Source organism: Castanea sativa, chromosome 6 (genome assembly GCF_040712315.1).
Source record: "Castanea sativa cultivar Marrone di Chiusa Pesio chromosome 6, ASM4071231v1".
Classification (NCBI taxonomy): Eukaryota; Viridiplantae; Streptophyta; class Magnoliopsida; order Fagales; family Fagaceae; genus Castanea; species Castanea sativa.
The window spans coordinates 36,261,712-36,333,800 of NC_134018.1; the positions used below are offsets into that span (position 1 = coordinate 36,261,712).

At 33.7% G+C, this 72,089-nt stretch overlaps 3 protein-coding genes across 3 annotated transcripts; all 3 read left to right on the forward strand.

Moving 5' to 3' along the window:
• The first annotated feature begins 5,270 nt into the window (after positions 1-5,270).
• Positions 5,271-9,178, forward strand: LOC142638670 (uncharacterized). The gene is made up of 6 exons (XM_075812726.1): positions 5,271-5,575; positions 5,661-5,793; positions 6,763-6,866; positions 7,004-7,175; positions 7,287-7,421; positions 7,519-9,178. The coding sequence occupies exons 1-6, from the start codon at positions 5,535-5,537 to the stop codon at positions 8,995-8,997; spliced, it is 2,064 nt and encodes a 687-aa protein (XP_075668841.1). The 5' UTR covers positions 5,271-5,534; the 3' UTR covers positions 8,998-9,178.
• A 27,804-nt stretch (positions 9,179-36,982) lies between these two features.
• On the forward strand, positions 36,983-38,535 carry LOC142638437 (uncharacterized). Its single transcript, XM_075812472.1, has 3 exons — positions 36,983-37,087; positions 37,719-37,921; positions 38,241-38,535. Exons 1-3 carry the CDS (start codon positions 36,986-36,988, stop codon positions 38,452-38,454), a joined length of 519 nt encoding a protein of 172 aa, XP_075668587.1. The 5' UTR covers positions 36,983-36,985; the 3' UTR covers positions 38,455-38,535.
• A 15,426-nt stretch (positions 38,536-53,961) lies between these two features.
• On the forward strand, positions 53,962-56,745 carry LOC142638245 (ethylene-responsive transcription factor ERF054-like). Its single transcript, XM_075812267.1, has one exon. The coding sequence runs from the start codon at positions 54,564-54,566 to the stop codon at positions 55,956-55,958; it is 1,395 nt and encodes a 464-aa protein (XP_075668382.1). The 5' UTR covers positions 53,962-54,563; the 3' UTR covers positions 55,959-56,745.
• Positions 56,746-72,089: the final 15,344 nt, after the last annotated feature.

Below are 72,089 nucleotides of genomic sequence, written 5' to 3' on the forward strand. Positions count from 1 at the left end.
CATATACGTAATTTGTCATGATTTTTTTTGAGAGGTTTTTTTAACTTATGACATTCATTTTTCATAATAAACTAGTGGATGTCTCGAGCGATGCGCGTGTTCGTTATTAGTTATTCTATAATACTCATATGTGTTATAATGTTTGAAAAATTAATTTCGATTATGTATTATACATCACGAAAATATAATGAATGAAAAAAATTGTAACACAATATAACCATAATTAACCATAATTAATTAGACTTTAAAAATGTCACTATATGCCCTTTTATGTTTGATCAGATGCACATGTATATTTAGTTCTTACATTTGACTATTTCCAATATAATTTTTTTTATTATTTCCTTTTCTTTTCATTAGAAGTATTTTTTTTTTAAAGAAAACATGTAAACTTTTGAAGGCTAAACATCTAAAATTTAAGGTTTATAATTTCTAATTCTTAAAACTAAATATACATGCCAAGAGATTAATAATAAAACAATAATTGAATAGGGAAGTATAAACTTATACTATTTCGTATCTTACGTTTAATTTTACTTACATCTGAGTACCTTAATCACTTACAAAGATTAAATACTTTCCAAAATTATAAATAAAAACAAAAAACACATACCTTTTAGAAACCTCATATTTTGAGAAAAGATTGTATCAAGCTTTGATAGTGTTGTTAATGAGTTTACTTATGTCTGAGTACCTTAATCACTTACAAAGATTAAACACTTTCTAAAAATATAAATAAAAACAAAAAGCACATACCTTTTAGAAACCCCTTATGTTATGAAAGCATTGTATCAAGTTTTGATAGTATTGTTAAGGAGTTTAGAGTATATGCACCTAAAACCAAAGACAATTTCATACTCTTTTTTACACTAATTTCTAACTCTTTGTCTCTCTATCTCTCCAATCCTATTTTTCTTTTGGAATTTTGATATTTTGTGAACCTGGAATATATAAAAGAACATGAAAACTGACATTGAATGGAGAAAACCTTTCATTTCTTAAATTAATGAAATTAAAAATAGAAGAGTTCAAGAAGTTAGAAAAGAGAGTAGAACCAAATCTTTAGTAATTTTCTACATTTATGGCTTAAACTAATCATTGATAAGAAGATGGAAGGTGAAAGGCTAAACGAAAAAGTACTCATACAAAGGGACACATGGCAGAACCTCATGCACTTCTGCATGAGGTCTCTGCTTTTATATATATATTGATATGTTTTATATTATGACGTCCACTCCTGATAATAACTTTTTTATATCATTAGATTAAGAAACCAATTTGTTTTTTGTGTAGGCTGCGATTGAACTCTATATCTCTTATTCAACTATAAGAAATTTACCAGTTGAACTTACTGAAACCCACAATTTATCATAATTTAGATTCAAATTGTGTGTGTATAGTAGATACAGATGTGTGTAATAAGTTTTGGCCTAATATTAATATGCTTGATGTTAAAAGGTACATTTGGTTTATCACCATGTAACTTTTCCATATTTAGGATACTATTCTGATTCTTATATTATTGGTTGGTCTTTTCATAGATATAGTGATGTACACACTTCTCTAATGCTTAGGGAAAATTTTCATCCTACTGGTGGATTACCCTACTCCTAACCTACCTAAAAATCCAAAATACAAGTAGTTGACCAAAACTAAGAAAAACTTAAACAGTATTTACAGTATAAAGGTAACCCCTTGTTATAGTGAGAGTTTGGATACACGTTTTGAGTTTACGTTTTGAGTTTTGCGTTTTCAGCCTTTTTTTTTTTTTTTTTTTTTTGCAAACAACTTTTTCACTATACTGGGTACAGTTCATGAATAGTAACCGATACTTTTAGCACTGTGTGGGAGACAAATTTACTATTCATTACTGTTTATGCACTGTTCATGGGATCCACAAGCATTTTATTCAAAAAAAAAATTAAAAATGAGTCCCAAAACATTATTTACACATTTAAAAATTATTTTGCTACAGTGTTTTTAATTTTCAGTTTTCAACAATAAGTTCTATCCAAACGGACCTATAGCTTTTTTTTTATATTAATTTGTTATAGCCAATTATTCCATAATTATTTGTAGCATCATTTAATTATAAAACAAATATAACTGGTGGCTTGCCAACATCATGTATTAATGTATTAGTATAGATTCCGGTGAGACAAGGATATTGTACTTGTACCTACGTAAACATTTCTTGACTTCCTATCATATTTTATTGGGGTTTCCAAAATTTTTTTTTTTTTCCTTCGCTAATATCAAAACTTTGTTAGCAATATAGGTATCATAGTTTGCATACACATAACATATAGGTGTCATAGTTTCCGCTATTTCAATATCCAAGGTTGTTACTAGGGTGTTTAGCAAAAAAAAGGTTGTTATTACTAGGGTGGTTATCCAAAAAAGGTTGCTACTAGGGTACTACGAGTCTACGATTCTCATAAGCTTAGCAACCACCAAAAGTGCTACTTCAGAACTTTTCACACACATACACAAGCACGCATCTTTTCAGTTAACTGTGCAGGCTCCTTTTAAACAAATGGGCGATAATTGGGTTATTGTGCAATCATGATTACACATTCTCTTATGTTTCTCCATAATGAAACGTTATAAAATTCAGTGAATCCCCTTTGTTTTTTTGAAAACGATAATATTTATAACGTTTTTACAACAAATTTTATACAATACCAACTTAAAGTCTAAGCAACTTAGTCCTTGGCTTAAGGCTTTTACCATAAAAAGTTTTTACCCCAAAAAAATGTCCGTCTCTGTTGTAAAAGGCTTAAAATTTTATTAAAAAATATGATTTTTTTCAAATAGTTGTGCTTTTTTTTTTTTTTTTTGATGCTAACTATACTGCATTTTTTACTATAGGCTTACAAATTAATTGGTTGCCAATTACAAAAATGTAATTTTTTATGGTAAAAAATAAAAAGGTAATTCAAACATTCATTAATTACGTTATTGAGTTCATCAAACACAGTTATTGTCATATTATGTTGTGAACATTTTGTATTACCTTTAGCACTTTTTTTTCCTAACAAGGCTTTCAAAGTATGAGACGAATAAAAACCTAAACCAATTGAAACCCTAAACTACTTCAAAAAAAAAAAAAAATTTGCATATGCGTTAAATCATCAATGATGATTAATATGCCCTAATAGTTTGAGACTTTTATTTTTGTAAGCTAATCTCCTACAAAGCCACACGCCAAATAATATCTAGCTCTTTCTCTTAAAAATTAGATTACAAATTTACTTAAATATGTATCATCGTATATCCGAGATAAAGTAATTTAGATATAATTTATTTTTGTTAGCATTTATGCTTCAACTATGATATTCAATTCTTTATATGAAATTAACCTTAGTTTTAGTTAGTATTTTTCATTAAATTATGTATTTAATGCATCAAGTTAACCTCGATTTGATTAATATTAAATTATTTTTCTAATTAATATTTATATATAAAAGGCTCCAAAGAAATCTTTCATCTTAGATTCCAAATTATATTGGACCGGCTCCGATTTTACGCGATAAATTGTTACTGGTTGGAACTAGTGGGTGATCAAAACCAATCTCAAGTTTACAGCTAGTCACTTAAAATTTTTTTGTAAAATTAATGTTGTAAATATAGCAGTAGACTTGTTCCTTTGGTCATTCTCAATAGAACTTGTTTTAAAACTTTAATCCGCTAAGTTTTCCAATTCCCTGAATGCTGTGTGCCTAAGCATTAAGCATTAAGCATTAAGTTTTCCAATTCCCTTATCCTCTCTTTCACACTTGCATGCTATTCCATCAGTTGGTCACCAGCCCATTGAGAGAGAGGTGGGTTTGATTACCTGTTCCTTTGACTGAAATGCTAACAATAACCACGCCGCTATTGTTTTGTTGGAGTACTTCTTGTAGGTCAGGTTAGGGTATATTTTTTGTCACTTTCACTTGACATAGAGAGATTGAGCAGGTTGGCTCGTTGTGTCAGTTTGTCAAAGTTAAGGATCGGTAATATCATATATTTCTGCTTCTTTAGTGTGCTCAAGGCTATGTTTTTCTTTTATTTAACCATTTTTCAACATTTTCTTCCAACTTCAAGTGGCCCACAAAAATAAAAATAAATTCTAAATACATAATATAGAAGACTAAGTTGGGCTTTCATAATTATTGTTGGTCCATCCACTAGGAACCTATAAAGTATAAACTCACTATCATTCATTTTAACTTTTTGTTACATTGTATGATTGCACTTCGTGATCCTAATTTTTCATCAAATATTCAAATGATTTTATTCGCCCATCTTATTCTTATCCACAAATATTGTGAACACATGGTTTATACTAGCAGCTAATTTCATAAATCGGATTAACATGTATGATAAGCGCAAAAAAAACAAAAACAAAAACAAATATAAAAACAAAAACAAAAACAAAAAACGATTTTTTTTTTCTTCCCTCTAATTCGCAAGTGGGGAATCAAACCCTTAGTCTCTTGACACCGCTAAGCATGGAATGTCACTCATTGTTTTTTTTTTAAGCAGTCAAATTTTATCTCTATCAGGATCACATTATCTGAAAATGTGTAATTATTCAGTGTTTTGGAATCGTATTAAACGCATGTCCTCTCCTCTCATAAATAGAATAGATCAGTCTTATTATAAAGTTAATTAACAAAAATGTAGAACTCGCCTTTAGGCAAGATGGGGAGCATGTATTTATTGTGCTCTCGAAGCACTGAAATAATTACTCTCCTATACATTACCAAATTGGGATTCAGATCCTCTAGAGTTCCTAGGGTACTCTACCAAGTAGAGTTCATTAAATCCTAACCACTCTTTAATGATTTAATGGTCTAGCTTCTGCCATGTCAGCATTTCATTAACAATCATCTTAATTGTTTTGTTTACAATATTATTTTATTATTTTAAGAATATTATTAAAGAAATGCTGACATGACAGAATCTAAACCATTAAATCATTAAAGAGTGGTTAGGATTTAATGAACTCTACTTAGTAGAGTACCCTAAGAACTCTAGAGGATCTGAATCCTACCAAATTGATAATATTTGCACATCAATCTAGTTTTGCTCAAGTGGATCTTTGTGGGTTTGCACACGTAGGTGTTTTAGAAAAAAAAATCTCTTCCCCATGTCCTCCTATGCCGTTTTGAGAGAGTTACAACAAGAATGTTGACAAGTGTCCCAAAAACCGGTGTAGTGGGTCAGTTTTTGAAGGGGACCAGAAGTGTCTGCGCCCCTCACTCTCTCCCACTCCCTCTATTATCTCTCTACCTTTTCAAACTCCACTTCTACATTTCATACATTCTTAGTCTAACTGTCATGCTATTTCCGTCACCTTTTTTCTTCTCAAATCTTTCACTTTCACTACTTATAACTACACCAATAATACTATCATGTAAGCCAACCAAATTTTCAGTCTCATCTTTGTTTCTTCTCATCCGAAGGGCTTCTTGTATAGCCAACTCTACCAGCTTTACTAGCTCCGAAGCAAAGAGAACCCCAAGAATTTCTCTGAGATTTTAGCCATGTTTGACATCTTGTTCGGGTGGCGAAAAGCTTCAAAATGGTAAAAACCCATTAAGTTCAAAGAGTTTTTAATGTTGGTTTGTTTGCCAATCGTGTAAATTTTATGTGTTTCTTTCTTCTTGCAGCAAGAAACTGATTAAACGAGTTCAGTGCCGGCTAAAGGGTCTGAAGAATAAGAGGAATTCAATTGTGAGGCAAATACGTGGAGACGTGGCTCAACTGATCAAAACTGGGCATGAGCAAATTGCCTTCAACCGGGTATTCTAATGAATTCTCCACTATGAGTTTATTCAAGCACTCCTCTGTTGTTTCCTCTGTTTTCTTTGTTGATTATAGAATTTCTCTGTTTTTAAGTTTTATTGCTTGCCTAAAAGTTTCTATAGGATTTGTATAAAGTACTATAAAACAAGTTTCCATGATAACTTGATTTGCAATCTTTGGTCCTGTTTTGTCGTTATTAAGTTAACCAATCATTCATGATAAGTTTAATCATTGATGATAAAGCCTTGAGTTAGGTAATGATCATTTCTTGACAAATTAAGTGCTGAATCACACAAAGATTAAGATAGAGACTAAGAAACAGGAAAGAAAAAGTTATAGAGTACACAAAATTAATTGTGTTCTTAGCCAGATTGGCAATTATGATTGAGGATGTGGTCCCATTCATGCATATAACAATAATAGGACTTAAAATAATATCAACTTCAACTTCAATCTGATTGATAATTGAAATTTATGCCTGGTTTGGTTTTGAAGAGTCAGAAATGTAGAAGTTATACCTAGAAAATGGTGGTTAATTGCATAGTTACTTAGCAAAAGTCCCTGCAATCTCTTGTGAAAGATAATCAAAATATGTTATAAAGGTAATAACACAGAGCTTCAAATGATTTCTTTGTTTTTCTTAAGTGATTAGTAAAACTTGAGAGCTAACAATTGTGAAATTTTGGGTTTGAGGTAACGTGGGTATGAAATCATGACTTTTTCAGCTGATATGCAATCTTTTGCTCTGTTTTTTTTTTTTTTTTTTTTCTGTATTTAATTGAAGGAATTCAATTGTGGAATATCTGAATAGCATCCTGTACTTACCAATGCTAGGATTGTATTTGCTTTCTTGTTTGTGGAATTGGTTTCTATTATAGTTACCAAATTTTTATTGCAAATTTTACTTATAGCTTCAGGAATTTGTTCAGCAGGCCTGCTTATGTAATCATTTTTCTGCTTTTTCAGGTTGAGCAGCTCATTAAAGATGAAAGCATAGTGGCATTGTATGAATTGTTGGACCATTTCTGTGAATCAATCCTCGTAAATCTTTCTTATATCCGAAAGCACAAGTATGGGACTAGAACAACCTCTTTCTAAAGTCATCCCTCTTCCCCCCCACCCCCACTCTCTTCTTCTTTTTTTCCAAATTTTCTAAGTTCCTGTGATCTAAAACAATGATCTTTTTATTGTAATTTTCCAACCTCAGGGACCGTCCGAATGATATTAATGAAGCAGTTTCAAGTCTTATATATGCCTCTGCAAGATGTGGGGATCTACCTGAGCTTCTGGTGATCCGGAAGCTCTTTGGAGAGCGGTATGGTCAGAAATTTGCATCGACTGCTGTTGAACTACTTCCTGGAAATCTTGTGAATCGTGAGGTTATTATTTTCAACAATAGCAATATAATTTGATGGGACTTATTTCTGTTTATTCAAGGAAGGATTTGTCACTAATATATGCATGCAAATCAATAAAATATAATTCTACAGATAATAGAGAAACTCTCCCAAAAGTCCGTACCAGAAGATGTAAAGCATAGATTGATCGATGAAATAGCTAGGGATTACAACCTAAAACCAGAGGTTTTAGCACTTGAATACTATCCTGAATGGAAACAAGAGCAGGTGATTCTTTTTACTTGAATCAAAATGTTAAAGCACATTCCTGATGTTTTCATTTCCCAAAATTTATATAATGTACTTCCATACCATGCAACTACAGGTGAAAGAAAATAGTGGACATCATGTAATGGATACAGATGTTAAAGCTTATTATGATGCAACCGACGGATCTGAAATGCAAGCTTCAAGTGTCGAAGAGATAGAAAGAAAAGTCATATATGTTGATTCATTATCAACGAGCGATATAATTTTGACAGAACCGTGCAACTCTCTCAGTCACCAAGATTCTGATCTGAGTACTGCTTTAACTAGTTCCATTGTTCACTCTGCAAACTCCGCTATTGTTCATCAATCATCCTCAGGTGTAGTGGAATCTTCTGTGAATAACAAAGCACATGAAGTAGAAAATTCCGAACTGAATTCTCCATACAAATACAAAATTTCTGGTTTGGAGCATGAGGAAGTGAGGAAGACTCGAGCATCTTCTTCAGAAAGTTTGCCTCAGTTTCCTGAGGAAACAGTAGTTTATCTTGATGACATAGATGAGTTTCAGTCTTTGACTATAAACAATAGAGCTTTCCCAGACCAAAGAATATTTAAGTTCAAATCATCTGTCCTGCCTAAGGATGAAAAAATTGAGGGCAGCGGTGATCAAAGTAATATGAATCATTATGAATCATGGAGTGAGAAGTCTGGCTCAAGGAGCTCTAGAAAGAGAGGGAAGGCATCGGGGAAAAGATTGAGGAGGAGATCAATGTCTTGGGAAAGTCAAAGTGTTAAAGATATTGAATGTCTCTTATATTATGACAATCTGCGCAAGAGTTCTCCAACTCATCACCACATGAAGCATCATAAGCAGAATCCTGGAGTAGGAAGGCAACAATCATATTATTCTCAGAAGAGATTCAAGAAACCTTGTTGTTTGGATTTAGGAAGTAACTTCGAATCGTGTAACTGCAGCCTGAGACACCCAATTTTTTATTTTTGTACCTATGATGACGAAGAGAACGGGGAGGTTTTACCGTGGAAGCAAAAGAGAGGGTGTACAACTTTGGTAAGCTTCCCAACTCATGGTCCTGAACAAGAGCTTGTGTGTAATGAATGTTACCATCACCACTGGTCCTGGAATAGAGACTTAGATAAGGAAATGGAACGGAATATCATCACCAAGAAACCTAGGAGAAGAAGAAGTTATGACAGTGGTGCTGCTGTGTATAATGTTTTCACCTACCCAGATTTCCAGCTTAATAAGCAGAACGAGGAAATGAAAGGCAAAGCAGACAGATCTTATTCACCTAGCAGCTGTGTTTCTTCCAACATTTCCAGTCAAAGGGTGACTAGTTCTTTTACAAGAAAAGAAACTCTGCTCCCTTACTCCAGAGCTGATACAATGCCCCCAGAACGGCTTAAAGAAGCTCGCAATGAAACTATACTAAGGTCCAATTCTTGCCCTTTCCAACATCCCAATCATGTTCATCCCAAATTGCCCAACTGTGACGATATAGAAGCTAAATTCAGGGCTCTTAAGCAAGAGCTTGCACAAAATAAGGGCTGTGGTAGAAACAAACAACTCGTGTAAGATACAAAGCTATCTGCATTTTATAGCACTAGGCACAAGCTCCTGTGACATTTCTGGTTTTCTATCTGAAGAGCTCCTCATTGAATTTTCCCATGAAACATGTTTTCATTGCTACCTTTTGTAGTTATTTGTTAATTGTGGTTAGTATGTATATACAATTTAGAAATAGTACAAAGTTGTCCTTGATTTGTATTGTTTATTTTTTGGGGTGTGAGGGGGAGGGGGAGGGGGAGGGGGGGAGGATTTGAATCCCTGGATGCCTCAATTGGAAATACCAAAATGTGCTAATTGAGTTACGGCTACAAGACTCTTGGTCTTGGAGATTAGTATTGCTTATTATTTCAAAAGTAGATTATGAATGAAAGAGGAATTCCGAAAACACAAGGGGGCTTCCACTAGGAAATTGTTTATTCTTTTTATTTTATTTTATTTTTTGAAGAAAAAGAAGGCAAGTATATAAATTGACTTATGGTACTCCTCAGTCCTCACACGAAACCAAAGAAACTGACATCTTGGCAGGATTCAGAGCATATTCCTCAATCTGAAGTTCCACCAAATGTAATACCTTCTTTTGGATATTTCAAAGAAAAGCATTAATTTTTAGGCAAATCTTCAAATGTCATTCTCATGGATTTTAAGGCTTAAAATCCTTTGTTTACAAGAAACCTGTCATTCCCTCTCTCTTTTTACCTTATTGTAACAGTTAATTTTAGGTTCTTGTTGCTTGATTTAACTGTTCTTTAAGTTGTGAAAATTTATCAACGACATATGTGGTTTTCCATAAACTGAAGCGCAGGGAAGAAATGGTAAAACCAAGATAGTGATGAATAACTCAGCATGAGACCACAGATTTAATCAAATGGTTCAATTTACTCATGCAGCCAGACGTTGCAGTTGTATGCGTAACTCAAAAATTAGCTTAGTGATAGCTCCTACTGTAAAGCACGGTTGTGCATTCGGATTCGGGCGCGAGTGCAAATGCGAGACTTGGCAACTTTTTAAAAAGTATGGAGCGGGTGTGACGGAGTGCGGCAATTAAAAAATTATTAAAAATATTTTTATTTATATTTTCTATATATTGCTAAGCATATTTTTTATATATATAATGGTAAACATATTCCAATAAATTTAAAAGCACATTTATATATATATATATATATATATATATATATATTATTATAATGTTTACACAACTCCAATTTTAGTCCAATAACATATTTATAATATTAAATTATTTTCATTCCAAAAAAAAAAAAGTAATGAGGTGATAAAATCAAAGTATAAAAGAATAATAAAAAATTATGGGTAAAGGTGATAAAATCAAAGAATCAAAACCTTTATTTTTACTGTTTTTACAAGTTCTGACATTTTCTATCTTTTTGTCTTTTCAAATCCTTATCTCTTATACCAAAACACATATTCAAAACTCTATCCATAGTCCACAACTTTCTCCCTAGTCCAAATTTTATATCACATCCTTGCTACTCCACTATATACTCCACAAACAAAAACATGTCACATGTTTATCTATTTTATTAAATGCTAAATTTATGCTTTCTATTATTTTAATTACCTAAATATGATGAGTTATTTATTTATTTTAGGAAATTGAAATAATAGAAAACATAAATTTAACATTTAATAAAATAGATGGACATATGGCATGTTTTTATTTGTGAAGTAAGAAGAGTGGGACAAAAGATTTGGACTTCTTTCTCCCTTGCTCTCTTTGTCACAGTTTCAGGAGCTCAGTTTATCTCTTCTTCCTTATCTCAGTGGTGTCCCTATCACTTCTTCTCTCTCTCTCTCTCTCTCTCTCTCTCTCTCTCTCTCTCTCTCTCTCTCTCTCTCTCTCTCTCAAGGCCACATGAAGCAAAATAATGGAGGCCGGCGACATGGTGGCAACCCATTTTGGCGTCCATTTCGGCTAAAATTGGGCTGTATCGGTGTCCATTTTGGTCAAGATCGGGCTATTTTGGTGCCTATTTTCGCCAGAATCAGCGCAAATCGGACTTAACTGGGCGAATCGGAAAATGAAAAAAAAAAAAAAAACGAAGTGGCACGAACTCATAGTCAGTGGCATTGCGCACTGCACGCTGCGTCGGTGCTCATTGGGTGGGGGTGCGGCAGCCCTGGAGCCACACCTGTACTTTCTAGTAACTAACTAATTAACTTTTGTTATCTCCCCTTAAATTTTTTATCAACTAAAGAAAGGGTTATTGAAGTCATAACTAATTAATTGAGTAAGCTACAAATAATTTACGACTAGTGGTTCGACGGAAATCTTTGTGTAAAAAACTTTATGCTTGTGACTTAATGAGCTCTAATGGTGGAATCAACCAAATATTTTTTTGATCCAGGAATTATCCCTTAATGTCATTTTAAACCTTTCTTCCGTCTAGGGTTTTCAAATTGATAATGTACGGGCCCTACCCCCTGTCAAGCCCAGTCGCCCCAAGGTCCGTAAGGACTAACTCTCATAGAAGCCCTGCACTAATCACACATAGTAACGCACGTGCCGTCCAAGAGTTTCGAGCTCGGAGTGCTCAAAGCAGCCTGTGACGTGCCCCTGCCGAGCACAGAACTTACATACGGGGTTGGTCCCAACACCACTATCATTTTCTCCTTTCCGCCACCAAACACCCACTTAGATGGAACGGTATTGGACCTCCCTTCCATTGCTTAGGGAACGCCCCTGTCGAGCATCAAACCCAGCGGTGGAGCCAATTCCAATGCCACTCTCATTTTCTCCCACTCCCAACTAAACCCCCACTTACGGGTAATAGTATTGGACTCCTCCCTTTACCCATCAGAAGAATAATTATGACCGTTCCACTAAGTTTGGCTATAAATAGACAAAGAAGATTCAGTCAAGGGGTTAGCAATTTGAGAGAGAAAAGACTAGAGAGAGTGATGTCACTTCTCCCCAAGGAAGAGAGGGAAAAGATAGTGAGAAATGAGGGGAGGCCCAGCATACTGGGCTGCCGAGCATAACATCACCCATAGTAAGAAATCCAAAAACCCACTATATAAATAGATTGTGAGCCCAAATCCCTTCGAGGCCCAGCAGCCCTATTTTGGGACGCACAGATAATATCCTTAGCCACATCAAATATTTGAGTTTGTATCATTATTCCTAATATTAGCGAGAAGACAACGCAATTTAATGAAAGATCTAAGAATAGCTTAGCAAGTGATGGTACTCTGGGTAGCTTATGGAGATATTTGATATTACATGAAATTATGGAATTAGAATAGTTACTCTTTTGCCTTTCTCAAGGCTCTACTATTTTTTACTACCTTAAGAGGCATTTTCTCAAACATGTAGTGGGTAAAATTGTGGTAACATAGATAACTCATATCCGTAATTTTGAGATGCAAATAAGGTAGGTTTACCTTATGTTCCAGAGATGCAAGTAAAGTTGTTTTACTGTGCGTACATGCGTGTTTGTGCTTAGAAATATATTTGTTCATAGCCAATCCTAAGCCTGAGAAAAGGAGAACGGTTGCGGTAAGTTGAAGACCAACGTAAAGTTTAGTGACTATGGTAGTATGATGTCTTTCCTTTGGCATGACAGGAAAAGCACCCGTCTTGATGAATTAGCATATCTTGTATTTGATGACAAAGGCCCCTCCTTCACAGATGAATCGTTTTGCATGACTATCACCAACAATAATTAGGATCTACCATGGGTTACAAATTTAAAATGGCTAAATAAAAATGTTCATTGTGGCCTTTATTTTTTATTTTTTATTTTAATTTTTTTAAGCTTTCTGCCTCCTGGGCATCAAGGATTTTGTCCTTTCGCATTGTTCCCATATATCCATAAGGTGTCCTTGATATGAGAAATGGTACATTCACAACATTTTTATAACAGATGATATTTCATAAGCCGATAATGTTCCATCTTGGCATTCCTCAAGGAACCTAGTGATCATTTTGAGTGCAAACAAAGTTGAATATAGTTCGGTCAAAAATGGGTGGCCCAACCCCATTGTTGAGGCCCATAAGTAGCCCACTAGCCCAGTGGGTTAAGTCATGAGATAATTTTTATACCCATGGGGATCTAATAGGCTAGCCATTAGCCCAGCTTGCTAGCTTAGCCCAATAACTTAGAATTCATAACAAAAATATATAGGAGTATAGGGATTGATTTTAAACATTATAGAAGAGTTTTTTTAAGAGAACTTTCCTAACCACTAAGATACTTAAAGTTATTTTGTTAAACTTAATTTACTATATATAGTAGTTTAGCAACTTTGAATTAACCATTTGAAATTTTGTATATTAAAAGATAAATAATTTTAAAAAAGAAACCACTTAAGGCCTTAATAAAAAAATTAAATAGATTTGACCGTTAAATAAGTTTTTTTTTTATTCTTTCCTTAAATATTGATTATTCCTTTATAAAAAATTGATTCTTTTTTTATAAAATAATAATGAAATAAGACACTAACACAAGCCCAACCCATTAAGTCTAACCAAATACCCATCCTGCTAAAGAAAAATTTGGCATTGTTCATGGGCTGGATTTTCTCTTTCGGTTAGGCCCGTTAAATAGTCAACAACCCACTATACCTAACCCATTATGCCTATGGGTCAAGTAAAAATGGGCTAACCCAGCCCATTGAAGACCCTCTAAGCTATTGTTTCACAACTAATGGAGGGAATGTAAGAATTGATATCAACAATTAAGTTTTTGTGTTGCTCTAAAAAATTGATAAAATCGTCGAGGAAAAGTTGATATAAGAACAATTAAGGTGTTGTTTTTATCTCAAAAAAACGGTTGCAATTTAATGCAGTCACTTAATGCAACTACAACTCAACTTTTATTACTCCTTCCGTCCCATTTAGTTTGTCATGTTTGAAAAGTCAAATTTTTTAAGGGAACATCATTTATTGCTTTGTCTAACTTTTAAAAATGTATTAGTTTCCAAAACTACCCTTAAATAAATTTATCAAAAAATTGAATTTCTTTTCAAATTGAGTAGTTTTGAAAATTAAATAGGGGTATAATAGGAACATTAATAAATTAATGACTTTTATTATTAGAAACAGGACAATATTTTGGAACATCCCAAAATGGAATAGAGGACAAACTAAATGAGACAGAGGGAGTATATAGTATATGATAATATGATGTAAGCATATAGTGTATTCTAAGGAGAGAGAAAACCATGCACAATACAAAAACAGTATAGCATCATTTGTGGATGAACTTTTTGTATTCCTACTCTCTCTCTTTTTTTCCTTTTCTTTTTTTTTTGAAGTTTGTATTCTTACTTGGTTTGTAATTTGGTACTGTATTTATTTGCTATAAAGTTTGGATGATCTTCCTTGGAATCTTTTTAAATGCGAATATTCTAGACTAATAACTTCTTCATCATAAGGATGTTTTTGCTGAAATTGTTGTACATTTTTCTCTTTTGAATACATGAGAAACTTACTATGCTGATCGGGCTAGAGAATAATTTGGTAGAGATAAGGTTAACCACGTGAACTAGTATAGCATTTAGAATTTTATTTTAGGATTAGAGGGGTTGTCCTTATAGCTAACACTTTGTTTTCTCGCTATAACCAAGCACATCCCACCCAAAAAAAAAAAAAAAAAATACAGAATTTGATTCCTAATAAATTTTTCTAAAACTAAAATTTTTGATATATTACCTCTTTTTTATTTTATTTATAGAAATATTATAGCTGTAATTTGATATGTTGCCCCCTTTTTTTTTTTTGCATTGTTACCTTGAATCATGTAGCCCTGCTTCTAACATATGCGCACAACCAGAACATTTATTGATATAGTTTCAACTCTTTTTTTTTTTTTTGGTTGCCCACAGTGTATCCTCAAGGCTTTCAACCAGAGACTAATCACTGTTCGTGCCGGGAGAGCCCTACGAAGGGGTAAAGCACTGGCCCAGGAAATTCTTTTCAAAGTGCAGGTAGCAAGACTCGAACTAGGGAGCACACCCAGTCGAGCCCAGTACAAGCACTTTGAGACTGAGAGCTCTACCAACTCAGCCAACCTCCTGGGTTATAGTTTCAACTCTTGCTAGCTTCATTTCCTATATTTCTTGACTGTCATCAAAAAGGATCTAGAGACTAGGAGACTAGAAAAGAAAGAGTGGAGTGTTCATCTACGGGATACACTCGAATCCACACTTAATTTCACAACATATTTAAGTGTCAACTTTCAATTGAATTCATCACTTTCACATAAGTCCATCATTGGTATTTGGTAAAAAAAATCATCATTTACACATAGTGACACAGCCCACCATTGGTAGTTGGTAAAAAAATTTAAAATTATAGTACTTATAAGTTGAAATCCGAGCATATTATGAAATTGGATGTGCATAGAATTCTAAGATGACTTTCGCTTCCTTGCAACTTTATCAATATTTTATAATACATTATTCATTTCACTTATTTGGATATAAGTAACCCCAACTTAACATGGTATATCACTTTTCCTTTTTATGTTAATCATGTAGCTTCCTAACAAACTCCCCTATCTTTATCTTTGCAAACATGCGCATATATCCCTGGCCATATCGTATAGTCCATGAGAAAACTCCTTTGGTTTCTTCAAAGACACACACACGGTGATCATGGCTTCCAAAATACAATTGGCTTCGCTCGTCCTTCTACATTTCCTCGTATTTGAAGCACTCCCCTACGCTCTTGCTTATATGGCTAAGAAACGCAATAGTGTTAGAATATAAGAACCCACTTGATCTTTCTTTTTCTTTTTTTTCCTTTTTTTTTTTTTTTTTTTTTTTCCAGTTTTTAGTAATTGATGAGCTTTGTGGTACTTCTCATTATTTGTGTTACACTTCATAGTATTTTACATTGGCTTCGATTTGTCAACTTAATTATATGTGGTTTGTTGAAAGAGAATAGCTTCTATTGTTGCATTGCCTTTAGGATTTTTTGATCACTTTGATAGTGTGGCAAAAAAAATGGAAATCTTTTATAGGAACTTCAATTGTTGCTAGCAAGAACACTTGCATATTAGCTAGCGTAGGCCACGAACCAAATCTACTTCAAGAAATACACAAATTCTGCAATATACTCAAATGTTCATGTGCTTGCTTTTATGAAAAATATGTTCTAGTAAATTACTATGTTAACATGTATTAGAGCGGTTGGGCTTTAGGCCTACTTTGTTTACTTGTATAGCACACTTACTTGTACTGCACACTCTGCCTCTTATATAAAAGTACTCATGTATATTATAGGGAAGACGATTTTGTACCGTACCGGCCGATACCGCCGGTATTTGTCGTACCAGTATGTAAATCGGAACAGAAATGTAGGTGTTTTGTTCCGGTTAAAGTACCGGTCATACCGGATCTGTTTCAGTCGTACCGGGACACATAGCGGATTTCAGCCGGTAATTATATACTGGACCAGAACATAAACCCAGCTTTCTTTATAAAATTTAAGAAAAATGAGGATTGTTTTGCAATTTCTCACCTTAAACTCAAATCTAACACTTGCAGTAACCCATTGGCCTCAAATCTGCTCATCTCAGCCTCACTTTGACGGCGATGACGACGATGACTGGTAGTGAACAGTAGTACCAATGTTCATTGAGTCAGCAAAACGAAGTTGAATGCCTCGTCTAAGAGCCCAAGAGATATCTGAAAATAAGTGTTTACTGATGGAAGAGAAATAGATAGTACTAATGGGGAAAAGAGCTGAAATTTTATAAAATTGTGAAGTGAGAAGTTAACTTAGGTAAGTCAGCCAACAGGTTAACGTGTGTGGTGTAAAAAAACTGACAAAAACTACTTGGAGCATGTGAAAATGTTAGAAATACACGTTATCATTTAATTTTGATTCCTTTGGTTTTATCACCAATTACTTTTTCTACTTTTTTTAAATATTTTTTTACCAAACACTGAACAGTGAACTCATACCTCCAAAGCATTATCATTTAAGAATTGTGTGTGTGTATATATATACACATATTTCATTTTCTCCGTAATTTATAAGCTTAACAAGTAAATTAGTTTTTACCAGATAACTAAATTTACAAATATGTGATCTATAAAAATAAAAATAAATAAGTAAATAATATATGTATATGTATCGGTAAACTTGAAACGGTACACCGGTATCTAACGGTACCGAAATATTTCATTTTTTTGACTCAATTCGAAATGGCCTCCGATATAGTATTGACTCCCTTGGTATATTCTATTACTTGTAAAATACAATACACTTATTCAGTATTTCTAACATAGTATAAGCGTCATTGCTCTAACTTTCGTGTGTCTTACAGTCTTGTCTTTGTTGGTATTTTCCGCTGTCTCGACTTCTTCGGTTAGTAAACCTTTTCTGTGCTCTCTCCAGACTGCTCCACTGCTGTTAGAGGTGCCTAAGGTTGAATCTTCATCGTCAGAAGCTCGATCACCACCACCAAGACCACTGCCTTCGTCGGATATTCCACATCGGACCTTCGATTAGGACATAAGACATATCACCATGTAGATTTTCAAACGATCTACACAACGCCGCTGAAATCATCATCATCTAATCATCCACGCGCCGTGTTGACACCCCATTTTGTAACCCGCATTTAACCTCACATGGAGGGTAAAAGGGTAATTTCGCCTTGAAAACATGCATCTTGATTTCGGTCATCAGATCCTTAATCTCATTTCACAAAAATGATCTTGATATTGGAACGATCAAATCGACTGGTCATAAGCCCTAATCGGACCATCAGATTGAAAGTTATCATCAAATCAAGTTTTAATGGCCGAGATGCACTGTCACAAATTGAGTCTGACTATATGTGATTATGAACAATTGATTCCAATTGATTATAATTATAATCAATTTAAGATTAATGATGTGTCATAATTTGATTGGTTATGACTATATTTTATGGTAAGGTTGCACACACTTAATTAATTAGATAGTTAAACATTAATTATTTAATGAATAATTTGTGCAATTATCTTTTATTTAAAGTAAATTTGGAATCAATTAAGTCTGAAATGAGAGTGATTGGAGTCATTTAATGTTAATTGGGAACTAATTTGGGACCTATTAATGTTAACTGTACTGAAATCATTTTCTAACAAATGACATCTACTCACCATTCCATTGATATCTCTCAGAATTTTTTGAATATGTGAATGAGGTTAATTTTCCTAAAAACTAGACATCCAGGGCTTCAATTTGAGCATAAGAACGAGACAATTCGGATCATAATTGAGTCAGATATAATTTTTGAAGTTGGCTCTACAGGCTGTTACAACAGCTACAGGAAAACCAAATTTTGGCTTGCTCCTCACTCCCACCAATCTCTACATTTAATACACCAAATTTCTCCAAAGGCTAAAATGAGGTTTAGGTTCATGATTCTTTGTCAATCTCATTAAATGGTCTTCCATTTATATTTCCTCCACCACTACTATATAAACTCCTTCTCTCCTTCATTTCAGGACACACAGAAAAATCCCCTCTCTTCTCCTCTTTTGAGTTCTAGGAAGTTGAGTAGTCTTGTCATATCTTGGTCTTCTTGAGACTCAAGGTATTGAGTGAGACTCACTCTTCCTCTCCTAACTCTTCTTTTCCTCCACCCTAGGACCTCCCCTAAGAGTCTCTCATCCACCATATAGATCTTGCATAAAGGTATAATCTCTTTCCCTAATTGTTTTTTTGTGTTGCCATGATGAGAGTTTAAGATTAAAGCATGATAATAATCATTTAAATTCCTTTGAATATTTTTGAATGTTCATCACATGTTCTTGGTTGTTCATCACATGTTCATGCATAACACTAGTTTCAATCTTAAATCCACATAAAAAACATGAAAAGTATGTTTGTTTAATAATTCTTTTAAATTCTTGAATCTAAGATATTACCAACCACACACATTCACTAGAATTTATTTTTCAATCCAAATGAAATTCTTAATAAATTGAATTAGGGTTTATCACATACACACACTTTAAATTCAACATGCAAATTTATTGATAACATATTAAATGATGTGATATGAATGTTGGCCACCATAGTCTAGAAGACCGGTTTCACCGGGCAAGGTGGGTGCCTAACGCCTTCTCACCTTGTAACATAGCCTCCGAGTTTAGATCAAGGGTTAGTAGATCAAATGCTTATTTATGTAATTTTTTAATTTCTAGATTATAACTAGGAAATAAAGTCATGTACTTTATCTTAGATTGTACCTAGGACCAAAGTCATGTAATTTCCTATGATCAATGTAAATTCAAATTCAAAATTAATAAAATGAGGAATTTTTCAATTTTGGTTTTCTTATTTATCCCAATAATTAAATAAATGGCAACTCCATTGTAAAACCCTTAATTTAAAGGAGAAATTATAACTAGTCGAACCTCCATTTTAAGAGGCAATAACACAACTCCACTTATTCACGTGGGTTTGCCCAACATTCCATAAAAGACGGGTCGGGGGCATGGTCTCTCACATGCCGCCACGTGCTGGTCTTAGTTTCGGCAATTTCTTCAATACGCCTCTGGTGTTGCTCCGATCATCTCGCCATCGCCGCTATCAGAATTGTCTTTCTTAGATCTACATCATCGAAAAAGAATCGGCCTCATTGGACTATCCACGTGCTTTCACGCGTTGCTCAAAGATTCGGCGAGGTCTCCCACGCACTGCCACGCGCTGAATAAGGTTCAGCACGTGTTGGTGAAGTACCTGCCGATGTCATCCCTGACATCATCTCTGCCACGTCAACCGCTTGTGTCATCTATTGACATCAGCCCTAGTTGCTTGCTGACGTCATACTACTACGTCATCCGTTGACCTGGTGGGTCAGTGACCGTTGACTTTGACCTTGGACTTTGACCAAGGTTGACCATTGCCTTTTGACCCAGAGTTGACTTTTGCAGTCCAGGTGCTCCTTACCTAGTTTTGAGCATAGATTTCATTTTTGCAATCCATTTTTTGCATATTTTTCTTCTAAATGAAGAATAAGGATAGGTTTTCTTCTTGTTGCAATAATCGTCGCCGACAATCCAGCAAACGTTTTTGTAATTTTTGCAAATATCTTGGCCACAATATTGGGACTTGCTATCATTGCAACAAATCAGTTGTTTCAATTTCTGCTGCTATTGTTTCTAACCCTAAGAGTGTCCAACCAATGGCTCCTGTTTCTGCACAGCCCAAGTCTTCTAAATCCACTTTCACCATTTCCAAAGATGATCTTATAAACATTATCGCTAATACCATTCGTATGGTTAGTAATGCATCTTATTCCTCTTCTCTCTCAACTTTATCTAGTATGTCTCCTTTCTTTTGGCTTATGGATTCTGTTTGTTGCAACTACATGACACCTCATTCGTTCTTATTTTCTAACCTTAAACCTGCACCACACCCACTTAATATTCGCACAACAAATGGTTCCACAATGTCTAGTCATAATATAGGTTCTATTTTGACCTCCAACCTCTCAGTTCTTGGGGTCTTTAATGTTTCTGACCTTTCTTACAATTTATTTTCTATGGGACAATTAGTTGAGTTGGATTATCGCATTATCTTTGATTATTCTAGGTTTATTATGCGGGATCCGAAGATGGGACACGAGCTTGGGACCGGTCCCAGAGTTGGGTGTATATTTCCTGCGGACAACCTTCGTCTTCCACTTGTTGCTTATATTTTTGTTGCTACAGCTGCTACAGTTTCTTCTATTCCTTCCCTTGCACTTTTGCATGCTCGACTTGGTCGCGCATCTTCCTCTCGAGTTCAACAACTAGCTTCTAGAGATTTGTTAGGTTCAGTGTCTACAGAAAATTTTGATTGTGTTTCATGTCAATTAGGAAAACAACCAGTTTTGCCTTTCAATACTAGTGAATCAATATCCACTGATGTCTTTGACCTTATTTATTCTAAGGTTTAGAGGCCTTCCTCTATCTCTAGTATTGGTGGATCTCGATATTTTGTTGTCTTTGTTGATGATTACTCTCGCTATAGCTGGATTTTTCATATGAAATATCGTTCTGAATTATTGCAAGTATATTGTAATTTTGCAAAAATGGTTGAAACTAATTTTCCAAACGCATCAAAATTTTTCGATCTGATAATGCTTTTGAATACACTCAATATGCTTTCCAAGCTATTTTGCATTCCTATGGCACTGTTCATCAACTAACTTGTCCAGGTACCTCTTAGCAAAATGGTAGACTCGAATGAAAACTACGTCATATTCTTGACACTGTTCGTGCTCTTCTTCTCTCTACCAAAGTTTTTGCTCTTTTTTAGGGGCGAAGCTGCATTTTATGATGTTCATGCTATTAATCGCATTCTCAGTCCTGTCATCGAAAATCAAACTCCATATGAGCACCTTTTTTGGTTCATCACCAGATTATCATCACCTTTGCTCCTTCAGTTCTGCTTGTTTCGTTCTTCTTCAACCACATGAGCATTACAAACTTGAGCCTCGGTCAAGACTTTGTTGTTTTCTTAGCTATGGCGAAACTCAAAAAGGGGTATCGGTGTTATGATCCTATTTTTCATTGTCTTCATATCTCCCACAATGTTGTCTTTTAGGAACATCGCCCCTCTGTCAAGCTCTCTCACTTCCGTGCCTCCCTATCTTCCTACTCTGTCTTAGATATTTTTCTAGATGAGGCATATATTCCTTTTGTAGCTACTCCTAATCATCATGTAATTGCTCTTAATTCTCCTATAGACTTCTCTGTCCAACCACCAAATATCTTTAATCCCTTTAATGAACAAGTGGAAGATGAACAGATCAAAGACGAGCTACCTAACCCTAACCCTAAGCTTGGGTCTCCTGCTCCTGCTCTGTCTGGAGATCTTGCACAAGACATTTCACCTCGTCACTCAACTCAGATAAGATCCATTCCTGCACATTTACTTGACTATCATTGTTACACTGTCCTTGCTACACTGCACGAGCCTCATACTTATTGTGAGGCGTTCACTGACCTTTTATGGCAAATTGCAATGAAAGAAGAACTTGATGTATTATCTAAAAAGCATACTTGGGATTTGGTAACCCTCACCCCTGGAAAATCTGTGGTTGGTTGTAAATGGATCTACAAGATTAAGACTTGCTCTGATAGGTTCATTGAGCGCTACAAAACTCGTCTTGTTGTAAAAAGTTTTACACAAGAGTATGAGATTGATTATGAAGAGACCTTTACTTCGGTTGCTCGTATCTCATATGTTTGTGCCCTTTTAGCTGTTGCTACTACCAGTAAATGGGATCTTTTTCAGATGGATGTCAAAAATGCATTACTTAATGGGGATTTAAGTGAAAAAGTTTATATGCAACCTCCTCTTGATCTCTCTATTGAATCAAATATGGTTTGTCACCTTTGACGTGCACTTTATGGCCTTAAACAAGCTCCACGAGCTTGGTTTGCCAAATTCAGCTCTATTATCTCTCACTTGGGTTACATCACCAGTCATTATGATTCTGCCTTATTTCTTCATCACACTGACAAAGGCACTATTTTACTTCTTTTATATGTGTATGAGGTGATGACCTTAGTGGCATTCAAGAACTCAAAGATTTTCTCAGTCAGCAATTTAAGATGAAAGATCTCGGGCATCTCAACTACTTTTTGGGTTTTGAAATCACTCATTTTACAGATGGACTTTATATTATTCAAGCCAAGTATGCCTCTAAACTCTTGTCTCAAGCTGGATTTAGTGATAGCAAGACTGTTGACACTCCAGTTGAGCTTAATGCGCATCTGACTCCCTTAGGGGGAAAGCCATTGTCTAATCCCTCTCTTTACAGACGCTTGGTTAGCAGCCCAGTTTATCTCACTATCACTCGTCTAGGCATTTCCTATGTTGTTCACCAGGTGAGCCAGTATATGTCTGCTCCACGATCGACTCACTATATTACTGTTCTGTGCATTCTTCGATACCTAAAGGGCACTTTCTTCCATGGTCTTTTTTGACTCTGCTCAGTCTCCTCTTATTCTCCGTGCATTTTCTGATGCTGATTGAGCAGAAGATCCCACTGATCGCAGGTCCACTACTGGTTATTGCTTTCTTCTTAGTTCTTCTCTGATTTATTGGCAAAGTAAGAAACAAACTCATGTGGCCCACTCTAGTACTGAAGTAGAATATCGTGTCCTTACTAATACCACATCTGAGCTCCTTTGGCTAAGATGGCTTCTCAAAAACTTAGGTCTGTCCACATCCTTTATTACTCCTCTTTATTGTGACAACCAAAATGTCATTCATATTGCTCACAATGATGTCTTCCATGAACAGACTAAACACATCGAGATCGATTATCATTTTATCCGTTATCATCTTGTCCATGGTGCTCTTAAGCTAATTTTAGTCTCCTCTAAAGATCAACTTGCAGATATCTTCACCAAGTCACATCCTAAGGGACGCCTTCATACTTTGGTTGACAACCTCAAGTTGGCATCATATCCACCTTGAGTTTGAGGGGGGCTGTTAACATGTATTAGGGTATATGGGTTTTAGGCCCACCTTATTTACTTGTATAGCACACTTACTTGTACTGTACACTCTGTCTCCTATATAAAGACACTCATGTATATTCTATTACTTGCGAAATACAATACACTTATTCAATATTTCTAATATACTAGATGCATATCATAGGAAAATCCTTAGTATCGACAGAGGCTCTTTTATTTGCCAACTCATCTAATTGGTGCTAATAATGATCATTGGCTGATTTTTTTTTTTGTCAAAGTGTTTATATTAATTCAACAATCCCTCAACCTCTTCTTGATCAGGCAACGCTGGTGCTCATTTCTGATACGAAATCTGCCTACTGTGCCTACGCTTATGATGATGCTTCCTGGTTGGGCATGTTCTCCAGTATATTACTCCTGTGTGCTCAAATGATTGTCATGGTTGCAAGCTGTTGTTTTGTTGGGAAGAATCTGAGTCCTGGTTGTTCTAAGGCATGGGCATTTGCCTTCTTCATTGCTTCATGGGGAGAGTTCTCTTCTTCCTCTTCTTTTTTCACCCTACCCCCATCTACAAGTTAGTGTGTCAATTAATTAATTTGTTACATATAGAGTACTTGAATTCGGCGTTATCAGTAACCTTTTAACGTTCACTTGTATTCTTTTCCATTTATCTCTCTCTCTCTATATATATATAGAGAGAGAAAGAGAGAGGGAGAGAGAGATATGAACTAACTTTTGTAGCCTAGTCCCATGAAAATATTACATAATTTATCATATGCTACTTACTATCAGACCCTTAAATTGGGTCACAAATTTAATTTCTGTAAGATCTTATGCTCATATATTGTCCAATTTGGGTTCATTTAATCTGTCTCAGGGTTTCATTCTTCGCTGCAGAGGGAATCTTGGTTAAAGCTTCATTAGAGGAGCCTTTTCGTTTGACTACGTGACCATGTTTGGATACATGCCAGTTGGTTGCCAAGACATGAGGAAAAAAATGTTTGAAGATGGAAAATTTATATTCTGTTTACTTGCCTAACCTTCCAGATCTACCATTTGGCATATTGGAAAGCCCAACATAATGTCTAGTGGCAATGTCACAATCATAATGGATATTGAGATTAAAGAATAATCAAATACAATATCAGGGGCTAGCTTAGGGCTTGGATGATGCAATGGATTTACTACAATTCTACTATAGGCTTCATTTTCTATCCAGAATATTCAAAAACCATTGTAAATTCTGGCATTAAAAATCATATACAATGTCAGGGCTTAGACGGTACAATGGGTTTACTACAATACTAATATAGGCTTCCTTTTTTTTTGTCCATTATTCTCAAAAACCAATTTAATTTCTGGCATTGCCTACACATATCTATAATAAAGCAGGATTTACTAAATTGAAGGGGTTTCATTTTTTCTACTTTCTCCCTCAATATTTCAAATATTTATTCTGGCTTTAAATGTAAATGTTATAATGGAGATTTTTTTATTATCTGATAGTAGTAAATGCATCCGATTTGCTTAATGATAAACTAAGATGGTTGAAAATGCCTGAATTTTCAACAAGTTCTCCTAGATGAAAACAAGAGATGCATCTTGAACTACATTGGATTTGTTTTGTCCCATGGAATTCATGAAGGGGGTCAAGTCTTTTAGCCAACACTTTAGAGCCACCCCAAGCAGGGAGTAGAAAGCAACTTGTATAAAGAAATAGTAATACATAACATGGTGCTACTACAAATAAAAGTAAAATCAAGAATCCATGCTTTCCCATTATAACATTCAAAACCCATTAAAACAGTTTAGGAAACAAGGAATATACCATAGGAGTATGCGCTACCTCAAATACGACCACTACTATTAACGGATGATGATAGAGCAAAACATGTCAGTAAGGTTTGAGATGCATGTCAAAGGTATATGACCCATTCATTGTATTAAGGATCGGTTTGGAATCTGCTTATTTTGCTAAAACTAAAAACTATTTACTAAAAGTACTGTAGATAAAAATAAAAGTTAGCTGAAATAGTACAATAAGACCCGTGAATAGTACAAAAAAGTGCAGTAGAGCCCATAAATAGTAGCAAAAATAAGTTGAATAGTAAAATAAGGTGAATAGTAAAATAATGTGGTTTTTTAAGTTGGAGCTAAACACACACTAACTATTAAGAATCATGTTCGTATTGCAAGTAACATAACCCTAAAATTAGTTCACGATTAGCTTAAGGTTAGTAGTATTAGAGCATTCCCATCAAAGCTTCTAAAAAATTTAGCATTTACCATTTCAAAAACTAACTTTATAACATATAACACACAACTTTACAATATCTCTTACATCAAAACTTCTATTTTTTTAACACTTCATTTAGAGCATTCTTGCTTTAATATTTTTTATTAATTTTTTTAATTATTTCTCTCTCTCCCTCTGTCTCACTCTCCCACTGTCTCTCCATCTTTCTCAACCCAGTCTAGAAGCTTCTCCCTCTCTTTGATATTTGCTCTCAAAACCTCCATGGCCTGAGCTTTTCAAGCTCATCACCTCTAACCATGGCCACAGTCACAACCACCACCAGCAACCACAACCTCAACTCCCAACCACCAACAAAAAGAAAAAACCCACGACACAAACCGCAGTCAAAACCCACCACAAAACCTGCCACCCCAACAACCCCAATCTGAACCCACGACAAAACCACAGCCAAAAGCCACCCCAACCTCTCTGATGACCACCACCCAGCAACCTAACCAGCACAAACTCACAACCAACAGCCTCAACCCACCGGCACAACGAACCTCAACTCACGGCACAAACCCACGGCCTCAACCAACTTCAACCCACGATCTCAACCAACACCAACCACCATCAGACCCACAACCGTCGGACCCACCACCGTCGGACCCTCCACCATCAGACCCACGACCCACTTGCAATCATCGAGACCCATCAAACCCACTAGAGGGAGAATCTAAGAAAGAGAGATGAGAGAGAACATGAATGAAAGAGTGAGAGTGAGAGTCTAAAGAGGGAGAAAGAAAAATATTTTAAAAAAATGATAGCACCTTGCTACAGTGTGCTCTCAAAAATGATAGTGCACTGTAGCAAGATTGCAAATTTTTTAGAATATAGCATGTTTAATGGAGCAACATTTTGTGGTTTCAGATGCTAAAAATAGGATTTTAGCACTTATACAAGCTTTGATGAGAATACTCTTATAGCTATCTCTCGCCCATTTTGCAATATGAAAGGTTGAATGGCATCAATTGGAAATGAAAAATAATAGATTGTACACTCCTTTCTTTGCATGTGGGTGTAGGGGTGGAAGTGTGTTTATACACAGCGTAAGTATTCAATATTCAAAGAGTACCATGTACACATGATAAATCCTTTTCATATAATAGTGGATTCCATAATTCAAATTTATGATATAATCCAATATTCTTATGACTATCTAATAATTTTCGGTATATACATGTATTTGTATTAATCTAACAATAGGATTAGGGCCGGCCCTAGGCTTAAGCCACTTAGGCAATCGCCTAGGGCCCCCTACTAGAGTAAGACCCCCAAATTTTGTGGCAAAAATTGAAATATATATTTCTTTTTTAGATTTTTTTTTTTTTGAGATTTAGGAAAAAAAAAAGTAGTTTTACATTTTTCTTCTACTTTTAAGAAGTACAAAAAATTGGGTAATGTTAGAGATAATACCACTTTAAATACATAAGGCTTATATATATATATATATATATATATATATATATATATATATATATATATATATATATATATATATGTCACTAATTACAAGAAATAATTTAGATAAGAAAATACTATAAATACTACAAATTTTACTTTAAAACCTTTATACAAATTGATGTGACAATTAATATAATTTGTAAACGTCAACAACCTATTAACTGCATTTTTAAATTACTTAGTGATACATCTTTATAAGCATCATATTGTAAAATTTATAATATCTCTAACATCATTCATTCAAATACTTGTTTATTATCTTCTTGAAGTGTCATTAATCATATTCATTGCTACAATTTTTCTAAGTTTTTTTAGTAAAATTTGTTATAGTTTTAGCATTTCTTCAAATATATATATATATATATATATATATTACAAGATAAAAAGAAAGACAAAATTTAGTTACAAAATTAGTTGTAGTCTTAGGCTACAAACTTGCTTAATATTTTTTTATTAGATGTGGATTTTGACAAATCCATGTTTGCAAAATTTCAAGAAAATTAAAGACCAAAAGCTATGCCATCAATAAGTTTTTTAAATTGCAAGTTTTTGTAATTTAAAATTATGCACAAAATATAAGCTTATAGATCATATAATAAATAATATCCAATTGACACAAAATTTGAGATGTGTATTAAGAACATAAAAAACATGCAATTCAAACAGTTAGATTTTCAAAATATGTTGTAATATTTATTTTATTGAGTGAGTTTATAGTTTTAAGCTACAACAAATTTTGTAACTAAATTTTGTCCTAAAAAGAATACATTTTTGTTATATAAAAATAATGATATTGAAAACTAGTTAAATATTATTTAATTAATAACAAAAGACCCCATTTAAGCATTTCGCTTTAGGCCTCAAAGTTTGTTAAGCAGCCCCTGAATAGGATTACTGCATTTATGTTGAATATTGTATCTTCCTGTGGGAATAGAGTTGATTACGTATAATGAAACGCCTAGAAATTAATATATGACAAAATATGAACATAAACACAAAATAAAAGTTGCTTTTAAGTTAAAATTAGAAAATCTTGTGATAGAATTTGCATTTTGAACAAATTTTTGGCATTTCAGCTGACTACTAAACACAGGAAAGTTGAAGAGAATTGAAATTCAACCACAACCATCAATCAATCCATCACTAACAATTTAATTTTATTTGTCCGCGTCAAGAAACCATGTCACCCATGTGAGATGCTCATTTGAAGCATAATTTGAAGCCTCCCAATTGCATGCCGTACGATTCCAATTGAGCAAAATTAGAACCAACTTTAGTTAGGCAACAGGTCTATGTGAAAGAGTTTGATCTTTTCAAAATAATATAAAAGCTTTGGTTTCTTAATAGAAAAGTAAAATAATCAAATGCTTAAAACTTTACATAAGATACGAGAAAGTAATAATTATTTTGCATTTCTCTATAATAAAACAATGGGATTTGCTTTATTTTTTCCCATAAATTAATAAATATACTATTATTCATATAGTAAAATTTCTATTAATTGAATATGGGATATATGATATCAAAAGGAATTCTGTTAATGTGTTGGCCTAATAATAAAATGCAATCACTATGAAGTGCAAGTCATAGGTGTAAATTCTATTATATCTCAAAAATACATTTTGGTATTTTGATCCATGAATTTGAAAAAAAAAAAAAAATTAGATGTCTATCTGTACTATATAGGATTTGTTTGGATACTGCTTATTACTAAAAACTAAAAACATTATAACAAAATAATTTTTAAATATGTGAATAGTGTCGTGGGACCTAGTTTTAAAGTTGTTTTTTTGGAAAAAAAAAGAAAAAGAAAGTAATTTGTGGATTTTGTAAACAGTACAAGGGCCACTAAAAAAAACACATCGCTGGAAAACACAAAACGCACTTCCCAAATGGAGGCATATATATATATATATATATATATATATATATATATATATATATATATATATATATATATATATATATAATTCTTTTGAACAAATTTCATCTATCATTTATATAAATGTATAAAATTAAAAAATAAAATAAAAAAGAAGGGTGAGGCCACATCAATAAATACCGTCTTATCATATAGTTTATATCCTTTAAATTTAATTGATTATTTTTAATGTTTATTGATGTAGTAGTTTTACAAGTCTGAATAATTTGATCATAAATCTCATGATTTGAGTACATGTGATGTGAACCCTTGCGTGCAATTGGACTGGGAAGTCTAGAACACTTAAAATTTCACAATACATCCAATCATGGTTTTTTTTTTTTTTTTTGTGTGGCCTCCCCTTTCTTTTTACCTGTGCATTTGCATTGTAGATGCTTTTTTTTTTTTTTTTCTTTTTTTTATGCTTGGTATGTAATTTCGTATTTATTAATTTGCTAAGGATTGGATGCTGCTCCGTAAGTTTTAACCTTTTTAAATTTGATTATTTTGGACTAATAACTTCATCGTAAGGATGCATATATGCTTGTGGTGAAATTGTTGTACTTACTATGCTGATCGAGCTAAAAGAATAATTTGATAGCAATCAGGTTAATCACATAAACATTTCCTCAACAAAAAAAAAAAGGTTAATCACATAAACAGGTTATAGCATTGATGATTTGAGGATTAGGCTCGTTGTCCTTTTGCCCAACCAAGAGATTATATATTATAGGAAATTTGAAATATGGATGAAAGTGAGAGATTATAACCCTAAAAGGTCACCCATTTGGCATTTAGCACAATGTCTTAATATAAACTTCTTTTTACTGCTCAAGCACTACCCATTCCATTTGGTGGTCTTATATATTTATGAGATTCACTACATATAACATGATACATTTCATCACGATTGTATAAAGTGTTCACACATTAATGTTATAATTATAATTATAGAATTGGATTCTTGATAGTTTTAAAAATTAAAATATTAAAGTGGTCTTTTTGATATGTTTCCTTCTTCTTCTCCATTTAAAAAAATAAATAAATTTTATAGCTGTATTTGATGATATATGTTACCCTTTATTCCATGGTTACCTTGAATCATGTAGCACTGCTTATAACATATGGATACAAGTCACAATATTTAAGTAAAATTTCAACTCTTGCTAGCTTTGTTTCTTGTTTTACTTAAGTGAAATTTTAATATATTATTATTTAACTTACTTGGAGAACAAGTAACCACAGCTTAACGTCACTTTTCTTTTTTATGTTAACCATGTGTTGGAACATTTTAATATTAAATAATTAAAATGAATAAATTTTATAACATAAATGTAAATATGTGGGAGTGAACGTGGAAGATTAGGAGTTAGTGAAAATGTTTAATCCCACATTGAAAAGGAAAGAGACTATTTTGTTCTTTTTAATTATGGTGATTAATGGGCTAACATGAATTGTCTCAAATATTGGGCCAGATACGTGCGCAAAAGGAAGGTGAAGGGTGGAGGTGTCAAATTTGGAAATGAATTAGCACCTTGGATCCTCCTACTTGACAGCCCATTTAGAGTAATTACCATATACGTTGGTGAGTAAATGGCCCGAATTAATATTCCATTTTTTTTTATGGAAAATAATTAGCCATTAACCCACTTAATGGACTATCCGTTTGGGCCTTTCATTATTTAGAAAACTCCTTATCTCACCATTAATTGTGTAATTCTAGCCCATCAGAATAATATCCAACAATTAATCTTGTAACACCCACTATATCATAATAATGGACCTAATTAATCAGATTAATTTGTGTAGTAATTTCGTGAGGCCCATTGAGCCTATAAATAGACCCATTCAAACACAATCCAACTGACTGCGATATACACTAAAAAAAAAATAGAGAGATTATTGGCAAGGAAGGGTGTTCTTTCTGGTGGAGCTTTGGACTTGAACACTTTGTGCAGAGGTTGTTCTAGCCATACGACACTTGTTGGGCTGTTGTATCTTGGGGGAGATAAGTCAGAGACGGTCTGCACCGGTTATAAAGTTTAGCCAACCAAGAGCTTGAATCTCCTTAAAGAGAGCGAGTGACGCGCCTCAGTCCAAATAGTGTTGTGTAATCTCTTTCTTTAAACTAATAAAAATTCAAAAGTATTATTCAGTTTCTCTTCGTGTTATTTCCATTATCATTGTATTTGCACCAACAATTTTAAGGAGATTCAAACACATGGAGCCTACACAAGAGAAACCAAATGAACCTGTTGGAGATCTCAACAAGCCCTTTCGCTTTAAAGGAGCCCACTTCAAGAGGTGGAAAGGAAAGGTCCTCTTCTACTTGAGCCTTCTCAAAGTTGCCTACATCTTCACTGAGAAGAATCCATCAAAGGTTCCTACCGATGAGATGAGTGACGAAGAATATATTCTCCATCAAGAAAAAATAGATAAGTATACAAAAGATGAATATAATTGTCGCTCTTATCTATTGAATTGTCTTGCCGATCATTTCTATGATTATTATGATACAACTTACAAGTCTGCTAAAAAAATTTGGAAAGCTTTACAAAGCAAGTATGATACCGAGGAGGCAGGTGCAAAGAAGTATGCTGCTAGTAGATTTTTCCGTTACCAAATGGTGGATGGAAAATCGGTGGTTGGAAAATCGGTGGTGGATCAAGCACAAGACTTCCAAATGATTGTAGCAGAGTTGAGATCCGAAGGCATAAAGATCGGAGACAATTTGGTGGTAGCTGGCATAATTGACAAACTACCACAATCTTGGAGGGAGTTCCAAAAGACTTTGCGGCACAAATAAAAGGAGACATCCTCGGAGACCTTGATCACACGCATCCGTGTGGAGGAGGAGGCTAAAGGACAAGATGCACTCATGACACATGAGAGCAATGGTAATTCCACCACAAAGGTAAACCTTATTTTATCCAATAATAATATGCTCAAAAATCATTTTCCTAAAAATGGTCAATTGAAGCAAAAAAAAAAAGCCTTTAAAAACAATAATAGATCACCTCAAGGAAGGGAAAACCCGAATAAAAATTATAATAAGAACCAAGGACCCCTTCACAAGGTCAATTTAATAGATCCTGTTTTGTTTGTGGCAAGAGTGGGCATACTGCTCGATTTTGCAAATTTTGGAAACGTGAATCTGTCCCGCAGGCTAACGTAACCAAAGAGCCTTTAGTGGTTATGATTACAGACATCAATATGGTGCAATATGTTGAAGGGTGTTGGGCAGATTCTAGTGCTAATAGGCACGTCTGCTATGACAAAAATTGGTTCAAATTGTACATTCCTTTTGAAGAAGAAAAAACTGTTATGCTTGGTGACTCTAGCAAAACCAAGGTTCTTGGGAGTGGTGAGGTTGAATTGAAATTCACTTCTGGACATGTGCGAACATTGAAAGATATGCTTTACACTCCGTCCATGAAGAAGAATTTGATGTCAAGTTTTTTGCTTAACAAGGCTGGCTTCAACCAAACTATGGAATTTGATAATTATGTAATCACTAAAAAGGGATTATTTGTGGGCAAGGGTTATACTTGTGATGGAATGTTTAAATTAAATGTTGAGAATAATAAAGTATCTACCAGTTCAGTTTATATGCTTTCTTCTATTAATTTTTGGCATGCTCGTTTGTGTCATATAAATAGTAGATATGTGGGAATCATGAGTAGTTTAGGATTAATTCTAAGATTGTCAAAAGTTTTTGAAAAATGTGAAACTTGTAGTCAAGCTAAGATTACAAAAAGACCTCATAAAAGTGTTGTAAGAAATACCGAATTGCTTGAGTTAATTCACTCCGATTTATGTGAATTTGAAGGAATTTTAACTCGTGGAGAAAATAGATATATTATCACTTTTATTGATAATTTCTTAAAATATACAACTATTTATTTGTTGAAAAATAAAAGTGATGCTTTTGAAAAATTTCAAGATTTTTTAAAAGAAGTTGAAAATCAATTCGGTAGAAAAATAAAAAGAATAAGAAGTGATAGAGGCCGTGAGTATGAATCAAGTGCATTCAACTCATTTGTTCAGTCTTTGGGAATTATCCATGAAACTACTGCACCATATTCACCTACTTCTAATGGTGTGGCTGAAAGAAAAAATAGAACTTTAATTGAGTTAACAAATGCCATGTTAATTGAATCTGGTGCACCTTTACATTTTTGGGGTGAAGCTATTTTAACTGCATGTCATGTTTTAAATAGGGTGCCACATAAAAAGTCACACACCACACCTTTTGAGATGTGGAAAGGGCATAAGCCAAATTTGGGATATTTGAGAGTATGGGGTTGTCTTGCTTATGTAAGGCTTACTGACCATAAAATACCTAAATTAGGTATAAGAGCTACTACCTGTGCTTTTCTTGGTTATGCATTTAATAGTGCAGCCTATAGATTTTTTGATCTTGAAAATAAAATAATTTTTGAATCCGGTGATGCAATTTTTCATGAAAAAAAATTTCCTTTTAAATTGAAAAATATTGGGGGTGAAGAAAATATTTTGTCACAACCTAGTTCTTCTACTTCACATTTACAAAATCAAGAAAATTTTGAAATGGAACCTAGATGGAGTAAAAGAGCTAGAGTTGAAAAGGATTTTGGTTATGATTATTATGTTTTTAATATTGAGGAAAATCCCTAAAATTTAAAAGAGGCCATAACATCACCTGATGCTATATTTTGGAAAGAGGCTGTAAATGATGAGATGAAATCTCTAATTTCTAATAAAACTTGGAAATTAGTAGACCTTCCACCGGGTTGTAAGACCATAGGTTGTAAATGGATCCTTAGAAAAAAATTGAAACCGATGGATCAATAGATAAGTTTAAACCAAGACTTGTTGCAAAAGGCTTTAAACAAAAAGCTGATCTTGATTTCTTTGATACCTTTCTCCGGTAACAAGAATTACATCTATTAGATTGTTAATTGCTATTGCTGCAATTTTTGGTTTGAAAATTCATCAAATGGATGTAAAAACTGCTTTTCTAAATGAGGACCTAGAGGAAGAGATTTATATGGATCAACCCGAAGGCTTTGTAGAGCCTGGATAAGAAAGTAAGGTATGTAAGCTAACTAAATCCCTATATGGCTTAAAACAAGCACCTAAGCAGTGGCATGAAAAGTTTGATTCTTGCATGATTGAGAATGGTTATAAATCAAATGAATGTAATAAATGTATTTATTTTAAATCATGGAATAATTTACATGTTATTATTAGCCTATATGTGGATGATATGTTGATTTTTGGCTCAAATATGCATGTTATAAATGAGACAAAAAATATACTTAAAAGCCATTTCGATATGAAAGATCTTGGTGAGGCTAATTTTATTTTGGGCATGAAAATTACAAAAGCATGTTATGGAATATATCTTGATCAATCACATTATGTTGATAAAATATTGAGAAAATATAATTTTCATGATCACAAAAGTGTAGCTAATCCTTTTGATTCTAGTGTTCATTTATTTCCTGTGAATAATGATGATGAGATTTTTAATCAAAAAGATTATGCTAGCATCATTGGTAGTTTGCGTTATGCTACTGATTGTACTAGACCTGACATTGTATATGCAGTAGGAGTGCTAAGCAGATATACTAGCAAGCCTAGTAAAGATCATTGGCTAGCTATTGAGCGAGTCATGAGATATTTAATTGGTACCAAAAGTTATGGCTTGTTTTATAAAAAATACCCTGTTGTGATTGAAGGTTTTAGTGATGCCGATTGGAATACTTTGTCAGGTGATTCTCTCTCTACCACTAGTTATATTTTTACCTTAGGTAGTGGTGCTATTTGTTGGAAATCTAAAAAGCAAACAATAATTGCTAATTCAACAATGGAAACTGAAATAATAGCATTAGCTTCAGCTAGTGAAGATGCAAATTGGCTTAGAGATTTGTTATATGAAATTCCACTTTGGGAAAAGCCAATTCCACCTATATTAATTCATTGTGATAGCACTGCTGCGATTGGTAGAGTTAGAAACCGTTATTACAATGGTAAATCCAGACCTATAAGAAGAAAGCACAGTACCGTGCGATCTTATTTGAGTAGTGACATCATAACTGTGGATTATATTAAATCTAATGATAATCTTGCAAATCCATTTACCAAGGCCTTGGCAAAAGATAGAGTCTGGAATACATCGAGGGGGATGGGACTAAAGTCCATAGAATCATGAGCCATGTATGAGGATACCCAACCCAAAGATCAGAGATCCTGAGAATTGGGTTCAATGGAAAAAACGAATCATACGATGGTCGTAAGAAATGCACAATTTTTTTTTAATTATTTATTTTGTAAATAATTTTTTAATTGTTCATCCCTATGATGTAAGTGCATTTATCCTATAATGTGGAGAGGTTGAGTAAGAAACTCTTAATGAAATTTGTAGCTCGTATGAGTGGGGTGTTAGAATTACAGGAGCACCCTTGACAAAATTTCACCTATGTGAGTGTAGGGGTGGGGCCACTCCCTATGAGATTTGGACTTAATCTCAAATACACTCATGAAATCGGGATCAGCATATAGCCGTAAAGTGCTAGCTATAAAAGCTCATGTCAACACCTGGGTTGTTATGTGTAAGCAGTGACGCTTAATTTCCCTAAAGCAGTCCTAGTTCAAGTCGGAGACCACTATGACTCTGGAGTTAAGATTGCTGTTTTACTAAGTGAAGGTTTAATGCAGAGCACACTTTCATAATGCAGAGCACACTTTCATGATGCATAGTGACCCATCTTTGCCTGGTAATCTGTCTTTAACTAAAAATTTAATATTAAAATGAGTGGGGGATTGTTGGAACATTTTAATATTAAATAATTAAAATGAATAAATTTTATAACATAAATGTAAATATGTGGGAGTGAATGTGGATGATGAGGAATTAGTGAAAATGTTTAATCCCATATTGAAAATGAGAGAGACTATTTTGTTCTTTTTAATTGTGGTGATTAATGGGCTAACATGAATTGTCTCAAATATTGGGCCAGATACGTGCACAAGAGGAAGGTGAAGGGTGGAGGTGTCAAATTTGGAAATGAATCAGCACCTTGGATCCTCCTACTTGACAGCCCATTTAGAGTAATTACCATATCCGTTGGTGAGTAAATGGCTCGAATTAATATTCCATTTTTTTTATGGAAAATAATTAGCCATTAACCCACTTAATGGACTATCCGTTTGGGCCTTTCATTATTCAGAAAACTCCTTATCTCACCATTAATTGTGTAACTCTAGCCCATCAGAATAATATCCAACAATTAATCTTGTAACACCCACTATATCATAATAATAGACCTAATTAATCAGATTAATTTGGGTAGTAATTTCGTGATGCCCATTGAGCCTATAAATAGACCCATTCAGACACAATCCAACTGACTGCAATATACACTAAAAAAAAAAAAATAGAGAGATTCTTGGCAAGGAATGGTGTTCTTTCTGGTGGAGCTTTGGGCTTGAACACTTTGTGCAGAAGTTGTTCTAGCCATACGACACTTGTTGGACTGTTGTATCCTGGGGGAGACAAGTCAGAGACGGTCTGCACCGGTTACAAAATTTAGCCAACCAAGGGCTTGAATCTCCTTAAAGAGAGCGAGTGTCGCGCCTCAGTCCAAATAGTGTTATGTAATCTCTTTCTTTAAACTAATAAAAATTCAGAAGTATTATTCAGTTTCTCTTCGTGTTATTTCCATTATCATTGTATTTGCACCAACACCATGTAGTTTCCTAAGGAATTCCCTTACCTTAATTTGTCTTTGCAAATTTGTCCGTGTATATATATCCCTTCACCTATCTTATAGTCTATGAGAAAACTCTTTTAGTTTCCTCAGAGACACAAACACAAAGTGATCATGGAGAAAACTTTGGCTTCTCTACTCTTCTTTCTTTCCCTCATCATCCTTGCTGAAGTGATGTCCTACGCTTTGGCTCATATGGCTAAAAAACGCAGTTTTGTAAGCATTGAAGAACCCACTGATCCATTCTTCTGTTCTGTTTTAGTAATTGATGAGTTTTGTGGCACTTATCATTATTTGTGTTACACTTCAGAGTATTTCATATTGGCCTCTATTTGCTACCTCCATTATATGAGGTTTATTGGAAGTGAATAGCTTATGTTGTTGCATCGCCTGTAGGATTTTTTGATCAGTTTGACACAGTGGCCAAGAAAGAGGAAATCAGTTTTTGGAACTTAAATTGTTGATAGCAAGAACACTTGCATAGTAGCTAGCGTAGGCCCCAAACAAAATATGTATAAGATATGCACAAATTCTACAATATTCTCAAATGTTCATTATGTAATTATATGAAAAAAATTACGTTCTAGTAATCAATGCATATCCTAGAAAAATCCTTAGTATGAGAAAATTAATCAACTACCAAAGTTCTCTTTTAAATAATTAAGTCTCTTTAAAGTTTTAAGAATGTTAACTTTAAAGTAGTAGTACTAAATATCGATACCTTTCTTGCATTAGCCAACTCATCCAATTAATGCTAAAATGATCATTGGCTGCCTGATACAAGTGATTTTTCTGTTGTTTGTCAGAAAGTTTATATTCAGTAATCCATCAACCTCTACTTGATCAGGCAACGCTGGTACAGAATTCTGAGACGAATTCCGCCTACTGTGCCTACCCTTATGATGAAGCTTCCTTGTTGGGCATTTTCTCCAGTATATCACTCACGTGTGCTCAAATGATTGTCATGGTTGAAACCAGTTGTTTTGTTGGGAGGAATCTGAGTCCTGGTTGTTCTAAGGCATGGGCATTTGCCTTCTTCATTACTTCCTGGTGAGAGTTCTCTTTTTCCTCTTCTTTTTCACCCTACCCCCACCTGCAAGTTAGTGTGTCGCTTAATTAATTGCATATAGATAAGAGTAATGAGGTACTCGGCTTAATCAGTAACTTTGTAACATCAACTTATATTCTTTTCCATTTATCTCCACATATAGAGAGAGATATAGATATGGCTACCTTCAGTAACCTAGTCGCAAGAAAATGTAACATAATTCATCATATGTGCTGCTTAGTTCAATTGCGTAACTAATTTAAATTTCTGTAAGATCTTATGTCATATGATTTCCAATTTGGTTTCATTGATCTGTCTCAGGGTTGCATTCTTCCCTGCCGAGGGAATCTTGCTTACAGCTTCCGCTACAGGAGCCTTTCCGTTTGACTACATGAGCATGCTTGGCTACATGCCAGATTGTTGCGAGGACATGAGGAAACAAATGTTTAAAGATGGAGCAATTTGTATTGTGTTTACTTCCATAGCCTCCGTGATCTTCCTTATGGCATATTGGATAGCCCAACCAAACGTCTAGTTACAATGTCATACACATAGTGGAGATTTAGATTATAAAAAATAAAAATGAAAGATACTATGGGTTTACTACAATACAACTATAGGTTTCCTTTTTCATAAGGGGTTTCAATTTGTTTATCGTACTTTAGTTCTCCCCCATTTTTAAGATAGTTATTCTGGCTTTAAATTTGTATGTGATAAATGGAGATTGTTTTATTTGATGGTAGTAAATGCATCAAATTCTCTTAATGATAAACAAAGATGGTTGAAAATGACTGAAATTTCAAGAAGTTTTCCTCAATGAAAGCAAGAGATACATCTTCAGAGAGGTTAATCCAATTGGGTTGTTTTAGTGGTTTCCAAGTTTTATGTAATTAACGAAGGGGTAAATTCGTAAAGTCACTTGATCAACGTTTTTAGAGCCACCTAAAGGAAAAATTATAAGGTCCTCATAGTAGACCATATCATTTGTCCACCATTTCAGTAAAAGACTCTCACTTATTTAAAATTACTGAGTCAATATTCAGTTTTTATTTAAAACTATAATTTCTCCTCAGAGGGAGACTAAACACTCCGGAGGAATTAATCTAGTGTCGTAAGAGTCTTAGACACCAACGTTAGTAAAATAATAATAATAATAATAATAATAATAATAATAATAATAAAACAAATTAGACAAAAAAACAAACAAAAAATAGGTAGTTTTCCTTGAAATAAACGTTGCGTCCTTGATGAAGAAAAATTAATTTTACCCATAAATTGAATGGATAATATCATTGAAGCAAGATGGGAAGTGTGAGTGTGACTCTATACTATAAATGCACGGAAATTATTGTTCCACACTCCACAGACACAGAGTTCCAGTTCCTCCTTGCAAATTAAACGTTGCGTGCCATGCCTGAGCCTATGCTTCGTCGTTTTATGAACTAGACTAGCTTGGGCTTCACAGATAACAAAACTCACGCAATCCAGCTTTAGAAGTATTGTATGAATAATTGAAATAGAGTTGAAAAAAGTCAACACACAATTAATGAAAGTATCTTAATCCTACATTCACAAAAAGTGAGAACTACTGATTTTCCTAGTCTCTCACGAGAACTCCTTTGGCCAGATATTTATAGAGATTATACATGAATTATTTAGCTAAGTAATTCCCTAATTCTCTTACAAGATAACCAATCAACTAAATTTACAATCAATGAATCCATATAGATAAGAACTCTGGCAGAGTCATGGCATGAGTTATGGACCAAAAAATTGAAGAGAGATGTCATGGAAATGATCATCTTCAAATCCCTTTAGTCAGCAGAAGTTAAGACAGCAACCAATATATAATGCGTATGCCTTGTCAAAGGCTCAAGCAAGCCTACTACTATAATAGGTATTGTACTATTATCAATCAAATTCTTGGCAGGTGAATCATAGACAGTGGTATTTCTTTTTGTCTTTTTTGGACGGGGAGCTTGAACTTTGAAAGGTAACAATTAAATTCTAGAGTCAAAATTGTAATGCAATTAACGATGAAAAGAGAGAACTTTTGAAAGGTAACAAATTAAATCCTGAAGTCATAATTGTAAACCATTAACAATGAAGAGAGAGAGAGAGAGAGAGAGAGAGAGAGTACAAGGCTCAATTCTTGCTTCTTTTACTAGAGATCAACCCACTTAAAGGCCACATGTCCCTTTGTGGAACCTACCTACCACCCCAATGAGTAGAATCTAATTTAATAGCATTTAGTCATGCCCCAACTCATCACTAGCATGAAATTGCCCCTCACAATTTTAAAAGGTCTAATACCATTTAGATTTTAGAGTCCAATCCATATAAGGCACATCAACTCTCTCTACCTTGGTGATGTGGGAGAGAGAACTAAGTTTAACTATTTGATACGTATGATGAGCTTACAAAAGGCTTGGGGTGCTCTCTCTCTCTCTCTCTCTCTCTCTCTCTCTCAATGTTTACTCAGCAATGTTATACCAATTTTTACTCCAAATTTTAATGTATTACCTCTCAAAAGTTTAGGACTTAATTTTGTACTTTTAAAACTCTAGGATTTAATTTGTATTACCCTAAACTATAGATTTTAAGGTGAAATTAGCCTCTTTTTCTTCTTTTTTTAAAAATATTTTTTAGGGTAAGTGTGATAGTCCTTCATTCAACCTTTATACGGGACAATAATTTTTTTTAAGTCAATGGTGCATTTAAGTCAATGGACCTACTTATAAAGCATTAATATAAAAATTGGACATCCCATAATTTATTTAATTATTTAATGATGAATTGTTTAAATTATTTAACGAGTAACTTGATTAAAATAAAATGTGGAAATGTAGAAAGTTATTTGATCATCTCATAAATGAGTCAAAAGAGATTCTTCTGATTCAATTTGAAGGAAAATTTTGTTTAAATAAAGACAAAGAATTAAAGAATAATCTGTATATTTCTATGCATATAAGACGACCTATATATATACAGGAATGAGATTGTCATACAAGCAATGTATGAGAGTGTCGATCATATAAGCAATATGTGTGCACAGCAAATGATATATTGTACAAGTAAAGTGGATTGGGCTATTAGCCCACTGGCTAGACGTGTATATACAATAACATCCCCCTCAAACTCAAGGTGGTGAAGAAGCCATCTGATATTTGGAGAGAAGATCACGATGATGATGACCAGGTGAATAAGACTTCATAAAAAGATCTGCAAGTTGGTCGATAGAAGAAACATAATAAAGGCGGAGATTGCCAATATATACATGAACACTTTTTAATCCAAGTATTCTCTTCATCAGATTTTAAACAAAAGTTTTGTAATTCAATAACATATAACCCAATATTTTTTATTGGAAAAGTTCAAACCCCATGCTGCCACCCGTAAGTCTAAAACCTATGGAAAAACGTTCTGACTTTCCTCTTCATATCGGGGGGGAAGTGAATTTAAAATTATGCATACACCTTTGACACACTATGGTGGGAGAAACTGCATTCATGGCTATTCAATAAAATGTTTGGTGCACTCAAATTCTTGAAAGGGAAACGTGTGGACCATCCCTGCTGGGCTAAGCTCACCGAGTCCAAAACACTACCAACATACTTGGAGGGAGTGGAGACATTATTGGAGCCATTACTAAAATGGGTCAACGAGGATCATCATGATGATGATTATGATATATTTATATAATAATCATGTCAACGTGTTGACTTTCTCAACCCAATTAGGGTAGTTGACTTTAATTAACCCTCACACCTTTCTTTTTTTGCTGATTAATCTTTCACTAAGTTTCATATAAACCAATTGTTTTCGAGGAAATCTATGTTGCTTCAGCCAATGGTAGCATGCACAACAAGAAGTAGGAAGTGTTCTCATTTACTTGCATAAGCACTATCAACCTAGCTAGTCTAAAGTATTTAGAGTGGTTTGCTTTAATAGAGATGTATTTTGCTGCATACTTACGTGTTTAAGCTAAATTGCATTTCAGTGAATTCACCTTTGCTTGTGCAAAAGTTCTGGGAACCCAATAATATTGGCAAGAATATGATAATTTTAATTATTATGTGGGTTTTCTTCGTTCTAGTTTTCCACCACAATGCCTCTGATGTGAAGCATCTTCCGTGTGCTCGCCACTCATTTTTATATTGATCAATCTTATCTTATCCTTATATTTAATTTGTATAATGCTAGTTTGAATTAGCCGATGAAATCATTGAAATGCGACATTGATAATATATAATATATACTATACCATAATTTATTTTATCTTGGAACATAATTATAATTATATATATATATATTTTTTAATAAACCAAACCATGTTAGACTTCGCAACAATCCATAATAGAGTTAATAAATAAGCTTGCATGTGAAAAATTGATACTAAAATGAGTGTGCGCCATGTCATGGTTGCATTTCACGTTGACCCGTACATGTTTTGTATGTTATTTCAAGGGAGTCCCCCTCTTTTTATGTTATTTCTTTCTTAATTTCCACTTTTGTTTACATGAAATATTTTAATTTACTTTTTCTTAAAAAAAAAAAAAAGGAAGCTACCAATCACAACCTAAGCTTATATATGGATAATTACACGGCACTATTATCATGATTGGTGTAAGAATAAAATACCACCTAATTAAAAATATAAAATTATTTTATTTGGTAGAACCGTGTTAAGAGACTTTGGTTGAAATTTTTTTTTTTTTTTTTTAGAATACTAAGTATTTTAACATACACAAAATGAGAGGTGAGAAGATTTTAAATAAACTAACAGTGGTGTATATATCCAAAAGGGCCTAACTCTTGGATACATATACACAACACAGGCTTTAAACTTCTATAACTTACTCTCCAATAAAAAAACTCTATAACTCACACTCATTTATACAATAAAAAAAAGATATATTAATATTTTGGCTTAATAATAAAAAATAATCATCACGAAACAAAGAGCAGAAGCAAGAGTGAGAACGCAAGCTTGGAGATGGAGAAAGAGGCGGCGCAATGATTTTTGAAACTAGTGGAGATAAGGATGAATGTTAATGGCTAGTGATCGAAGTTGGGTTGTTTGGCTATGGGGAAATTGAGATCTGTTGAGATGTGGAAACCTGATCAATTTGCAATAAGTTACTAGCTGTTGAAGTGTCTCTTAATTAGGTGGTGCTTTATCGTTGGACTAGCCAGTCACATTGTAGCTAGCGATGGTATATGAACAGATTAGAAGTGATATGCTCTCCAATTACATGACATCTTATAAAAGTTAGGATTCAGAACGTTAGGACAAGCAACAACAACAAAAAATGCTTTTGACGTTGAGCATTTTCCACCCTTCGAAAGTTGAATGTTGAAACTAAGAAGCATATATTTACACATGTTACTTTCAAGAAGATATGGCATGTAAACCTGTCATTCCTTAGATGGGAGACTTAGTCGCAATAACATAATATGTGGAAGATAAGTGTTAGGTGGATGGTGCTCAATGATTGTAGATTATAAATATCTATGTTCCATCAATCACTTAGCTTCTCCACAAGAGAGCACTGACTCAATACAATTTGAGGTCTACGACAATATTTTTAAATGGGTTTTTTTTATATTATATTTAAATATCACTTTAATATTAATTGCCAAAAAAAATTACTTCAATAATGTTTAATTAATTTTTTATACAATAATTTTTAATTTTAAATCCATTATTCTTACTTTATAATTTGATTTTCTTTTTTTCTACTACAAAAAGTTTACAAAGTGAGATGGCAATGAATGTGTTTGGTAGAACCTTAACAAGATAATATAACAAGTGAGTATTTGAATTATTTCTTCTAATTAGTGACACATCAATTTATAAGATTTATGTAATATATATATATATATATATATATATATATATATATATATATATATATATATATATTGTGAGAAATTGCCAAATAGAGATATTTAGACCTATTCAAGTATCTAAGTATTCTCTCGAGCGTGTACAATCTCCCTATTCCACACACACGCCAAATTATTACAGTGAGAGATCCCTTGAAGATGGCTTCAAGATATAATTAAGAGGTTTCGAGCTCATAATCTCGTATAATAATATCACTAATGTCTCTAACATCACTCAATTTTTTAGGCCTTCTTAAGACTAAAGGAAAAATAATGTAACTCAAAATTTTTTAAATAATAATAAAAAGCAAAAGCAAAAAACGTATCCCATATATGGAGCCTTTCCCTAATATGGGGCTCTAAGGCCTTACCAAAGGATTGGAACTAGTTATGGCGCTTTAAAGCCCCTACAAAACTCATATACTTATAGTGGAAAAGCACTCATAATCAACTCCCAATTAGATTCTCCTATTAGCACATAACCCACTCAACAATGTTCCCAGTGTGATCAATGATAATCCTCACTTCATGCCTAAATTGTGCTTCCTCCTCTCACATTTACGATGGACCTTCCCATGGATTTAAAGAGTAGACCTCACCATGAACATTAGAGGAGGGAGTATCATTCTTTGTGCTTGTAAAATACCTAAGAATTACTACCCCTAGATCCCTAAGCAGTTTATATATTAAGAGGTGTCAATTAAGTTACAAAACCCTTGGCAAGCAAGTGTTGTAATTTGATGCAATGGATTAGGGAGGTTGAAAAAAATTTAAAAATATTACTTAATTTCAACTCCTCCCCCCCCCCCCCCCACCATTTTATTGTTTTTATTAAAAAGGAATCCTTCTTTTTTTAAGGAATTTCTCTTATGTACTTCTTGGTGATATATTTCTTTTATATTCTAATTATAATCAATATACTATTATTTTAGTTTATGTTAAAATAATTTTGAAAATAGAAAGAAAATCTTTCATATTTTATCATGGAAAATACTAAAACCACAAACTATTTTATAAACTTCTATACAAATTACTGATGTGGTGAGTGATTATTAGTAAATTAAAAAGTGATATCAATAGTGAGTCCAAATGAGAACCAGTAAAAATTTGTCATATAAACAAATTTTAAAAATGTTGTAAAATAAATTGTAAATCTTTTATCACTTTCTTTTGACTTTTAATTTAAGATTCAATTTTAGGAGTAATTCTTAGGTACTCCCGGAGCACGGAGAATGGTGCTCCCTCCTCTCACATTCATGATGGGGTCCACTCATTAAATTTATGGTGGGGTCCACCATAAATGTGAGAGGAGAGAGTACCATTTCACTATACTCCGGGACTACCTAAGAATTTTCCCAATTATAGAAAAGGACAATAAAGAAACTAGTGAGAAAGGGGAACAAAATAACATTAACATTATTGTTACATTCCAAAAGTGATATAAAAAATAATAATATATTCTCCTTCATTAAATTTTTGTATAAACAAAAAAATTGATTCCAATTACGTAATGGTATAAATTTACCTAAGTTATACTTGGTGTCTATCTAAATTTAAAAAAGTATTTCATTTCTAAATAAAATATTTTTTTTCTGTCCTAAATGAAATAAATTGAATCAATGGAAAGGGGTTCTAAAATCTACCAAACAAGAAAAAAAAAAATCAAAATTTATTCCAAAAGTAAATAGTAATAATCTAAAGCTGATATTTCAAAATTTTATTCAATTTAAAGTCAAATAAGGTTAATGATAAAATACTGCAAGTTGACTCAAATCTTGCAACCTTTATCGGGGCAAAGATTATGAGATTAAATATATGTTAAATTTACTATAAATGAATGTTTACAGTAAAAAATAAATGGTAGGCTTTAATCACCTAATAAATGAATATTTGAAATGTCTTTTACAAATTGGTGACACATCAATTTATAATTACATATAATGTATTACTCTTTGAATTACTTTTTTCTTTTCTTTTTAGGGTAAATTGCAAATTATACTTCTAAAGTTTGGGGTGATTGAATTTTACACCCTGAAGTTTCAGAATTAGAATTTTACCCTCTGAACTTTGATGATGTTTGAATTTTACATCCTAACATTTCAAAATTTTTATTTTACCCCTTATATTTTAGAAGTGTATGAATTTTACTCCTTAAAATTTTACAAATTGCTAATGTGGTGAGTAAAATTCAAGTTATAAAACGTTAAGGTGTAAAATTCAAACACCTCAAACTTCCAAGGGTAAAATTCAAATTCTAAAATTTCAGGATGTAAATCTAAAGATCTCAAATTTTAGGGATGTTATTTGCAATTTACCATCTTTTTTTAAAAAGGTCATATATGTAAAACTAATAACCTTGAAATATCACTAGTTGAAGTGAAATTAGTGAATTACACTTTTTCCAAAACAAATTATACTCTCTTTTTTTTTTTTTGAAAGGACAAATTATACTCTCTTGTAGTGCTTGAATGTTTATGTCTAATTCCATGTTCATGATTTGAAATGATTTAATAAATAAAAAATAGCTGCTTCAATTCCCCGTCAGAGCAGAAATGATAGTCGGTTTTGAATTACAGACGTGAAGAGAGTCCTATAACTTGTGATACACAATTATGACTCATCACTCACGCATGTTTTCCATCTGCCAAGAACTATACCATTGATGTCAAGTTTGATTCCCAAAATGTATTGACATATTCATGCATTTGTCTCTGAACTAGTGAAGATAAAGCCAGAGAAGTTGGTGAATTTGTATAGGGGTCAAATTAAGCACAGGACCTTATTTTTGTCCCCATATACTTGAATGGCTCTGACTGCCACTAGAGATTTTTCCAATTTTCTAGATAGATATTGCGGCAACCACAATGCAGGAATAGAAGCCACGTGTCTATCACATGGCACCACCATACTTCAAAGAAAAGGTTTGTTTTTGCTCTTAACTCTAGGGTGGACTGATATTATTATTATTATTATTATTATTATTATTTTGATTGGGGGTGGACTGATATTATAATCCAATAGGGACAAGAAGGGAAAAATATTACAATGAGCTTGTCTTAGTATAAGCCTGTGGCTTTCCAATATCCTGTGTTAAATCTAACATGCATCATGATTTATTTACAGGATTAAATCAAAAAATTGAGAATTTCCTTATAGTTTTACACTATAATATTAATTAATTTTAAGTAAAAATTATGATTAAATGATAGAAAATAGGTTCGATTAAGGACATTTATTAATAAATTATTTTGAAAAAAAAATTTAATACCACTTTTATAAAAAGTAGAGAATAATGTCAAAAAATTCAAAAGAAAAAATTTCTTAAAAATTTTCTAAAAATAATTTACTAACAAATACTCTTATAGTACATGCTAACAAAATTCACACTATCAAAATTATAATTTTTTGATGAATTGATTGTGTTTGAGAATCTATCAACTCAGACCAACACATACAAATACAATTGAATTTCAGTGTTTCCCGATCTTTTGACACTCCATAATGAAGTATGTTAAATTATTCTACAGGACAACATACTTTAATTTTACATGCTTGAAATCTTGTGTTAGTAAAAGAAGGGACCGTGATAAAACTCATGAGGGTGTCCGTATGATAGCATAGCTTTGTTTATAGGGGGAGGGCTAGCTTGATATTTTGTACTCAAAGCTAATGAACTTTCTGCGATGGATTTGAACAAAATATTAAAGAAAGAATAAAAATGATGATGAGAATTAAATGTGGACCACCGACACGTGCCGATTCCCACCGACACCGTTATGTTTTTGACTTTTGCAACGACAAACGGATCTGACATTTTGTGAAACCATCCACCGAAAGTGAAAGTGAGAGAACCTAACGTGGATCACTTCTGTGACACACCCAATCACGCACAACTCTTTACCACACTATCTAAGCTTTGAAAAAAATTAAATAAATTAAAACCAATATCTTAGTAAAGTAAATGGCGCAAGTCCAAAATCCATGAGACACCAAGCTTTACCAGTGAGACTCAGGCTTGAAAAACCTTATCACACTGTTGGCCAAAAGAGAAAGGGGAAAAAAAAACCATGCACATGTACATACCACTAACCAGTTTTACTTAACAAACTTTGTTTTTTTCTTTTTTAGAATGGAAATTTTACACAACAAACTAGGTTTTAGAATATATAAGCATTCACATTCGGTCTTGTATATAACATATGTTGCTATATTTTAGCATTAAACATCAAAAAGTCTATTACCCGATCTTTTACTTCTAAAAAAGTTTACAATTGTGCTACAGTACAATCCTATTTTTATTATGGTACTGTAGCAACGTTGTAAACATTTATATTATATTTTGTTCGCATATATATATATATATATATATATATATCTCTCTCTCTCTCTCTCTCTCTCTCTCTCTCTCCAAAAAGTTCCAAGCCTATCTCTCTAGTTCACGATGGTGGTTTTTTTTTTGTTTTGGCGTGGGCGTTGGCCGGTGTGGGTCAAGTGGCGGTGTGGGTGTCGGTGTGGGTTTGGCAACGTAATCAAGTGGTGCTAATCGGCGGCTTGGGTTTTCTGTTGGGCGTGGTGGCGTGACGAGGTGGAGATCAATGTAGTGGTGTGGTTGTCGGTGGGTCGACATGGTGGGTTTCTTTGTTTTGTTTTTTTTTTCTTGGTGGTTCTTATGGTGGCTATTTATGTGATTGTGGTTGTTGTTGGTGGTTTTCAGCAGTTTTTTGTGTTTTTTTTCCCTCATGGTGGCTCTTGTGGTTGTAGTTGGTGGTGGGTTTGGTGGTGGTGGATGTTGGCAGGTGGCGTGGTGGTGGCTATTGTGGTTGTGGTGGTGGTTGTAGGCCAGTGGCGAGGTGGGTTTGCTCGATGGCAATGGTGGTTAGTTTTTTTCTTGATGGTGGCTGAATTTAAAAAAAAAAAAAAAAAATTATGGTGGTGGTAATCTTTTAGACACAATGAAATGGAGAGGAAGAGTGGGTTGATGGTGGTGGTTTTGGTTGTGTTGATGGTAGTGGTTGATGGCGGCAATGGAAAAGTGTTTTTTTTTTTTTCCTAGTGGTGGCTAAGTTTTTTTTTTTTTAATTATTTTTAATGAAAAGAAAGAGAGAGAGAGAAAGAGTTGGTGAAATGAATATTTTAATGAATAGATGAGATAAATAAGAAATAGGATGTTAGGTGTATTATAAAATGAAATGGTATAATCGATAAAGTAGCTTTTGAGATGGTAAATATAATAGTTTGAAGAAACCGGATGTGAATGCTCTAGTATTGTGGTGTAAACCTCCTAAATTGTTATTATGCAACAACACACCTAAAACCAACTTTATTCGGGCATGTATTGCTAAAAACATTTGAACACTTACTATAGCAAAAGTTGTTACTTTTAAAATTTAATGTAGTTAGGTGAAACTTAAAACTTATTATTTTATTCACTTTTTCTCCCTCATCTCTCTTTCTCAGTCTCTGTCACTCTTTGTCTCTCTCTTTTCTCTCTCCCTCTCATTCTCTGACTCTCACTTCTATCTCTCGACATGGATCCGCATTTGGGTGGGTGAGTGGGTCGTGATTTTGGGTGGAATTGGATTGGGATTTCAGTGGTGGAGGTTGCCTTGATCTGGGTTTCCTTAGTGGTGGCTCAGTTTCTGTGTTTGTTGGTGGTTGATTTTTTTTTTTTCAAATTTATTGGTGCTGGTTAGTTCTTGTGGGCACCAAATCCTGCTAGAATGATGGAATTTGGGCCTCCAATTAATTTATATGTGCGCTAGCACACAATCCTACCAACCAGCTTCTAAGCTTTGCCTGGTTTATCTTCCCCTAGCATTCGTTCACAACCCTCACTGTGTTTCCCTTAGTTCCTTTCTGTTTCCTAGTGTTTCCCTCTCCAAAAATTTTCCAACCTCCTATTCTTTGTCTACCTCTCCCTTTTATAGTCTCTTGCTAATGGGGTCCTCATCATTGTCTCCCCACTTCACACTTATTCCCACTTCCCTCAGAATTCCAAGGGATCCTCATGACTTTAGAGGATTTCCTTGGAACTTGTTCCAAACGCCAATGAGTACTCAACAATGAACTTCCTCATAGGCACAACCTGCCCTCGATTACCGACCTTGCGATGTTAGTGTCCTATGACTGCTTTCTTCTTTACCCATCAATGTCTAGGCCACTTGAAACTCCCTCGGGGTAGTGTCCATTTACTTGTCATCCGACCTTAGGATTGGGCTTGTGGTTATAAGGCCCGAGGTTAACTCCCTCCACGTGTATCACAACAAGCTGCTCCAATGGGCCCTAGACCCTATTTTGGTTTTTGATTAAGTGGGCTTGTGTGGGCCTTCTGGGGCCCAATCCCCCACAATTATGGTTTGGTGTTTTCAATGGTGGTTGTTGGTTATGGTTTGGTGTTTCAATGGTTGGTTGGCTTGATTTTTGATGTTTCAATTGTGGTGGTGATGGCTAAATTTCAGTGGTTGGGCTGAATTTTGTTGGTAGGTGGTTGCTAGGTGTGTGGGATTGTTGAGGAGAGAAAGAGAGAGACAAAGAGGAAGAGCGGGAAGAGAGAAGTGGGAGAGAAGAGAGAGAAATATGGTTATGTTTATAATTCATATTATTTGAGTGGATAGTATATATTATTTTAATGAGTTTTATGTTAAAATAAAAAATGGAATGTTGAATGAGTTTGTGAAATGATATAATAAAATAAATAAATTAACTTTTCAGAATGCGTTTCTCAAAAAAAAAAAAAAAAAACTTTTCAGAATGCAAAATGACAAATTTTCTAAGGACTCGAATGCCAATGCCCTTAAGTTGTTATTTTTCAAGCTATGTTTATATTTCCAACTCAATGATAAGGTTCAGTGCTTCATGTTTCATCATTTATAATAGGCATTCTTATTGCTACTTTGCAACCTTCTTCCCTGTTTGCCAGTACAAAGTCAAAAGGATAAGCTAGGGTCGGCTTTGGTTTGACCTTTCCACTTGGACCCAAATGGAATTTGGTCGGTCCTCAAGCCAGGTTAAGCACGTTGTTTCCAACCCCTAATTGAATTAACTCTAATCCTAGCCAACAAGGTATGGTCAATAAAAGAACTTAATTAGCTATACACCTATACCATTGATAATTCCAAAGTTCTGTCCTCGTCTGGCACTTTAGACATCTACCTGTGGAAACACAAGTCTTTAAGATTTATAAATAAATAAAAAGACTCTTTTTCTGAATAAGTCAGCTGTTTTTTAAAACAAGCCCTAATAATTTTGAAATCAAGTTCATAATATTTATACTCCCATTCGGAGTTCATTAATGTATCCACACCCTAAAAGTGTTTAAAATTTTATGGTACTCGTAATTAAATTCATCTTTTTAAAATTTTACAGTAGGCAAGGAGATCATTTTTACAAATAAAGTGCAATAATAAAAGAGAAATAATTATTGGATACTCTCCAAGTACCATAAATGCATACTCCACCTTCTCACATAACTGTGTGTCCTACTAATTAAATTTATAATGGAATTCACAATTCATGTGAGAACAGAAAGTACGCATTTATGGTACTTCCAGGATATTCAATAATTTTCTTGAGCCAAAATTTCCCTAGCAAAGAAAGGAGATACCTTCCATGACATTTTCTAGCTTATCAAAATTGTGCTTCATATTCTTATCCCACTTTTAATTTCATTAACATAACGATAAGGATTTTTTTTTTTGGATAGGATAACGATGAGGAATTTGATGATTATAAATTCAGAAGACAACCTACATCATACAAAGCAAGAAGTTATTTATAAAACAAAACCTTGCATAAGAGAGTATACATAAGAAGACTTACAAGAAACAAAAAAAATTTCATTTCTGCTCATTTTTATTATTTTTATTTTTATCTACTTTTTGCTAATTGATAGGAAAACAAGGGTTTAACATTTTTATATTTATGGGCACTACCGGGATTATTTTCCTGATGAAGATATATGATTATTTTATTAGTTTTATATCTTTCCATAACATTTTTTTTCATATATAATTTTCAATATATTGGCCAAGAATCGCAATATGGTTGAGGAGGTCTTTTTTTTTTCTCTGTTTTATTTTTTATTTTTTATTTTTCATAAATATTTTTTCAATAAATAAAATATATATGTTAATATATTCCTAAATGATATTTAAATAAACAATTGAAATATTACAATATATAGAAAAATTCTTTTCATTTTATAATCAATATCTAGAAAAACTTTTTTTTTTTTTTTCCTGATGAACCTTAAACTCACACATCACAACAAACTGCATACGGCAGATAGTTGGGCGGAGCAAGTTATATCTAGAAAAACTATAAACCATTAACAAAATGAATAAAATTATTTTTGGATCTACATAGACGATAGGCCTACATGCACTTGGTGTGTCTCAAGCCAGTGTCATTAATGGCCTCATCAATTTAACTATGTTATTTCAATATATATAAGATGACACAATTTTCAAATTTATAATACTCTATTCTACAGCAACACCTTAGAAATAGTAGGTTAGTCAAGACTCGAGAGTCTTATAAAACAACATTTTTTGACCTGCTTCATTAGAAAAACTAGTTTTTATCATCTTTGTATATACACAGGTATAACTAGAAATAATCGCAATTAACATACTTACACACACATATAATATATAATATATAATATATTTATATCTAATTAGTAATGAACTGTACATAGTCATAGTATATTATATAAATAACTTATAAAATTGAATTATTTTTAGTTACACAAAAGGATGGGTCATTAAAGTAAAATCATTCAAACTCTCTCTCTCTCTCTCTCTCAATCTCTCTAATTTTATATATAAAGTTAGATATATGTTTTTTATGATTTATTTAAATTGGACTCAGTGTTTCTTTCATTGAGTTAACTCACTTGGCACGAAAATTAAAAAAACTTAGATTGAATGGGATACGTAACGCAAAATTAAACTCTAATTAAATCCAATTTGAAATCTAATTAGATTTTTTCTCAACTTTTATATATATATATATATATATATATATATAAAAGTTCAAATTCCTTTTCTCACTTATTATAGCCATTAAATTATATATATAAAAATATGAGTCTGAACATTTCTATTGAAACTTAAAGATGTATCAATTGAATTATGTGTCTATTCTTATGTAGTAAAATATAAATGCCCATAAAAATATTATTTCCACAGTTTTATTTTATTTTATTTTTATAATTCAATAATTACAACAAAATTTTAAACTTAAATTTTTTCATTGAAAATATTAATATACCAATTGAATTACAAAGCATTTAAAAATGTTTAGAACAATTAAATTACATGTTTGGGCTAATTAATTGTTTGTTTTTTAATTTTTCAATAGGGAAAAAAGGATTGAACCGCAACATAGGGTTAGGGAAAGAAGTAGGGTATCGGTGGATGCAGTGAAAGTCCATTGGCATTAATTGATATGATTAACATTTCTTTAATGTTTAATTCGTGGTCGGAGGTTGAAAGTTGAAAGAGTGAGAGCCAGTTGGAACAAACCAATGTGAACAACATTAATGATATAGGAATCAAGGGGTACCCTCCCTCTCAAGTAAATAAAACATGAAGAAGTGGTCAATATCTTGAGCATTAGGTAAGAACTTGTAGTTGTAGGGTACCTGCCGCTATTGTTATTTTGTCAGTTATAAAAGAACCTAGTACGCATGAAATATATTTAATATAATTTATACCATAACATGCCATTCTGTGTTTTTACTACTAAGCCTCCCCTAAACCTTTCATTTGTTTTTCTTTTTTTGCTGAATAATAAGAACCTTTCATTTGTTATTAGCTGATTGGTGGAGAAGAGAGAGAGAGCAGAGAAGCAAATTGTTGCAGGAACCAATCAAAGCCTGCCACGGTGAAATAAACAGTTGCATAACAGATTTTTGATTCTTAAACCCCACTCAATATCAGAGAGACAACAAAACCCTCTGATTTTGCCATAGTTTAAAGTTACTTATTAGACAGACAGAGAGATATTTTCAATCAGACAAAAGAGGGAGGGAGAGAGAGAGAGAGAAACAGAGGAATTGGAGTGGAAGCAACGAAACAAAGAAAGAAAACCATGCCGTGTGGGTCCCAAACAGAGCCAACCAACCACAAGACTTAGAAATATTCTCTAAATTTCTCTCTCCAAAATCAGTTTCTGGTCTCTTATAAACCCCCCATCCTCCCCTGCCTCTCTTGAAAACAAACTTTTAGCTCCCCTGCTCTGCTATCTGCTCTCTGCTCTCTGCTCTCACCTCCTCATTCTGCTCCGAAATCTCTCTCATATTCTCACAACACCAACCTCATCAAATACCATCAACACCCCAATTGGTATTTCGTATTTTGTCGTCGTGGGCTCGCTCTCTCTTCCACTCCTCTGCTCCATATTCAGAGATTTTGGGATGGGCTACTTGCACATGAATGCTTCTGGTATCCGATTCTGCTTTTTTTAGTTCAATCCGATTAGCTTTTGAAATCAAACCCAGATTCCAAAATTCCTTCTTTTTTCTTTCTTACAAGATATATATATTCTTTGCCAGTTTTGGATCCAAGCATTGAATTTTCGTTGCTTTTTTTTTGGATTTGGGATATCTATTCATTTGATTCGAATATAAAAAATACTGTTCTGATACCTATTTGCTTTAGTGACCCATCTCAAATTCTCTTCAATCGGTTTGTGTATAGAATTATCACCAGGTTTTATTTATTGGGAGCTTGAGAGAGCGAGTAGTATCCGATGGCTGCAGCTAAGAATAGTGGGAAATCCAAGAAGGGTGTTGATGAATCACATAGTATGATACAAAATTGGGATATTGACAAAGGCAAGGATCATGATTTTGGCACCGAGAGGCGGCAATGGAAGCAGTTTTTTGATGAAGCTTCCATGTCCAATAGGCCTCTCAAGAAGATCCGAAGCCCTGAACGTCAAGACCCAATTCAGTCCTCTGCTTCTTTAGCTCACCAAACACCTCCTTTCTCAATTCCTAACCCTCTAACTCCTTCTACAGCTTCTTCAAGAATTGTGTTTCCTTTTGCTTTTGATGGTTCTCAACAATCTTTTCCATTTACTCAACAATATGGAACCACAACTTTGCCTATGTACCATCCGCCACCGCTGCAGGTACCACAAATTAATCAGCAGCAGATGATTTCTTTTGGTACAAACCAACAACTACAACAGCAACAACAAAGCAATGCTTATCCACCACCATTATTGGGCGGAGACATGGCCTTAACACAACAGCAGCAACAGCAGCAGGTTCTTCAGTATTGGAGTGATGCACTGAATTTAAGTCCAAGAGGAAGGATGATGATGATGAATAGGTTGGGACCTGATGGTCGGCCATTGTTTAGGCTTCCGGTTCAGCCGATAAATACTACAAAGCTTTACAGGGGAGTGAGGCAACGACATTGGGGCAAATGGGTCGCTGAAATCCGTCTCCCTCGCAATAGGACTCGCCTTTGGCTAGGCACCTTCGACACAGCTGAAGACGCTGCCATGGCATATGATCGCGAGGCCTTCAAGTTGAGAGGGGAGAACGCTAGACTCAATTTCCCTGAGCATTTTCTCAATAAGGATAAAGCAGTTTCCACAGCTCCTAGTTCAACTACCTCTTCTCCCCCAACTCCACATGAAAGTTCAAGACGAAGTCGGTACTCAAAGCAACATGAACAAGCTCCAGAAGAGTTTAATTTGCAGGATTTAAATATAGAAACTATGCCACCACCACCAAAGCCACTGCCACTGCCACAAACTCAAGAAGATAATCCTGATAGTGATTCGGGATTGGGGTCGAGTGAGGTTATGACCGGCGACGAAGTTCAGGCTATTGCAGGGGATGGTGAAGCAGGGGAAGGTGTTTCACAGTCACAGGAACTGGTTTGGGGAGAAATGCAAGATGCCTGGTTCAATGCAATTGCAGCAGGTTGGGGGCCTGGTAGTCCTGTATGGGATGATTTAGACACCACCAATAATCTTCTGCTGCAGTCACAAGTTCCCTTTGGTAATCAAAACCAGCAGGAATTCAATGACTCCAATCTTCAAAGGCAGCAAGAGAACTTAGGTTCAGCCTGCTCCTCCTCATCATCATCTTGTCCTATGAAACCCTTCTTCTGGAAGGATCAAGATTGAAAAGTCATTTGTTGGATTTGACTTTGCAATTGGTCCTACCAATCAAACCCCTCTCCACCCCCCCACCCCCACTCTTCTCTTTCTAAAACAGCCAAAACGTTTTTCACTCTAGGGTCTAGAAGAAGTTTCCAATAACCCCTCAAAATCATTTTACACTTTCGAATTTGCGTATTAGGAGAGTTTACATTTCCTTGTCACTGGTTGCACATTTTTCACAAACAACCTGTGATTCCATTTGGAGCTTTCTTGAGTTCATTAGGATCTTTGAAGCTTCATACTTCAAACTCTCTTTTGCTTTGACTTCTTCTGAACTTACAAACACTTCCCAACCCCAATTGTTCCTTAGATTCTCCTCCATTCCATCTGCTACAAAAGGCTGCATATTACAAGACCTTTCAGCGGTGGAAGTCTAGCTTATTCCTTGTGGACCATGCCTTTTGCTCCTAGTTATAGTAGTATCATGTATGTCTTTAGACCATAGGTAGTGTCATTATGTGTCTACAAGAACCTCTTAGCTTTTGATGCTGTTATGGACATGCAGTAGTTGGAGTTGATCCTTTGCAGGACCAGCACAGGAGGAGACGGTTTTGTGATCTCCTTCAATGGTCCGTCCGTCTGTCAAGAGCCTTGTTTTTCAGCTCTCATGATGGAAGCAATTTGTGATTTTGTACATTGTGCAGTTTTCTGTATGGTACCATTGTAATGTTATCCCTTTTTATTCAGTTGTAGTTGTAATGATAGATCAAGCAATGGGCAGAATTCTCATTTTTATTATTATCTACTGGTGATGCTCTACTTTTTGCTGTTTACTACTTATCCATAAGATTCTTAATTTAAACTAACATGCCGTGCAATTGAGAATGAGTTATGGGCTTGTTAAATATCAAGCTTGTAGCAGTGATTTTCCCACTTGATAAAAAATAGCTTAGATCAATGACAGTGAATAACTTTTTCCTGTAAAGGGGTTTTAGTGCACTTTCTTTTATTACTTTCTTTCTTAACAATAAGAAACTTGAGTTGCCTTAAATATTTTCTTGTTCCATATGAAAGACAGCATTTTTGTCTATCAAGTCTGCTTTGAGATAAGAAAAATCTAATGCAGACAGTGTTGTTGCAGAACAAGAATTAGGAGTAGCCTCAACTTCTTGGACCAATATCTGCACAAAAAAACTAGTTGTGCTTGACCCTCAAAAACAAGATAGCATAGCATGGCAAGGTTAAGTCAAGTCAGTGTAATCATTCTTCACTAGCATCCCTAAATGATGATGTGGCAATGGTAGTTTGACGCCATACTCCACATTAACCTATGTCATACTTTTATTAGATACTCTACTATGAGAGTACCTAGTGGAGTAATTTTTTATTTTGAAATATGTACAAGAACCGGTAAATTTGATAGTCTTTTCATTGTCAAGGAAGGACAAAAGCAATAACTGCATAATTAAAAATGACCTACTTGGGGATATTATATATTTCTGTACCACAATGTCTTCTTTTTTTTATTAGTCAAATACAAAAAACAAATAGGAAAATGAACCGTCCACTCAATTGCACATATGGTTTAACAGAATTTGTAGTTTCCACCAATCCTATTCTCCAGGTAATGTTATGTGAAAGGCACCTGCCACAAAAACATAAGTTGAATTCCTCAAATTGACAAGCAACAGAATTCAAAGTGTAGACAATTAGTCAATTCCCATGTTCTGCTTAATGTGATATCAATAAAAATTTGCATCGTTTGCTGGAATCTTCATAATTGGAATGTGATAAGCATTACTATTTTCTTTGTAGAAAATGTCTTGTGGAAGTTTAAAGAATTGTTTATCACATCTCCAAGATATAAGTATTTATATTCCAGTGGAAAGAGTAATCAAGCACATACTTAAGGGACAAACTTTCCACATTAACTAATGTAAGCTACTAATATTTTGATCACAGCTCATTGACTGTATGATAAGGAAGGTGGGGTCAGTCGCCGGCCCATGAGATCATCTACATTTCTTATTTGTGACGGCACGATAACAATGAACTAGTGATAAGAAAATGGGCATAATTAGAAATGATCAAAGATGATATAATTATAAATGATGCAGTTGATTAAAAAATTTAAATATCTAAGATGATGGTGAAGTAGTGTAATGGATTAATTAATTGATCCTTTCTTTAAACCAAACCCAATATTTGATGTCACAGTGTGGCTGCTATCATTTTCTTGTGAATTAAAATAATAATTTAACTTGTAACTTAGTAGCTAATTGTCTTGGATGGGCATGGATGTTTTGATTATAAAATTTATGCTATAGTTATAGAAAAATTTAGATTTGGTAGGGGTGGGTATATAAAATTCAAGCTGAACATGACTACTTTATAATTCAAAGTTTTACAATAATGCAATTCAGCCGCTTTCCAAGTACTTAGGGCATAAACAGAATATCCAGCCAACATTCAGTCGAAACCTAATGAAACTTGTAAAAATTTGGACCAAGTATACCAAAACTAACAAAAGGCAAAGTCACAATTTGATTCATAATTTTAAGTCAAATAATTTTTTTTTTTTTATTTATAATTTGATAGCTAGAATCAGGGGATGGGGTATAAAATTTTCGGAAATAGTATTAGTGAACACAAAAATACACTAACGAGCAATTGATCATTTTCAAACCAAGGGTCATAGGCTGGGTTGGGAACTCGAATAGTGGTGGGGAAGAAAATGAAGCAATGTATTGGGGAGGAGCAGTTGTTGTACCATCAATGTGGTAGGAAATCTTATTGCCACGGGTGTAGGGAATAATTGCAGTTTTCCAAGAGAGATAATTGCCCTTTGTAAATTTAATTTGGAGATGATTTGAGTGAGTAAGAACGGGGGATGGATGGGGATGGGTAATTGGATCAGTTGTAGAAGTAGTAGAAGAAGATGACATGGTTTAACTTGCGTCTATTGCTATGATACCATAAAGAGAGAATAATAAGAGTTTTTGTTTTGGTTTGCTTCCTTGAAAATATTTCAAGAACTTCTACTTTTATATTTATATATATTCAATGTACGATCGTATACAGATAAAGATTTGTTTATAAGATAATAGATAACTATGCTATTGTATTTGGATTACATAAAAACTCCTAGATACTATTAGATTGTTTCGGAGGTATTTGGATTATAAGAAAACTCTTAAATATTATCAGATTGTTTTGGAGGTTCCAATAGCAGTGATTGATGATCATCCAATGCTTTGATTTTACCATCTCAATAAGAAGAGTAGGCTAAATTACAAGATTCTAATAAGGTTGTATTGTTACTCAATATTTATATGATTATATATCTATACTACTATAAAGGTAAAATAATTCTTCTGCTATCATGTAATTATTGTCAAAATTACTCTTATTCAAAATGATAATCACTTTTAGTAGATTAAAAAAAAAAATTAGAGGCTTCTCAAGATCTTATCTACCTAACATATGATTTCTTAATAGGGACGGCGAATAAAGATCTATGCAGGCAATTCCAAGGACTTGGAAATATTCTTCTAATAAAAAGTACTTGAAAATATGACTAAAAGTAAAGTTGGTACGCTGTTGCATCAATATATTCCCAAACTCAATGGCATGAAAGCTTTCTTTGTGTCATATGGTTGTCGTTAAGCGTTTTCTATTGGTATAGAGAAGTGCTATGATTACATAGGAATGAAATTCTCATCTTAGGGGCTGCTCAGTAACTTTGAGGAGCTGCGGGAGTTGCCAAATGATACTAGGTTTGATATTTCTGCATAAACTACTTTATTTGGTAGAATTACATTATACAATGATTAAATTTACCATATTCTAGTAGTTTAAACTTTTGAAATATTTGGTAATTTAACATAATATGAGGTTCTAAGTTTGACCACTATCTTCTCTATTGTGTCATATTTTTCTAGTCTTTGTGAGAGATTTTAAAAAAAAAAATTTATTGAGAGATTTTATGGATGCTTTGTTAATATATATTGATTTATTTTGTTTCTAATAAAAATGTCGATTTATTTTGGCTTCATTTCTTTGTTTATACTAATATTTGATTTCTAAATACTTGAGTACATGTATTATTTTTATTTGAAACACCATAAATAGAGACATAATTCATTCATTCATATTTATTTATATGTTTGTATCACTAAGAGCCTTATAACTCAACTTATTGACACTTTTTGGTGTTTCTAATAGAGACATTCAGTGAGTTCCAGTTAACTCAACTAGTAAAATCTCTAATACTTGAATAAAAAATTTGGGATTCAATTCCCGCCTACACTAAAAAACCGATTAATATTTTAGTTTATTGATAAAGAGCTATCGTCTTAAGCGAACGTCATAGATTGAAACTTTCTTAAATGTTTCAATTCCTTTCTCCCATGTTATAATTATAAAGAATTTTATAAATAAATAAATAGTTTGTATCTGTGCGTTTTTGTACTTCCATCACCCATAATTTATAGCATTTTATAAATGATTCTAATGACATCTTTCTTTTTTTATGCTCCATGCCTATGTTCCACGTCTATTGTGGTAACACCCCCTCCCACCATCTTCCTATCTACCAAAAGTTTACCATGCTAAAAGTAATAAAATATTACATTTGTTGGGACTAAAACTTATCTAAACACACACACACACACACAAATCTTTTATGTGACTATAAGGCCTTGAGAATGGCATATGAAAATTGTGACTTTATATGAAAATCAATTATCTAATTATTGTCACACAAGCCATTTATAAATAAATTATAATTGTATAAGCTCATATCAAAATCACATCATAATATAGTTTGTGATACCACAAAATAGAATATATGTTTTACATGATACGGTTGCTCCAAGTGTATGTCCACTCCTTTTTTTCACTAATTTATTTTTCAATATTTATAAAATATAAAAATTATGTTTTATATTTCGGTCAATAATTTTAAATCACACATGTAGGGGTGTGCATAAGTTGGGTTGGATTGAGTTAAAGAGATTTTTTGACCCAACCCACCATGCTAGGTTAAAAAAAATTCAACCCAATCAACTCACCACATAAATCCAACCCAACCCAACGCAACCCACATGGGTCAGCTTGGGTCAGGTTGAACTCATGGGTTGGACAATTTTTTTTATTACTATTATTATTAAATTGAGCAAAAAAATATATATCACACCTGCCACCTGAGTTGATAAACAAAAATATACATTAATATATGAACTAATATTCTAACTCAGTTATACATTAATATATAAACTAATATACATTAATATTGACTTTTATATAGGATAGGAGGAAGAGCTAGATATTTTTTTTTTAAATATATTAATTATATAATATATTTTAAATATATAGGTGGGTCGGGTTAGGTCAGGTTTGAAATTTTATGACTCAAACCTAACCCGACCCACTGTCAAAAAAATTTTGTGAGTTGGTTTTGGTGAGTTGGCGGGTTGGCTGCACACCCCTACACACACATATCAAACCAACAAATTTCACTCTTACGTATATCATGCTACTACAATTATAGTAGTAAAAGTTAGTAAAATGAAAGTATATTTATCTAATAATAATTTGGAAAAAATTTATATGTGCTTTATACTTCTAATTATAAAAAATAGTTTTTTTTTTCAAATTTTTTTTGTTTCTTATGATAAACAGGATTATTTTAAATAAATGAAAGTTCAAAATAGTTGCTATCAAGATTCAAGAATCAATTTTTATTTTTATCCGTGAGTTGTAATGTATAGAGACACATTGAATTGATAAATTACTATAATTCTCATATGATAAAAACAAAGTGTAAGGGCAAGAAAAATCTTAAGGCTCACGGCCTACTCAGAACACTGGCTGAATCAATTCATCTATGTCCCAAAACAAAGAACTTGTAGAGATGGAACAACACAACAAAGGAATGACCAAGTCTAAGGGTCGGACAAGAAAGAAAAAGGTAGAATACGTATACTAAATGAACCAATTTCCCCTTTAAGCCTTCCCGAGGAGGTTAAAGCTATAATATGAATAATACTGTTCACTCCACTTTTCTCACAATGTTCTTCTCTTTTCTCCCTCCTTTTTTGATATTTTTCTTGGCCACCCCTCTTTGCAGTCTCTCTTTTTCATATATATGTTCCTCCCTTCCTCGCATCTCAACCATCCATTTCTCACCTAACCAGTCTCCTCTCTTGACACTTGTTACTTCCCACAGTTTGAAGAAGGTGGTAGAAAGAACTTGCTTAGCTGTGACATGCATTGTTTAGGTCACTTCCTCATCAATGCAACTAATACAACTATTGCCTACCATTGAATGCAGCTAGAAAGCTAGGTGCAGAGCATTTAATATAAAGCCCACAGGTTGCCCCAAACTAGAAACTTCCCCCATTGGCCTTTGGCTCCCACTTGATAGGCTATAGAATGCTCTTGGACTCACCTCTATACCTCCCCGAGCAGCCCTCCTCTTCAGACCTGTGACCCGTGGCCTTGCCACCCTACACTGCAACCCCTGAGCTTCATCCTCAGTCTTCAGGCCCCCGCACACTTTGGCTCTTAAACTTCATCTTCAGTCCTCAAACCCCCACACAAAGCATTCATGTTGCATTACCTCTCACTCATTATTTTTAATATCTCTTATATTCTTTTTTTTTTTTTTATAGTTTCAGATTTCATTTCTTTCTTTCTTTTCCTATCAAAGTTATTATAATCAATTTAAAGAAAATCTAGAATTGCTATAATTCTAAAAATATAAGAATATTACATAAGCAATTCCTAAACTAGTTTTAGGTGGTTTATCATTTGAATTAATAATGATAACATCACAATACTTATTGAAAATAGGGTTGAATCTTAAATGCAAAGATACCCCACGTGATATGGGGGTCATTATCAAACATATCTCGTATACTACCCAAAAAAAAGAAAAATCTTTTTAAATCATTGTATTTAAAATGATGCAATTAACCCTTTTATTAGATTTTCATCACCATCGCTTATATTGGACGAAATGACCACTAGGAGATATGTATTATTAAGTGGGAATATCAATTACTGTGAATGTATTTTGACTATCGTGATGCAGACATGGTCATGTTTTGTCTAATAAATATAACATAAATCTAATTAACGCAAGGATCAAGTGCATTATTTTATGTACTACAAAGATCTTAAAAAGTCGATTTCATAGCACATAGGTAGCCTAATTCACTTAACCCTTGAACACAACAGCATCACAAAAATGACAATGTTTTTTTTTCCCATTTCTTTCCTAGTTATCTTCCATTAACTTATGAAAATATATACTAATTTTTTTTCTTTTATGAAAATACCTATAGCATGGTCCTACATGAAATATTTTATTTAATACTTCTTAATCAATTTTAATATTATAAATAAATAATGTATTAATTTTAGAAAATCTTATACATAATTAACAATGAACATTTTAATAATCTAATTATAAAATTTTAATTAAAATTCCTTTTTCAAATTTGACAATTTGAAGAAGTTAAAAAAAATAAATAAATCTGTCGTGTTGAATGTATTAGCTGATATATTATATATTGGTAATATAGTTTGTTATTATAAGAATGGGTATATTGTATGTTGTATCATTTAGTTCATTACACATCTTATGATAAATTGTATCTCAAAAGTCTAGAGAAATTACACTTTACTATCCTAAACTATACCTCGCATTACACTTTGTACCGTAAACTTTTTAAATGCACGTTTTGCACTCTAAACTATACCTTATATTACACTTTGCACTCTGATATTAAGTTTGTTGTTAACTTGGATGGAAATTCAAAATTTAGAATGCATAGTGTAATTAGGAGTATAGCTTAGAGTGATAAAGTGTAATTTATCTTTTGTTTTTAAAGCATTAAGAATAGGGCAATTAGATATTTTCACGTAGTACCATATTTTTCTATCCAAATTAATAGTAAATCTAATAGCAAGGTGCAAACTATGACAAAGATCATAACTTAGGGTGCAAAACATGCATTCAAAAAGTTTAGAATGCAATGTATAATCATGAGTATAGTTTAGGATGTTAAAATGTAATTTTTCCCTGAAGTCTAATCTAGTGACTATATATTAACCTAGCTTAGTCATGCATAGAATTAGACTACTTAGATAAATTAATTCTTTGTTTTTTTTTTTTTTTTTTGAGAAATAATTACAACATGCTGCTAACCCCGCAGCTTGAACCCTTTCCCCCTTAGACCCCAAGCACTTTATACATGGAAATGTGTCAATTCAGCTATAAGGTCTTTGGCAATTAATTCTTTGTTTTGGTTTTTTTATTATTTTTTAATGTTAATTTATTTAGCTTCTATACACAAACAATGGATGAAAAGTAGGGGTGTTCATCGGCTGTGTAGTCGATTTCAGGAGGGTTTTTTTAGCCGCATCAACATCATTGGAATCTCATAAGCACCAACCATCGCCTCTACCGTTGGATTAGCTTTCCAATGATCTAAACAAATAAATACATGCTCAAGACAATATCAATTTAAAATGCATAAACACCACCACATAACAACATTAACATTGCGTTTCATGGAAATTGCATCCCAAAACTATTACATACTAATTTCTATCATATGATAACAATGATCTAAATATACAGATATATTATCAATTTAAAATGCATAAACACCACCACAAAACAATATTTTACGTGGAGATAACATGCTGTTTCGTGGAGATTGCAACCTTGTCCATGGCCCGAAAAAAGAGAATCATATATAAATATTACCTTGCAGCAGCTAGTAAAGAAATATTTTATTAAAAAATTTACATTTAAACAATATAGCTTAAGTCTTATTCTTTTTCTTCTTCTTCTTTATTAGAGCTTAAGTCTTATTCATTCGTTTACATGACTTATGGATAAGTGAAACACATTTGCATCTTTACAGCAAAAGGTGCTATTAGAAGGCCAATCTAGAAAGGGAACACATAATTTCAGTTTTTTTTTTTTTTTTTTTTTTTTTTTTTTTTTTTTTTTTTATGGATAAGTGAAACACATAATTTCAGTGCTTTCCCACTAACTTGATTTTCAGTCTACAGTCTACACCCATTATTTCAAGTGAAGAGAGCCTATTTTGCAGTCAAAGTTAATTTTCCGAACAAAAATTTTAGTGCAACATCAAGGCATGCATGTCATATAACATATGTTAGAAACTACCAGTTGTCCAATAACACTAATAATAAGGTAACTTGTATAAAACCATCACTTATGTGCATGCCCAATATGTAAGTATGTATGATTCAGTGAAGGCTAAAAAGCAGAACGGATGAATACAATTTTTCTTCTCCTCATTTTTAAGGAAAAGAAAAAGAGACGAAAGGTTACCAGGTGCAAACTCTTCCTCTTTATCCATAGGTCAACTTCATTCCCAGCAAAAGCAAACTGCCGAATGCTCAGTATTCAATTTTATTGTTTTTATTATAGGAAACAGAGCAAGGCTAGGGAATATACCTGTGGAAGTACCTCAAATAAGAGAGCTCTTATCTTCAGGAGAATAATATTCCCAGCTTGAATTAGTGCTTCAACCTGAGTGATGGCTTCTCAGCAGCTGCTCTCCAGCATTTCGATTGGGGGGAGGTGTTACCAGAGCATGAGAATTGCAACAAACCCAAAAATGGAAGGAAATATATACCTGATCCACCCCCTTTACATCATATTTAATCACTTTTTCAAATTTCTTTATTTGTCAATGCTAGGCATTTAAATGTGAGAAGTCAGGAAACCACGATTATATATATTTACGCCAATAGCAAATTGACGGCAGTTGTGGTGCAATGCTAGCGTGCTTGGCAAAGCGAGGAAAACATCAACATGGAAAGCCTGATACGCAAAGCTCCAGTTGAGGTCAAGTTACCTTAGTGTAGCCAGTCATCACCAGGGAACTGCTGAATTATAATGGTCTTCCCATGAGGCCAAAAGTTGAAGGGAACTGACTAATTTGATAACTGGAAACAGTAGTTCCTACAAAGAACAAAAACAATCATGTTAATAATAAAACAAAAACAAAAACAAAAACAAAAACAAAAACAAAAAACAAAAACACATGGAACTTTCATCATGTTGGCTGTCTACAACAATTATGACATTAAGGAACCTGAGATATAAAAGAATTGTAACTAGCATATTCAAAATATCAGAGAGCCATGTCATACATCCTTGGTTTTTGCACTACAAAACAGAACATGGAATATTAGGCTCATGTAAGACCCACATGTTCCCCCAGTTAGAAAATGGACAAAGCATTGACAGCGGGTCTTATTTGGTGTAGTATCAAAGTTACTGTACCAAGTTAGCAAATATAAAGTTCAGGGCAGTTTTAACGCAACAGCAAGAAATTTTGGGCAATATTAATGCAATTTACCCATATTAATATGCATAAGAAAAGTTCCAATAAAACTCAGACACGATGAGTAACTAAAATATGCTACTTGCTTACAAATCAGATATTTAAATAAACAATTTACATCTTTTTTATTCCATAAGATGGATAATGGGAATATATGTCATTAATTTCAATGAACAGCTAAATCCAAATAATGCATAAACTAACAATATCACAACAGCATTGTTGGTAACAAAAACAATGGTCCAATTTCATTCAATATGAGAATTGTTCATTGTATATAACTGTGCTAGTTTCTATTTACCTAGTATCAATAACCTTTCCAAAGATCTAATTTTTATGTATCCTTAATGCTACAACGACAACAACAATAACAAAGACTTAGTCCCAAAATATTTGGAGTTGGCTATGGATCCTCAACAGAGTAGTTCGGGTCGATCACATGCATTCTTTTCCTCCATTCTATTCTATGTGAAGTCATATTTTTGTTACTTCCTTGATTGACATGTCCTTTTTTATTACTTCTACTAATGTTATTTTTGGTCTTCCTACCTTTTTTCGTTCCCTCAACTCACTCTTTCTTATTGGTGCATTAATTGCTCTCCTCTAAATATGACCAAATCATCTCAAGCAACTCTCTCTCATCTTTTCATCAATAAGAGCTACCCGTGCCTTTATGCGGACTTTCTTATTACGAAACCTATTTTTCTGTAAATTATATGAATTCTTAATGCTACCAAACTAAGGATGAATCATTTAAATACCTCATTCAACATCCAGTGTAGCTCATCCCAAGCCTCAACCACACAGTCACCATCATGGTTATCACCATGAAGATAAGCCCGAGTGTTTTGGAAGTATGTCTCCACAAAGGTCACCATATAAGACTTGGAAAAGATCAGACAATAATGACTAAATGAGAATAATGACCAAATTATAACATATGATAAATCTTTCCCTAATTTTAGCTTGGTGTATCACAAACAAAACAAGATTAACTAATATTATTATTATTGGAAGAAAAAAAAAACACAATCAAAATCACACACACCCATCCACTGAGACTTGATGAACAGGTTTTTTCCTTAAAAAAAAAAGTAATATATATATACACACACATATATAAAGATAGATCAAGTTGACTTAGCATTTTAGCTAATGAATTATGGCCACTGACAAAAACTGATCAAATGAAAACTAATAAATTCATCCCTAAGATTGTACCAAATATCACATTTATGAATGATGTAATGCATGCACGGATGCCATAATGATGCTGTGTGGCACATGTGAAAATCAAAGCAGCAAACTGGAAAAGCACAAAATTAAATTACAGATTAAATACGTTAATGGTCCTTGAAGTTAAGCGCATGAGCGATTTTAGTCCTTGAAGCTTAAAGTGATTGTTTTGGTCCCTTAGATGATGTGGCCAAACTAAAAACTAACACATCATCACTTTATAAGGACTAAAAGCAATCACTTAAAAGCATGTTTAGGGTCTGTTTGGAATCCGCTTATTTTGCTAGAACTGAAAATTTTTTGCTGAAAATACTGTAGATAAAGGTAAAAATTAGCTGAAATAGTACAGTTGGACCCATGAATAGTACCAAAAAGTGCAGTTGGGCCAATTGGCAAAAATAATTTTTACCAAACACACACTAAAGATTAAAATCAATCACTTTAAATGACACTGTCAATACGAGCAATTTTTGTATAGCTTAAAGCAATCGTACCCGTACCCATACAAATTGAATAGCTTTCCTTATATAACAAAGGAAAACTAAATCATAGAGTAGCAAATATATGAAGCTTATGATTCTGTTATGTGCTAATGGATCAACATCTAATCAGCACAAGACTGTCCATAAGCACAAGCACCCATTTCAAAAATACAAGCTGATGCAAAAGGAGTGCACAGCAAAATTGCAACAACAGATGAATCAGTTAAAGGAACGTATAGTCTTGTGCAGAGAAAATAATAGAAATATCATCTAGTGCAACCTAAATTTCTTGTCTTCTAGTTAATAGAAAAAGAAGCAACTTCCTTTAGTTGATAAGCCATTAAAAAAAAAACCAATCTAAATTGGTTCCTAACCCAATGTCAATATAGTTCAAGAGAAACATATTCACTTCACCTTATCATAGAGAATAATACATAATCTTTAAGTATAAGATATAGTCTAATAAAACATCATTTAAGATACAACAGATAAACTAATTTCATTAAATAATTCAACCAGCCAATGGACATATATTAATATAACCACAAAAAATTCCAGACTTTATAAGAACAAAATTTAGCAATAATTTCACATCAGCCAAATTTTGAAACAATAGTTGATGAAAAGCGGTTTAAAGCAACAAAATGAGGGCAGGATGAAATCGCAAAGAAATATCAAACAGTTAAAGGAACAGTCTTGAGCACTAAAAAAAAATCACTTAGAAAAAGTACAAATTTTACTCAAAGCCAATATTTGTCACTTACAAATTGACTTGTGACGGGTTAAAATATGCAACGGCATTCTCGATGTTGAGAAACTAAAAAGACTGTCACACAAACTTCTGAAGCAATTCTTTAATGTTTTTATCTGCTTGATTGGATGAAAGCAAGTAAACCAACATGGTTGCAGTGGTCACACTTGCTGAGTAACCCTTGTCAACCATTATTTGGAGATAGTTCATTGCCTTTGATGTCTCATTATGTTTTAGTAACCCTTGGATGATTGGGTTATATGTGAACCGTTAGGTGAGCAACCATTCCTGTCCATTTTATCAAGTAGTTCACTCACTTCATCTATTAGTCCTTCTTCGCAAAGCCCTTTGATCATTATGTTGTAAGCCAGGACACCAAGTTGCAATACTTGGGTTAAAAGACTATAAAAGAGATCTCTCGCAGTCATAAGCTTCCTGGCATCACACAAACCTTCAACCAAGCTGTTGTAAAGCACAATATTATGGTCCAGCTTTTTTTTTTTTTCACCTCTTGAAACAATGTCATTGCCTCATCAATTGTTTTATTTTGCGATATCCATATATCAATATGCTATAGCTAATCCCATCAGGAGAACAAACACCCTTAACCATCATATCAAATGCTTTGACTGCATCACGCATTCTGTTTTGCAAATGGTGTCCATCAATCAAAGAATTGTATGTGACTGTGTTAGGCTCAATGCCTATTTGAATCATCACATCAAAAACTTCTTTCACCTCTGTTACCATCCCCTTTTTGCAAAGTGTGCCCACCAATATGCTAAATGTATGCACATCTGGCATGACCTTCCTTTGCGCCATCTCATTCAATAAAGTAGTAACTGCTTCCATCGACCAGAGTTGCATATACCTTGAATCAAGGTATTTTAAGTGATAAGGTGTGGCTGAACGCCTTTGCTCCTCAAATCAGACAAAAGGTTGAAAGCCACACCAATCTCGGGAATCTTACTTACACAGACCACTTACAATAGTTCCAGTCCACAGGTAACTGCATTAGGCTCATACCCTTTCTTCTCCATTTCCTCTACCAACCTCATAGCTCTAGCAATATTACCTTGAAGACAGAGCCCTTTCAGAAGTGTTTAGAGTTATATGGTCTGGCTGATAACCAAGTTTCGAAATTGTTGCTAAGATAGAGAACCCAAAATCGACACGGCTCAAATGGAAGAAGAGTATTCAAAGTATAAACATCAGGAGATATTCCAAGTGATCCCATATCACTATTTAGTGAAATGACTACTGAGTAATGCAATTGCACCCAACATGTGATTAAAATCGTCAATGGAAGGCAAAGGGTGCATGTGAAGCATTTTATCAAACAAGTCTAAGGCATAATCAAGATCCCTCAAGTATCGAAATTTGCATTGATCTCTCATGGATCTTATTAACTGATTTTGATTCTGATTCTGATTTGGGTTTTCCACATTTACTCTAGCATTACCACTATTACTACTACAGTGACTAGTAGAATAAGTAAAAGCATGAAATGGAAGGCTTAATCAAATGGTTGAATACAGAAACAACAGAAATTGTTGATTTAGCAGAAGCAGTACCCATTTCCCTAACACCACCAAGAACAAATAATTCTAGTTTTCCTCTTATTTGATTCGGGTCGGGTTCGATGGAGCTCCGGGACTTCAAAGGAGAAGTCTCGTTGCCGTTTGAAGCTGTCAGCTCTTGAGGATGGATGACAAAACTCAAAAGGGAGAAACACCAAGAAAACGGGGGAATGTGCAGATTAGCAGTGTGGGGCATCTATGTAGTAAGTTAGGCAACGTTTGAAAGAATAAAGGAAACTAACATCTCGAGTTTTTGAAACTCGAGATCCACATTAAAACTCGAGTCTCAAAGGCTCGTTTTGTGCTCGCTTTGCGCTCGCTGAGGTGGACAAAAATGCCACCTAGATCTCGAGTCTTAAAAACTCGTTTTGCGCGAAATAAAAATCGAGTCTTTAAGACTCGATTTTCATAGGCAAAAATATCTTATCAAACGCATAGAACTCGAGTCTATAAGACTCGAGTTCCACTGGAAAAAATAATAAAAACTCATAGAACTCGAGTCTTATAGACTCGAGTTCCACTGGACAAAATATTAAAAACACAACACTCAGCCCGTATTAACTCTCACACTCAGCCCGTATTAACTCTCACAGAGAAACCCAAAAACAGAGCATCCATAACTCTCACACCACATTGTCTCTCACTCTCACAAAACCACATTGTCCACTCTCACTGCTCTTCCCTCTCAGCAAATTCATATCTCAGGTAAGGGTTTGCATAATTTGATTGTCATTGTAGTTGGGTATGTTGTCTATGGGTGTGGGTTAAAGAGTTTGACTATTTATTTTATAGATAGTTAACATAACTTAGTTAATTTACCAATATTGTAAATTATAGAACTTTGTTTTGTTAGTGTTAATTTTTTGAGTATTTATTTGCATAGTTTTTGTTATCAAAATTTTATTCATCATTTCTAGGCTTTTATTTTTATCATGATCTTACAAGTTTTTTTGACTTTATTTATCATTGGTTTGGGTATGAAATGGGTAGTGAATGAATGTAATGAATGGGTATGTAATCATGCTCATCTACCCACCTAGTTCTTTCAGAACCCTTTTAGGCATTATAGGTCACCACACAATGGAGTAATAGATAATTCCGTCTCTCCATCCACTAGGATTAGAAGGTTTACATCTTGGCTTTTAGATATTAATGGGCAATGGGGCACTCTATAATCTGGCGTGAATATGTTCAACCTTAAGATCACATTAATTTTTTCCCCCACTTTACGACTATGTGATTTAACTAACATAGTACTTGACTTGAACAGGTTCACAATGCCTGAAATTGTTATAATCATATACCACGGTGGTCCGCTTAAGAATACCAATGCGAACAAGGGATTGCCATTTGAGGGGCCGGGTATAAAGACCTATTATACCCAAATTGATCGTAGGTTGAAGACCCTTGATGAATTGAAGATGTTTGTTATGGAAGAGTTGTGTGAGAATCCTGATGTGCACAACATACAAATTACTTATTGTATGCCAAATGAAATCCTGAAGCATCGGATTAATTACAAGTATATGGTGATAGAAACAGACAAACATGTAAAGATCATGTTTAACAAGTTGGAGAGTATAGCTGAAGTAACTAACATTGAGTTGTACATACAGTTAGAGCCGCGTGCAGTATGGCAAGAGGATATCCAACAAACAACCACAAGCTTACAGGTTACGATTCCGGATGCTCAATATGAGTATTCTACA

What these genes read in the sequence shown, in the direction of transcription:
- LOC142638245 (XM_075812267.1), top strand. Translation starts at nt 54,564, where the DNA reads ATGGCTGCAGCTAAGAATAGTGGGAAATCCAAGAAGGGTGTTGATGAA.
- LOC142638437 (XM_075812472.1), top strand. Translation starts at nt 36,986, where the DNA reads ATGGAGAAAACTTTGGCTTCTCTACTCTTCTTTCTTTCCCTCATCATC. An exon ending in TGGCTAAAAAACGCAGTTTT is followed by an intron (nt 37,088 to 37,718) that starts GTAAGCATTGAA and finishes CTACTTGATCAG; the next exon opens with GCAACGCTGGTACAGAATTC. An exon ending in GCCTTCTTCATTACTTCCTG is followed by an intron (nt 37,922 to 38,240) that starts GTGAGAGTTCTC and finishes GATCTGTCTCAG; the next exon opens with GGTTGCATTCTTCCCTGCCG.
- LOC142638670 (XM_075812726.1), top strand. Translation starts at nt 5,535, where the DNA reads ATGTTTGACATCTTGTTCGGGTGGCGAAAAGCTTCAAAATG. An exon ending in TGGCGAAAAGCTTCAAAATG is followed by an intron (nt 5,576 to 5,660) that starts GTAAAAACCCAT and finishes TTCTTCTTGCAG; the next exon opens with CAAGAAACTGATTAAACGAG. An exon ending in TCTTATATCCGAAAGCACAA is followed by an intron (nt 6,867 to 7,003) that starts GTATGGGACTAG and finishes TTCCAACCTCAG; the next exon opens with GGACCGTCCGAATGATATTA.